Source organism: Schistocerca americana, chromosome 6 (assembly GCF_021461395.2).
Source record: "Schistocerca americana isolate TAMUIC-IGC-003095 chromosome 6, iqSchAmer2.1, whole genome shotgun sequence".
Classification (NCBI taxonomy): domain Eukaryota; kingdom Metazoa; phylum Arthropoda; class Insecta; order Orthoptera; family Acrididae; genus Schistocerca; species Schistocerca americana.
This window is the reverse complement of record NC_060124.1, coordinates 485,598,069-485,670,157: the sequence shown is the minus strand read 5'-3', so window position 1 is coordinate 485,670,157 and position 72,089 is coordinate 485,598,069. Positions and strand designations below refer to the sequence as shown.

General features: G+C 42.1%; 1 protein-coding gene across 1 annotated transcript; it reads right to left on the bottom strand.

The window, feature by feature from the left end:
* Positions 1-25,474: 25,474 nt before the first annotated feature.
* On the bottom strand, positions 25,475-66,306 carry LOC124620233 (facilitated trehalose transporter Tret1-2 homolog). Its single transcript, XM_047146900.1, has 5 exons — positions 66,126-66,306; positions 51,006-51,294; positions 42,904-43,183; positions 31,755-32,048; positions 25,475-25,978 (listed from the first exon to the last, which is right to left on the bottom strand). Exons 1-5 carry the CDS (start codon positions 66,304-66,306, stop codon positions 25,475-25,477), a joined length of 1,548 nt encoding a protein of 515 aa, XP_047002856.1.
* Positions 66,307-72,089: the final 5,783 nt, after the last annotated feature.

The following is a 72,089-nucleotide window of genomic DNA, read 5'->3' as shown; positions in this document are numbered from 1 at the left end:
AAGTGGTTGTTGTCAGATCAGTAATGCGAAGCACTCTCGGGCTTGGATAACACTTGGATGGGTGACCATCCGGGTCTGTCGGCCACTTTTGGTAAGTGGGATGCAATCAGCCCCTGTCAGGCCAACTGAGGAGGTGATTGACTTATACGTAGCGGCTCCGGTCACGAAAACAGACGACGGCTGAGATAGGGGTGTGCTGACTACAGGGCTCTCCATATCTGCACCTAGTGACACCTATCGGTTGAGAACACATGGCGATCGGTCGGACCGTTGGGCCTTCCGAGGCCTGTTCGGAAGGATTTTTATAAATATTCCTCCAGCTCAAAGAAGGGAGGAAAGAAGATCAGGGTTAAACAACCCGTCGACGTCGATGTCATTAGCGACAGAGCACAAGCTCCGAATGTTTCAAGGAACGTCCATACCCTTTCAAAAGAATATACTGGCATACGCCTGTAGCGGTTTAGGGAAATGAAGGAGATTTTAAATCCTGATGGCCGGACTCGGATTTGAACGGCCGTCCTCTCGAATGAGAGTCCAGAGAACTAATCACTGCGTCATGTGCCTCGTCTTCGCGCTTTACTTAAGTAGCTCGGAACAGGCATCAGTTGTTGGTTGTTTACTTCATCCCTAAGAAGCGTAACAAAATCTCGAACGGCAAGCTTATATATACAGTATTTGGCAAGACATGACTGTAAAAACCAACCGTAGGTGGAAAAGCTGACAAACACCGAGAATGCAGACAACAGGTGTGACAGTTCCTTGACAGAGGGTAACTGTGCTGCTCCGACAGTGCCAGAGGCCCGCCCAATTTGACTGCCTGTATTGCGCATCTGATGGTCCACATGTTTACACGGTTTAGTAGGAATATTGTTTGGTCGTTGCTAATACTCTCATGTTACTGACTTAAGGCACTTTCCTTCATGTAGGAGAAATGCGTACTGTTAAACACAGACCAGACCTGTTGTTGCTGTGGTAACGAGCGGTCACCTTCATTAACAACTGGAAAAGCTACCAAAGCAAAACGTATTTAGCTACCAAGTAGTTAGCCCTTATATTAATGCACTTGTGATCTAGGGCATTAATCACCATTTATATAACTTCACGTATCACGATCATATGTCTGTGAGATAGCGAGCGCGTCTCTACGTCGGCTAACGACAGCCGTCAATACCGTATTTCGGAGATGAAGCTGAAGAAAAATGGCGGAACGACTATCGCGCACCATACGGATTGGCAACCGGACTGATGGTCTGGGGTGCCATTTCTTTTCATAACCGGATCCCTTTGGTTGTCGTCCGAGACATCCTTACACGACGGCGGTAAGTCGACGATATTCTACGCTCCGTTTTTTCTTTTTTTTTTTTTACCCTTCATTGCAGGCCATCATGGGATTACATTTCAGGACGATAATGCCCGCCGACCGCGGCGATGGTTTCTACTGTTTGTCTTCGTTCTTACCAAACCCTACCTTGTCCACCAATGTCGCCGGATATTTCCTCAATTGCAAACGTCTGGAGCAGTATGGGCAACGCCCTCCAACCAGATCGGGATTTTGACGACGTTAAGTGCCACTTGGACAAAATTTGGCACCATGTACCTCAGGAGGACATCCAGTTTTTCTATCAATCAAAGCCAAGCCGAATAACTGTTTGCACAATGACCAGAGGTTGTTTCCTGATATTGCAGTCATTGTCTGTACATCTAGTTTACACCTAGCGATTTCTGTCCCATTCGAATAATTTCCTCGTGGTGCGTCGTCTTTATATATATATATATAGGCTGGTCCATTGATAGTAACCGGGCCAAATGTCTCACGAAATAAGCGTCAAACGAAAAAACTACAAAGAACGAAACTTGTCTAGCTTGAAGGGGGAAACCAGATGGCGCTACGGTTGGCCAGCTAGATAGCGCTGCCATAGGTCAAACGGATATCAACTGCGTTTTTTAAAAATAGGAACCCCCATTTTTTATTACATATTCGTGTAGTACGTAAAGAAATACGAATGTTTTAGTTGGACCCCTTTTCTCGCTTTGTGATATATGGCGCTGTAATAGTCACAAACATATGGCTCACAATTTTAGACGAACGGTTCGTAACAGGTAGGTTTTTTAAACTAAAATACAGAACGTAGGTACTTTTGAACATTTTATTTCGGTTGTTCCCATGTGATACATGTACCTTTGTGAACTTAGTATTTCTGAGAACGCATGCTGTTACAGCGTGAATAACTGTAAATTCCACGTTAAAGCAATTGAAACGTCCCCTTAGAACAATTATACATGACTGTCCTTAAACTTACACACAATATTTTTTAGCGCAACGCAATCTGACTTTCAATAATCCCTACAAAGGAATGGCCCTGACTAACATTAACCTATACCTTTCACAAATCACTTACCTCACAAAATCTTCGTTACTCGAACTACTGCAATACAGCGAGCGCCACTACTGCCAGCTAAATAAAAGATTCAAACTACGGAAGGCACTAACTACTGATAGCCATAGTTAGTAAATGAAAGATTTTAATAGAGAACAAACAATGTATTTACCTTAATAGTGTTGAAAAATCATAATATACATAACAGATCATGACATCCAGTCTTACAAATTTCCCAACTCCGCCATTTCTCTCCCCACATCCACCACTGCTGGCGGCTCACCTCCAACTGCGCAACGCTACGCGCTGTTAACAGCCAACTGCCCAACAATGCAAACTAGCCACAGACTGCACACAGCACAGCCAGTCATTTTTCATACAGAGCGCTACGTGGCGTTACCAATAAGAAAACCCAAACAGCCTGCTTACACAATAAATGCTCAAAATGATGTCAGTCAACCTCAATTCATTTGGCAATACGATTAACGACATTCCTCTCAACAGCGAGTAGTCCGCCTTCCTTAACGTTCGCACATGCATTGACAATGCGCTGACGCATGTTGTCAGGCGTTGTCGGTGGATCACGATAGCAAACATCCTTCAACTTTCCCCACAGAAAGAAATCCGGGGACGTCAGATCCGGTGAACGAGCGGGCCACCTGTCATGAAATATGCTATTCAATACCGCTTCAACCGCACGCGAGCTATATACCGGACATCCATTATGTTGGAAGTATATCACCATTCTGTGCAAAATGGTTCAAATGGCTCTGAGCACTATGGGGCTTAACATCTGAGGTCATCAGTCCCGTAGAACTTAGAACTACTTAAACCTAACTAACCTAAGGACATCACACATATCCATGCCCGAGGCAGGATTCGAACCTGCGACCGTAGCAGTCGTGCGGTTCCGGACTGAAGCGCCTAGAACCGTTTGGCCACCGCGGCCGGCGCCATTCTGTCATGCAGTGAAACATCTTGTAGTAACATCGATAGAACATTACGTAGGAAATCAGCATACAGTGCACCATTTAGATGCCATCGATTAAATGGGGGCCAATTATCCTTCCTCCCATAATGCCGCACCATACATTAACCCGCCAAGGTCGCTGATGTTCCACTTGTCGCAGCCATCGTGGATTTTCCGTTGCCCAATAGTGCATATTATGCCGGTTTACGTTACCGCTGTTGGTGAATGACGCTTCGTCGCTAAAGAGAACGCATGCAAAAAATCTGTCATCGTCCCGTAATTTCTCTTGTGCCCAGTGGCAGAACTGTACACGACGTTCAAAGTCGCCGTCATGCAATTCCTGGTGCTTAGAAATATGGTACGTGGGCAATCGATGTTGTTGTAGCATTCTCAACACCGACGTTTTTGAGATTCCCGATTCTCGCGCAGTTTGTCTGCTACTGATGTGCGGATTAGCCGCGACAGCAGCTAAATACACCTGCTTGGGCATCATCATTTGTTGCAGGTCGTGGTTGACGTTTCACGTGTGGCTGAACACTTCGTTTCCTTAAATAACGTAACTATGCGGCGAACGGTCCGGACACTTGGATGATGTTGTCCATGATACCGAGCAGCATACATAGCACACGCCCGTTGGGAATTTTAATCAGAACAGCCATACATCAACACGATATCGACCTTTTCCGCAATTGGTAAACGGTTCGTTTTAACGCAAGAAAAGTATCACGAAGCAAATACCGTTCGCACTGGCGAAATGTTACGTGATACCACGTACTCATACGTTTGTGACTATTACAGCGCCATCTATCACAACGCGAAAAAAGTGGTCCAACTTAAACATTCATATTTCTTTACGTACTACATGAATATGTAATAAAAATGGGGGTTCCTATTTTTTAAAAAAACCGCAGTTTATATCCGTTTGACCTGTGGCAGCGCCATCTAGCGGGCCAACCATAGCGCCATCTGGTTTCCCCCTTCAAGCTAGACGAGCTTCGTTCTTTGTAGTTTTTTCGCTTGATGCTTATTTCGTGAGATATTTGGCCCGGTCACTATCAATGGACCACCGTCACACATTTCTTTCTCCCTCCACCGGCAGCCGCAGCAAACCATACTGGTACAGTATCATCTGTAAAACATATGTCGTGCGAATGCCATACCGACGGCTGAATTTCTATCTCTCTTACATATATTCACTTTAATGATTTTCCAAGGTGAAGAGAATGCCTTACCAACAGCTGAATTTTTTATCACTCTGACGGTTACATGTGTTCACTTTAATAATTTTCCAAGGACAAGCGAATGCTACACTGACAGTCGAATTTCTATTACTCTGACGGTTACATGTGTTCGCTTAATGATTCTACAGGGAGAAACATGTACATCGTCACCACAACCAGTTAAAGCTTCCATAATTATTGGCGGGCCACTCTGGCCAAGCGGTTCTAGGCGCTTCAGTCTGGAACCGCGCGGCCGCTACGGTCGCAGGTTCGAATCCTGCCTCGGGCATGGATGTGTGTGATGTCCTTAGGTTAGTTAGGTTTAAGTAGTTCTAAGTTCTAGGGGACTGATGACCACAGCAGTTAAGTCCCATAGTGCTCAGAGCCATCATAATTATTGACATTAACAGTTTGCTATGACATTCACCTTAATTTATGCTCCCTTCCCTAAGGTTATCGAGCAGTCTCCGACTTGCCTGCCAATACCCTCAGCCCTGTGTATATTACCACCACTGTCGCCTTGACAAGTCGCACCACCTCCCCGACGCTTTACGACCACAAACATCACCGCTGGCCATACCAAAGGCCCTTGCAGAATGACAGCACCTTCGTACACAGTTTTCTTCTTCGCGTTTTATTACAAGAGCATTGCTATCCGGAGACTAATATTGTAATGAATTCCTATCAGAAAGGAGTGATGCTTTTTTAGAGCGGAGAACATGAGAGAACAGTGCTCTATTGCCAGAACACGTAGAATGTGCAGCGATGTGTATCTGGTGTCGCTCAACATTTCCTTGATGTGACGTTCAGTGTTGATAGAAAGCGTGTGTTCGTTTCCCTGTTACAAACAAAATAATTATTAAGGCGAAGTTTTTCCTGTCTCCTCACTAGTGCAATCTCCAATTTAGTCTAGTTTAACATATAGATTACTAGTGACCCATCCCAGCTTTGTACGGGTCGCAATATGTACGGCCAGACGACTGGAGTAGTTTATTTTGTTCCGTGGCAAGGAATAAAATACCTAGAACAACATTAAGTAACTGAATATAAACAATTTCATACCACCTAATTGGTGTAAGCAGCGCATGGTAGGAAGGTTGTCTGGAGTCATATTCCGTACAGAAGTGGCTTTTGGAGTGACATATCAAGACAATGAAGAGGGTACATCGCGGTGTAAGTAATACGTGTATGTGGCCATCCTGTTAGCCGCGCGGTCTAACGCGCTGCTTCCCGAGTTGGAAGGAGTGCCGGTCCCCGTCACGAATCCGCCCGGCGGACTAATGTCGAGATCCGGTGTGCCGGCCAGCCTGTTGATTGGTTTTCAGGCGGTTTTCCATCTACCTTGGCGAATGGGGGCTGGTTCCCCTTATTCCGCCTAAGTTACAGTGTGACATTGTGTCGGCGATTGCTGACCAAACACCATATCCACGTACGCGTACATCATAATTACTCTACCACTCAAACGTTGGGGGTTACACCCGCCTGGTGTGAGACGTCCCGGTGTTGGTGTTGGGGATGAAGGGGGGGGGGGGGGGGCTCCACTGGGGACGGACCGCACAATAACCCTGTATTCGGTGTGGGGCGGCGGTGGGGTGGATGGACTGCTGTGGCCTGTTGTGGGGGTTTGTGAACCGCTGAGGGCTACGGCGGAACGAAACCTCTTCGTCGTTTCTAAGTCCCCGTTTAATACAATACAATATGTGTATGTAGAACCAATGTAAATAATGTACGCGAATCGTGGGTGTAGGTGCATGTGAGTGATTCCATATATATTGGAGACTGACTGAGATGTCACAAATAAAAGAGAAAATAAGAAAAACCACACATGATCTACACGATTATCTCGTGTGAAAAACATTCATGTAGTGAAGCTTAGCACACAACACAATGCGTTGTTTAGGCTCTTTACCGCAGTCCTTTGTGGGGGAGCTCGTTGTGGCAGACTACTTTGCCGTGCCAAGCAAATAATCGTGTCCACATCTAAGTTTAATTCAAGGAAAGCAGAAGGTGAAATTTGAGTCATCTTCTGCGCTGTTGAAAGACCGTCCTGTACGTAAATGAAGCAGAGTTGCTGAACCACTTTGTCGGAAAACGTTTTACTTGAAGCATAAAAGACAAAACACGACGTTTTTTGGATTGAAATGTTTTTGCTGTACAATTGTTCTCAAACGATGGCAGGATAAGTATTGGTCAAAAATATTTGATTATTTCAAAATGTAAGTCTCAAATTACAGCTTTACGATGAGGTGGCTATCTTTTAGTTATTTCTCATAGTACAGTTGTCCGTTGTTCGAAAAATTTGCATTGAATTAAGAGTATAAATTGCAACTGATAACTCAAGGGAAGCAAAAATTGACAGTATGATATCGTCGTCATACTGCAAAATGCATTCCTCAACCATCCGTAGACGAATCTCGAAATCTCGTGTAGTTATTCACATGCAATTTACGAATTCCATTCAATAAGATTGTGGCTGTGTATTTATGATCAGTAAGAGGCTTGTATCTCTTTGTCTACAGTGGAGACTCGTATACCAGTCTTCTGTGTAATTTGAGACTGTCCAAAGAAATGATATATTTCACCCCACCACGCAGAGGATCTATGTTTGACTCGAGAAAAGCAGAAAGCTGTTTGTTAGGTGGCAGTGGTGTCGTTTTCAAATCTTAACTTTAACTCGTCGTAACTCAAACAGTTTGTATGAAATATTTACAAATTAGATACGAAAATCTTCCTCGTAAATCAGTGTATCTACTAGTGAGAACCGTATCAAAGTCTGTAAGACAGTTCACGAGATCTGCACGTAATCGGTAGCATCATATCAACTAACTTAAACGTGAGTCCATGGGGTTTTCTTTCCAACACAATGTTATTAGATGGATATAACCAACATGCTTCTTATGTGGGAGGTAGAGGGTATATTAACTCTGGTTTAGGTAAACCTACATATTAGTTCTAGTTTATCAGCATGATCATTTGTGGGAAGATGTAATATCTTGGCCAGAATATAATGTCTAGGATTTTTTCAGCTGTAAACCTCTCCGCAATACGGAAACCTCTCTTGTAGCGGCTGCCCGGAGTTCGCTATATAGCATTTCCGTTACGATAATGTGCCATTCCACACTGGATCTTATTTGTCTCTTCTGTCAATTCGACCTTGCGCTGACAGACGATAGACTCACCGCAGTTCACGACACTTAAGGAAGATCAGAAAAATGCGCAGGCATTTTGTTCTCGAGTTATTACTGACAAAGGTTAGGGAACATAGACGGCCATGAAAGAACACTCACGTAAAGAGCTCGAAGACATGAGAAAATCAGGACTCTTACAAAGGTATAGATTCGTTTTCTTCTCACTAAGGTGTCATCACTTGATGTCTAAGGCCATCGGTCAGAGTACTTTGTTTGTATCGAAATCCAGGAACATTTGATGTTTACTGTCAGTTCTTCGAAAATGGGAATGGCTGCTTAGTACCGTGTCGGTATAGAGTGCAACGCCGATTTTGTGATACACAGGACGAGAATGCTGCGGCTGGTCTTGATATGTGAGCCGTGCTGCGGCTCGCGTTGGTGCTGTTTGTAGGTTTCCGCCCTCTGTTGGAGGCCAGACCATATCCTTTAGTTGGCATGGTTGAGGTTGTTTGTCTTCTTCTTGTCTTGACTGATGCCACTCGTTTCGCAAGCGTTGTCTGTCCGCTAGTGGCAGCATCGGCGGTTATCGATATGTAGCAACTGTTGCCCTATCTTCGAGGCGACGTAGTTGTTTTTCCGTATAATGCGAGTTTGGCAGTTCGGTTGGGGACTCAGGAGGAGCCAGGTCCGAGCAGTGCGAGAACACGCCGGGAACTTTGGCGGTGCTCATGGACTGCCGGATGGAAGGGCTGTGGTCACGAGGGTGCACGACCTCGTCCTAAACCAGATCCTGCAGGCTTTAAAATGGTTCAAAAGGCTCTGAGCACTATGAGACTTAACAGCTGAGGTCATCAGTCCCCTAGAACGTAGAACTACTTAAACCTAACTAACCTAATGACATCGCACACATCCATGCCCGAGGCAGGATTCGAACCTGCGACCGTAGCGCTCTCGCGGTTCCAGACTGACGCGCCTAGAGCCGCACGGCCACACCGGCCGGCTGCAGGCTTTAAGATGAGTGCATTTCAATTCAAGTAGAGAAACCTCCACCATTGTGGCATCTCGCAATTCTCAAGGGACTTGAGTTCTTGCTGCTGCTCGTAGTGTCGCCGAGGCGAAGAGCAGCGAGTGGATCCTGATTTCATCTCTCTGTTGAGACATAACGATGTGAGATTGCAGCACATCTAGTCACTGACTCGAATCGCTACAGAAATGAAACCAAAATCGGACAACAGAAAGACATCGAAGCAGTTCGGAGCCAAAATAAGAGAATTTGGTGGCGAAATCCTTGCTCTGGTTGCAATGAATCGCAAATGAGAGAAATCTTGTGGAAATGTGCCATGTTTTTTGCGTGCTTATAGATGTCTATCCAGCATACTGATGTAGCTAGGACTGGTGTGAAGGCCGCGCGGGATTAGCCGAGCGGTCAGGGGCGCTGCAGTCATGGACTGTGCGGCTGGTCCCGGCGGAGGTTCGAGTCCTCCCTCGGGCATGGGTGTGTGTGTGTGTGTGTGTGTGTGTGTGTGTGTGTGTGTGTGTGTGTGTTTGTCCTTGGGATAATTTAGGTTAAGTAGTGTGTAAGCTTACGGACTGATGATATCAGTTAAGTCCCATAAGATTTCATACACATTTGAACATTTTTGAACTAGTGTGGAACTTTCAGCTTTCTAGTTGTGACGGATTTGAGTTTGTGGTAGAAATGATGACACACTTATCACAATAATTCAATGCATAATACCGCCACGTGTCATAAATACATATGATCTGTGATCTGTATTGCTCTCTAGGAATACATGCGTCTCCTCAGTCTGCACATGGATGGGTTAATGGAAGAAACAGACAATATCCAGCACAGAGTGGGATGTGTTCGTTACAGACGCTCCAGTGGCATTCATTACAAGAGAGGTCTGATGCATAGTGGAGATATTACTGTAGAAAAATCCTAGAGGTTACATTCTGGGCAATGTATTACATCCCCCCACAAATATCTCACGAAATGATCATAATCAGAAATTAGAGCTAATACATAGGTTTACCTGGACCTAGGTTAATTACCCTCTACCACACACAGTAAGGTGGTAAGCAGATGTTATGCAAAGCAGATGTTACGCACCTAATTGCACTGTCTGGGAAAAAATACTCCACGTAAACGCATTTAAGTTCTTATGGTGCTACTCATTACCTAACTTACAGCTTAAACTGTACTTGTTACCATAAAATCTACCATGCTGGAAGTAAAATTAGTACACCCTTTTAGAGGTTTCCACTTCACTCAAGATTTGTTGTTGCAACAGTGCATATTGAGTACATGGAAATAATTACATTTACAGATCAATAGCACAAGCGGTTCTGAGATTGATGATACAGACGGCGAATGCTGTCTTGAGATATGTTATGCCACGCCTGATCGGCCTGTTCCCATTGTACTGCAAGAGTTGTTGGTTGATGAACCGCACGAGTCACTTTTCGTCCCATCATATCTCGCTTGATTGCAGACAAGTCCGGAGAGAGTGCTGGCCAGAGAAGCTGCTGCACGACTTGCAGTGCACGTTCAAATTCCTGGGCAGTATGTGGGTGATCATTATCCTGTTGGAACATCTCCTTGTTAAAACAGTGGCAAAAGAATTGCTCTGACAACATTTTGCACGTATAGAACGCTAGTTAGCGTACTCTACAGAGACACCAAAAATGAACGACTGTTGCAACTTATCGCACCCCAGACCAGTGTGCCTTGGACGAATGCACTCCACGAGACAGGTCTCACTAAGCCAACATCGTACGTGGAAACAACCATGACGTGTGTGCAGGCGGAATCTGTTTTCGTCGCTGAAAACCATGGAGCGCCAATCTATCACCCAAGTGATCCTCTGACGGCACCAGTCGAGCCATTATCGACGATGCTGTGGCGAGAGTGTAAGACGGGCTGTAGGTCGCGTGCGACTGCAGTGCCACTGCTTTCAAACGGCTCCGAGCACTATGGGACTTAACATCTATGGTCATCATTCCCCTAGAACTTAGAACTACTTAAACCTAACTAACCTAAGGATAGCACACAACACCCAGTCATCACGAGGCAGAGAAAATCCCTGACCCCGCCGGGAATCGAACCCGGGAACCCGGGCGTGGGAAGCGAGAACGCTACCGCACGACCACGAGATGCGGGCGTGACCACGTTGCACAACTGACACAGCACGTCCAACTTGTGTACAATTCTCCAAAAGAACCACTCCCACCATGCCGAACACCACAATTTCACCCCTTTCAGACTCGTTGATTTGGCTGTAGAGAGCACGAGTGTGTTTCCGTTGCTTTGTTGGCTGCTTGCTTCACACGTTTGCACCACACTGAGCCTTCGATCTGTGGGCATTCCCTATGAAAGGGTACACACAGACGGCGTCTGATAGCAGTGCCCCCACGCTATTCTGAGGACGACGTTGAAACATTACCAGCACAGTTACAAACCGCAGGTGGCATATGCCGTCATCGAATCAAAATCGACGTCGTCTTTCCAGGTGTACTATTTTTTGCCGGTAGTGTGTGTAATGGAATCGACTAATTTGGAGACTGAAGTAATGAATAGACATGTAAAATTCGGGTTTAAAAATCATTTTGTTCTTAATGGGGAAGCAAATTAATGTTTTCTGTAAACGCTGGATGTCGCATGAAAGACATGACAAGTAGTATATACAGGGTGGTCCATTGATCGTGACCGAGCCAAATACCTCACGAAATAAGCGTCAAACGAAAAAACTACAAAGAACGAAACTCGTCTAGCTTGAAGGGAGAAACCAGATGGCGCTGCCATAGGTCGAACGGTTATCAACTAGGTTTTTTTTAAATAGGAACCGCCATTTTTATTACATATTTGTGTAGTACGTAAAGAAATATGAATGTTTTAGTTGGACCACTTTTTTCGCTTTATGATAGATTGCACTGTCACTGTCACAAACATATGGCTCACAATTTCAGATGAACAGTTGGTAACAGGTAGGTTTTTTTAAATTAAAATACAGAACGTAGGTAAGTTTGATCATTTTATTTCGGTTGTTCCAATGTGATACATGTAACTTTGTGAACTTATCAATTCTGAGAACGCATGCTGTTACAGCGTGATTACCTGTGAATACCACATTAATGCAATAAATGCTCAAAATGATGTCCGTCAAACTCAATGCATTTGGCAATACGTGAAACGACATTCCTCTCAACAGCGAGTAGTACGCCTTCAGTAATGTTCGCACATGCATCGACAATGCGCTGACTCATGTTGTCAGGCGTTGTCGGTGGATCACAATAGCAAACATCCGTCAACTTTGCCCACAGAAAGAAATCCGGGGACGTCAGATCCGGTGAACGTGCGGGCCATGCCATGGTGCTTTGACGACCAATCCACCTGTCATGAAATATACTATTCAACGCCGCTTGAACAGCACGCGAACTATGTGCTGGACATCCATCATGTTGGAAGTAAATCGCCATTCTGTCAGGCACTGAAACATCTTGTAGTAACATCGGCAGAACGTTACGTAGGAAATCAGCATACATTGCACCATTTAGATTGCCTTCGATAAAATGGAGGCCACTTGTCCTTCCTTTTATAATGCCGCACCATACATTAACCCGACAAGGTCGCTGATGTTCCACTTGTCTCAGCCATCGTGGATTTTCCGTTGCCCAGTAGTGCATATTATGTCGCTTTACGTTACCGCTGTTGGTGAATGACGCTTCGTAGCTAAATAGAACGCGTGCAAAAAATCTGTCATCATCCCATAATTTCTGTTGTGCCCAGTGGCAGAACTGTACACGACGTTCGAAGTCGTCGCCGTGCAATTCCTGGTGAATATAAATATGGTACGGGTGCAATCGATGTTGATGTAGCATTCTCAACACCGACGTTTTTGAGATTCCCGATTCTCGCGCAATTTGTCTGATACTGATGTGCGGATTTGCGGCGACAGCAGCTAAAATACTTACTTGGGCATCACCATTGGTTGCATGTCGTGGTTGCGGTTTCACATGTGGCTGAACACTTCCTGTTTCCTTAAATAACGTAATTATCCGACGAACGGTCCGGACACTTGGATGATGTCGTCCAGGATACGGAGCAGCATACATCGCACACGTGCGTTGGGCATTTTGATCACTATAGCTATACATCAACACGTTATCGACCTTTCCGCGATTGGTAAACGGTCCATTTTAACACGGGTAATGTATCACGAAGGAAATACCGCCCCATACTGGCGGAATGTTACGTGATACCACGTACTCATACGTTTGTGACTATTACAGCGCCATCTATCACAAAGCGAAAAAAGTGGTCCAACTAAAACATTCATATTTCTTTACGTACTACACGAATGTGTAATAAGAAATTGGGGTTCCTATTTTTAAAAAAACGCAGTTTATATCCGTTTGAGCAATGGCAGCAACATCTATCGGGCCAACCATAGCGCCATCTGCTTTCCCCCTTAAAGCTAGACGAGTTTCGTTCTTTGTAGTTTTTTCGTTTGATGTTTATTTCGTGAGCTATTTCGCTCGGTCACGATCAATGGACCACCCTGTATTTGGGTCGACACTAGCTACACAATTCTGCACATTCTAAGTGTTGTGGCAGTAAAATACGGTTCAGTTGTGTCATTATTTCTAAGGTACTATCAGCCCTGTCTGATAGGGATTCAACACAACAGCAGTGAGGCCGGCCGGAGTGGCCGAGCGGTTAAAGGCGCTACGGCCTGGAACCGCACGACCGCTACGGTCGCAGGTTCGAATCCTGCCTCGGGCGCGGATGTGTGTGATGTCCGTATGTTAGTTAGGTTTAAGTAGTTCTAAGTTCTAGGGGACTTATGACCACAGAAGTTGAGTCCCATAGTGCTCAGAGCCATTTTGAACAACAGCAGTGACTGGATGGTACTGCTCTGGTAATAAAACGTAGGACAGAAATGTTTTTTTTGTACCAAGTGATCATGTTTCTACAGGGGCGTTCGTCGTGGCCAGTGTGACGGCTGTGGCTGTACGGCATCCGGCACGTGGTGTGTTTGGCTTTTCGAGTCTGGCAGGAGTGTATACTAGGCTGGTTTGGGTGGTAGGCTGGTCAGAGACTGCTTGATGACCTTAGCAAAGTGATTGTAAATTGAGGAGACAGTCATAGCGGTCTTCTAAAGTGAAAAATTATGAAACCTTCACAAATTATAGAAATAGTGTCACGTTTTTTCTCGGAAAATCATTGATATGCCAGCATTTAACTGTCAGGGTGAAACATGTTAATCTGTTTGTATGGCATTCAGACATATTGCATTTTACGCGAGCGTGGTAGACAAGAAAGCACCTGCCGTAAGATACTGCCAGCACACAGGGTTGCAGCTGAACGTGGAGGGTGAACGGCGTGTGTGATGTTTTATGTTAGAATACGATCTCTTAGGTGCTAATGGTAGCATAACCACAAGGCCCGTGCCTCTGTAAGGGCAGTGAGACGGCAGAAGGAGTGTGTGTGTGTGGGTGTGTGTGGGTGGGAGGGCGGGGGTGGGGGGGAAGGGGAAACGGGGAGACAGTGTGAGCATTCGCCATCGGGTGGGATATTTTCGTTGTGCCTCCAGGTGCTGGCTGGGATACACGCACACAAAACTGACTGTACAGCACCCGCTAGGCATGGTGCTACTCTTTCGAAGCCCTGTCATTCCAGCCGTAAATGTTTGCAATAAAAAGCTGTAATTGTTTGAGATCCCAGCATCCTCCCTTTCTTTCTACGTAACAGCTACATTGCCTCTGTGTGTGTGACTACAAGGGGATCTGGTTGCACAGTTTATCTCCAATTTCGATCTGCTGCATTGCTGTTTTCAACGGATACTGATATGTACATAGTGCGACTGTTCAGTGGAAAGAATGTACTTGATATAATATGTGGAGCTATACGACCTCTTGATTCTGTAATGTCATTCTGTTACAAAGTATGATTGTGCAGTGGTAGGAGTGTGCTTAATGTGCTACACAGGATTCGTGGGTGGGCTTGGAAATGGAATTGATACACTTTTACATTGGACGAATGTCCACTGTCATGCTTATTCATCAGTAAATGGTTTATGTTATTGTAATACAGGATGTTACAAAAAGGTACGGCCAAACTTTCAGGTAACATTCCTCACACACAAATAAAGAAAAGATGCTATGTGGACATGTGTCCGGAAACGCTTAATTTCCATGTTAGAGCTCATTTTAGTTTCGTCGGTATGTACTGTACTTCCTCGATTCACCGCCATGATTTCATACGGGATACTCTACCTGTGCTGCTAGAACATGTGCCTTTACGAGTACGACACAACATGTGGTTCATGCACGATGGAGCTCCTGCACATTTCAGTCGAAGTGTTCGTACGCTTCTCAACAATAGATTCGGTGACCGATGGATTGGTAGAGGCGGACCAATTCCGTGGCCTCCACGTTCTCCTGACCTCAACCTTCTTGACTTTCATTTATGGGGGCATTTGAAAGCTCTTGTCTACGCAACCCCGGTACCAAATGTAGAGACTCTTCGTGCTCGTATTGTGGACGACTGTGATACAATACGCCATTCTCCAGGGCTGCATCAGCGCATCAGGGATTCCATTCGTCGGAGGGTAGATGCGTGTATCCTCGCTAACGGAGGACATTTTGAACATTTCCTGTAACAAAGTGTTTGAAGTCACGCTGGTGCGTTCTGTTGCTGTGTGTTTCCATTCCATGATTAATGTGATTTGAAGAGAAGTAATAGAATGAGCTCTAACATGGAAAGTAAGCGTTTCCGAACACTTGTCCACATAACATATTTTCTTTCTTTGTGTGTGAGGAATGTTTCCTGAAAGTTTGGCCGTACCTTTTCGTAACACCCTGTATAGGTTGACTCCTACTTAGCTGCAGAATATTTCATTTAACTTCTGCTTATTGTATTTCATGTTTGTTTCGGCTGGTACGTCATTGTCAAGTGCACTTTTTGACGCTTAGTTACATGTATATACTGTATCATATAAAGTTGTTTTGACATTTTTACTTGTTTCTAGGAGGAGTGACGTTCATTATACATCTTGGAGCTGATGTCAGTCTGGTGACAAGTTGTATGAATCATGTGCTTTCGTCTGTTTAGGATACTAGGTTTGACAGATCAAATGACCTTGCTCCTACGAGACTTCAGTTTAACAGAGTAAACCGTATCTCTCTCTGTTGCTGGGAGATATTGGTTGTGCCTCACAAATATTAGAATTTAGTTGTTAACTACAGTGAAAGCGGTGAGGTAAAAAAAAATGAGGGAGTTGTCATGTCACGAACTTGACGCCGACACCTGCCACTTTACATCGCCCAAAACGTTGGGTTCTCCGCATTTACACATCTATGCTTCATCACGGTGCTAATGCCCCGTCATGTCACTCTGACGTGCTCGGTCCAAGTTTCGAGAGTTGGAGATATCTATCGATTTTTGTGGTAGTATCCCAAATAATAGATGGTGTTTTCCTTGTGTGGAAATGTTGTCCCATGAAAAATGTCAGCTTGCGTCGCTTAGGAGAGTACTAATCGATCCATCTAAAGTCCAAAAGAATCACATTTAATTCGTAAGTGCAGCCGTTTATTCTTTCCTGTATTTTTCATTGCCCTATAAACCCCACCGCTCTGACATCCAAGCCAAACTGTACCAACGGTCTCGTCCCCGCAGAACACACGGCTACGTGACCGCGTTGCTTCTTGGTGCAACATCTCATGCCCTATATTTCTTTCGCCGGCAATTATTCATTGTTCCCACTTCATCCCTCTTTTAAAATGATTCTGGCTAGAACAGACGGAGACAGCGGTGATGGGTGTGTGAGTTTTGTTTGTGTGATTCTATGAACGTGTGTATTTGTGTGCCTTTGCTTCCTTTTGAAGAAGCTTTGGCCGAAAACTTATGTGAACAGCTGGTCAGCTACTAGGTGTGTGTGTAGCAGGCTATCTGTTTCACAGTATAGTTGTTCCCACATGAAGTTTTTTTGTAAACAATCTATTACACTTCAACGGGAACAATAATGCATAAAATTACAATACCATAAGCAAAAAATGGCATTCATTAGGCCACATTAACGTTGTATGCAGCAGAAGCAGGGTTCAAAAAGCTGCAACCAAAGCTTTTGATCACTTACCCAGTGATAAATGCCTGAAAGTCAGCAAAATAAAATTTGAAACTATGTTGAAGACATTTCTCTTTAAGAACTCCTCCTGTTCCGCAGAAGACCGTCTGTTACTGTAATGTGGACATGGTGATGGGTAGGAATTACTGACTAACGTCTTTCTTTCTTTAATTGAAAAACAAAGAAAAACTAATGAATGTTCAGCATAGAGGCATATTTACAATAAATAATTAAATGAAAGTAAATAATGATGTTAATACATAATGACTCGTTCCACATAATTAAAATTTATCGTGCAAATTATACAAGGAGCATGAAACTAACTATTGCTATGTCACGAAGCACTTATACACCTTGAAAACCTCAAAATGAAATGAAAATGATCAAAGTAGACGTACATTGCAATTGTGATATGACTCGTTTTTGGTGAAAAACTGATAATTAATGGCGAGAAATATTACGAGAGAAGAAGAAAAGATGCTGCTGTTGAAAATGTAGGCGTGCATGTTGCACAGGGAAGGCTATCACCGTTAAAAATGACTAGCATACATGTTAAAGTAAAATATCCATTTTGCAAGGTCTAAGCGTTTGAGATCATTCCTTTGATCACATCTGTAGTGTAGCAAAATGCTGGAACATATTTAAAAATTTTGTTGTTGTTTTACCCTGTGAATTGCTATTGTTAGTCACACACTGAATGACGCATCATATGTAAGATTTCAAAGTGATAAGACGTGTAAATTACGAAACTAATCCACTGCCAATAAAATAAGTATTCTTTTCTGCGTGAAGGTATACCTCTATATAGTTCTCTTTCCTTTACATTTCAGTAATCGTTCACTTCTTTGACATGCACAAAATGTGAGAGCATGCATTGCTTCTTTCCTCATTGCACACATTATGAGCTAGCAACGAACACGTAGGTAAGTTTTTTTGCAAACTTCAACATCATAAATGTTGTGCGTATGACATGAAAGCCGATCATGTTACGAACAAGAAGCAGAATCAGTAAACAAACGTATTGATAGCGAACTTCCAGCTTCGTTTGCTTTCGATACAAATACAATAAAAATGGAATGGAATTGATTACTAAAGCACGCTTTTCACATCATTTCCTTCTCTTCTTTGTTAGTCGAAATATAGAACTTTGACCACAAAATTTTTTCTACGCTTACGTTTTCCTTACTGCGCACTGTCTCTTTCGAAATTCTCTCTTCCACAATTGATACACCGCTCCCAACACCGTTTCCACTTACGGGAGCAGTGTGGATACGCCTCTTGCCTGATCGCACGAAGCGCCTTCTTCGAATTTTCTTTTAGCTCGTCTATCGTCGCAAATCTTCGTCCTTTCAACGGGGTTTTCAACAGAGGAAATAAAAAGTATCGCTAGGGGCCAGGTTTGGAGAGTACAGAGGATGACACAGCACAGTGATTTCGTTTTCTGTGGAATAGTCCGCACGAACGGGAATAAATGAATGAGTGGGTGCGTTATCATGATGCAAAAACCATGAATCGTCTCACCAAATTTCAGGCCGTTTAGTTCTCAAATTTTCTCGCAGGCATTGCAACACATCCCGATAGTACCATCGGTTAACAGTTTGTCCTTGTGGCACGAATTCGTGATGAACTAATCCTTGAGAGACAAAGAAAACTATCAGCATGTGTTTGACATTTGACCTGACCTGACCTGACGAGCTGTTTTTGGTCCTGGAGAAACTTTCCCGACCCACTACGAAGACTGAACTCCGGTATCAACACTATAATCGTAAACCCACGTATCGTCACTCGTTATTATTCTCTTAAGGAACATCTCGTTCTCATTTGCACGATCCAAAATCTCTTCAAAGATTGCGAGACGAAGGTCTTTCTGGTCTGGAGTCATAAGCCGTGGGACGAACTTGGCGCCAGCACGAAGCATTCCAAGACGCTGTGTCAGGAATTGGTTCCCGGGTTCGATTCCCGGCGGGGTCAGGGATTTTCTCTGCCTCGTGATGGCTGGGTGTTGTGCGCTGTCCTTAGGTTAGTTGGGTTTAAGTAGTTCTAAGTTCTAGGGGACTGATGACCATAGATGTTAAATCCCATAGTGCTCAGAGCCATTTGAACCATTTTTTTGTCAGGAATTCATAGCGAGCGAGGTGGCGCAGTGGTTAGCATACCCGGACTCGCTTTCGGGAGGACGACGATTCAGACCCGCGTCCGGTCATCCTGATTTCGGTTTTCTGTGATTAACCGCTTCAGGCAAATGTCTGGATGGTTCCTTTGAAAGGTCACTACCGACTTCCTTCCCCATCCTTCCCTAATCCGATAGGACCGATGAGTTCGCTGTTTGGTCCCCTCACCCCACATCAGCCAACCAACAAGCCTTTTATGACATGGTCGATCTGAAATGTTAGATTGTACTGCAATTTCTCGGACAGTCAATCTCCAATTGGCACGCACAGTTTCGGTAGACGTCGAAGGGTGTCCTGAACGAGGGTCACTTTAAGTTCCGTCCGGCAGTTTCTCAACCGTGTGAACCCTTCATAACACCAAATACGGTTTAAGTCCTCATCACCGTAGGCTACCTGCATCGATTGGTGTACCTCTGAAAATGTTTTCTTCAGTTTCATGCAAAATTTAATGCACACGCATTGCTACTCTAGCTCTGCCATCTCGAAATTCGCAAACTATGTAACACAACGTTCTACTCAATACAGAACTGAAAATTAACTAATAGACATATAACAATAAAACTTCCGGCAGTTAACACATTAAACACAAGCGTGTGGAGGGATTCCAACTGAATTTACTCGTACACAACATTGGCGTGAAATTACGAATGTCCCAGAATTTTTTGATCAGATGAAAAACAAGATACATTGACGAGATCAAATATGTCGTATTACTAGAGCAAATAGGCATTCAAGAACAAAAAAACCTTAGAAACATCGTTGCTACCACTATGTTATTCATGTAAGCATTGTAATTTTTAGAGCTTGAAATTGTTGTTGCGGCAGACGACAGAAATTATGAACAAGAAGCAACAGTAAACAGTAGCCTGCTAATATTTTGGGTTGTTCAAGATATCAGCAGGCTCCGCCCACTCTGGTTTCAAAACATTGTACAGCGTAAATCTATAGCGCCATCTCCCTTCCTTTTTTTTTTTTTTTTTTTTTTTTTTTTTTTTTTTTACATCCATGAGTGAAAGGCTGTCTATTGTAATTGTGTGTCATGTGATTTTTATTCGTTTTCTTTTTCTGACATTTGAATACAACATTCTAATTAATTTCTATGTTTCAAGTCGGTTTGCTCGTTGAGGAACTTACTGGTAAATTTATTCGTATGTGTGTAAGTTTCCATTTCTTCCAAAATGTTCATACTAGGGCCTTTAGGGATTTCAAAAATGGTTCAAATGGCTCTGAGCACTATGGGACTCAACTGCTGAGGTCATTAGTCCCCTAGAACTTAGAACTAGTTAAACCTAACTAACCTAAGGACATCACGAACATCCGTGCCCGAGGCAGGATTCGAACCTGCGACCGTAGCGGTCTTGCGGTTCCAGACTGCAGCGCCTTTAACCGCACGGCCACTTCGGCCGGCTTTTAGGGATTTCTCATAGAATTTTTAAACTATCTTTTATGTGCTTTGCAGTGTAGTTTTGGCTCTTTCGGTATATGTAGAAGCTTGACTGGTTGATTTTATAGCTTTTTTAAATCGAATTGTGAAGCTTCTTCCCAGTTGTCCAAAACAAAAGTAAGTGAAAACGATACATGAAATTTTGTAGTCGTCTGGCTCACACAAAAAGTAAAAACGGTGTGCGCCACATTAACCTTTAAGACAATCTTTTGATTGCTATTATTCTAGAATTTAAGGACAACAAATTTCCTATATTTGTATTCAACATTCTTTTAGTCAAATTCTGAAGAAAGACTGCTCATATTTCAACTTAAAAAATTTATTACTAAAATGAGACACGCCTTTAGAATTTTTCAACAGTCCTAAATGTCCTAAATCTGGTTATTCGAAACGACATGGACTATTAACAAATGTTTCAAATGGCTCTGAGCACTATGGGACTTAATTGCTGAGGTCATCAGTCCCCTAGAACTTAAAACGACTTAAACCTAACTAACCTAAGGACATCACACATATCCATCCCCGAGGCAGGATTCGAACTTGCGACCGTAGCGGTCGCGCGGTTCCAGACTGTAGCGCCTAGAACCGCTCGGCCACACGGGCCGGCTGCCTATTAACAGCTTAATTAACTAGATATAGTATTTTATACAGTACACAGTATTATATACAACAGCTACAGATCATTGAAAAACTTTTTCACTCCCCCCCCCCCCCCCCCCCCCAACCCACGCACCACCCCAATATTCCATCCTCGATCTCTCCCTGCATGTATATATGGCCTAAGCGTATCGCCCCTTCACATAGAAGATGCTGATACAATAGATCAACAGGAGTAGAGCTAATACACGCATAAGGAGACGTTGATAGCAGCAAAGGTAGTCACTCAGTTCATGGTGGTTATAAATTCAATTAAAATGCTGATACATGCCACTAGAGTTCTGGTAACAATTTGTTAATGCTGTATGGTGGCCGCATTCTCAGTGACTTCAGATATTACTTCACATTCTTACTAATGCACAGCTCATGACAATTCTTTATATACCAATGTGTATCTAATTTTTCCCCAAACTTACTGCCCCTTCGATGTAGCTGGTTGATTATAAAAGTCCCGTAAAGAAAAGGGACTGACCAGAAGAGTACCAAGCTTTTCTGACGATCGCATGAAAGCCTCACGTTTTGTTGGTTTGTTGCTACCAACCACTGCAGGATGTTCACGTAATTAACGCGTGTGACGCAGGTCGACGCTCCTGAGGGTGATAACCCTATCTCAGTGTGGATCGGACAGTAGCAGTGAAGGTGTCCACAACGAATGACGCACATTGCTAAAATTCACATCTGCGATAGAATGTCGAGGATGCAAGGAGACGCAAGTACCACAAGTAAAATAATGAAACAGCTGTTTTTGACAATCTGTCTGACAAAATGAATCAATGTGGTGCAACTGGTAGTAGTTTTTTGTATTAACCATGGCGGGCCAACAACGTGAAAAATTACAATTACGGCTCAAAACAAGTGGCCGTGGGACTCTTCTTCCTACAAAATGTCATCCCACAAGGAGTGACGCCCTCAACCTGAGCTCGCCTCCAACCTGGAGGTGAAGGAAGACAATATTATTGACATGAGCCAAAAAGTATCATTTCCTGCGTAGAAAATGGTTTACGACACGCTTTTAACATAAGAATTATGGGAATCAGTTATGAAGTGTAAATACTCTTTCACCAACATTTTGTTTTGCAGCGAACATATCATAAATAGTGTAATTAATTAACGGTTCTGTGAGTGCCAGTTGCCTGTGCACGAGATTAATGCAGTAACAGTATACATATCTCACTATGCTAACTATACCACAGTTCAATTACAGTGGACGGAGCATTTATCTATCTATATACTGTAAGCTTCCCATAGAAAATATCTAGAAACGAAATACTGATTATTCTTTTTTCAAAAGTTTTCTCATCCTGTAACGTGTGCTCTACGTAGATACCGTATTCAACTGCTGAACAATACTGGCTGTTTGTTGGCCCTCTGTTGTGCTTATGAACAGTGCCATGAAACAAAACTTCAATGGTTCAAATGGCTCTGAGCACTATGGGACTCAACTGCTGTGGTCATCAGTCCCCTAGAACTTAGAACTACTTAAACCTAACTAACCTAAGGACATCACGCACATCCATGCCCGAGGCAGGATTCGAACCTGCGACCGTAACAGTCGCACGGTTCCGGACTGCGCGCCTAGAACCGCGAGACCACCGCGGCCGGCAAACAAAACTTCATACTTTGTCATATACTTAATTTAAAATAACTAAAATTCATATATTTTAATGCCAAAAGTAAGTAATTGTGTACTCAGTGAAAACTATTGAACTGAAACTCAGTAGAAAAGTATATTATGAAACTCACATGACATGACGTGCAGTTTCTGACTTGAAATGCCCACAAAAATAAAATATCGCTCTACTCAGAAGAAAAATAACTTCTGAGATTAACCACAGTGTTTACTTTAAGTTAATCTGCTTGCTCAGCACAACACTCGATAATTCTTACTACTAACTGTTTCCTCATAATAACGCAAAGTGAGATCTGCCCTTACGTAAGAGTAACTTACCTTATGCTCACAAGGAAACCTCCCCGTCGCATCCTCCTCAGATTTAGAGGTAAGAGGGCCCAGTGGACAGCCTATCAAAAACTAAATACAAATCGATCACGAAAACAGGAGGAAGGCGTACTGAACTGTGCCAAAAAAAAGCAAGATAGGAACTGTGAATGGTCCAAGCTTAAGAAGTGCAGAAGAGAAGCGACGGCGTCAAGGTAAAGTGGTCCCCGTGCTGGACTGCAACGCTGGCGAGCCGTTTTCGAAGCTACCCTCTGCCTTTTCTTTTTCTTTATTTAATTTCTTTTTCGCTGTTCGCTGTATTCAAATTTGTGTCAGTGTAGCGTTGTAACGTCCATTTGCGACAGCGAGGTGTAAGGAAGAGACCGATAATGAAAGTTGACTCTGCACAACTACTCTATTAGCAGCCACAAGGAAGTGGCTTTCGAATGGAAACCGCAAACCTTTGATGACAAGGCGGCAAGTCAGTCGAATCCTCCACCGGAAAACACGTCTGCTGTGTCACACACGTATGTCGTATGACAGGGCCTAATTTGTACGCCTGGTGAGTGAGTGAGATATATCTCCTTGCCCGTTTTAGGTGTGCGTGTGAATGTGAATGTGATTTCTTCCAAGGAAACGATGAAAACATAATAGTTCGTCACATAAGCTGCAACTAATGAACGCAACAGTTTCGAAATCACACAGTTTCTCTGTGTTCTGTCAAAACATATGTTTTTAATATTTTTGAAGTTGCATTCCGTTTTGGAAGTTTTGACTCTTGAATTCCTTTGTTGTGACATAGTTCACGTCCGCTTATGTGTTGTTTTCATTTCTGTGAGACGTCTAAGTGGTCTCTCGCTTGCTCCCACTGTTCATCAGATTTACTTGTGACGGTAATGCATTTGATTTACATTCTGTAACTAATATATGGTATGAAAACTATCAAGACTAGAGAAAGAGAACAAACATTTCAGTGACTGAACCGACTGAAAAAATAAAATAAAATAAAAATAAATGGCACTGGGAATTTACAACCCGCCTCGCCCGCTTTGCCTATGAACACCGTGACCGTGACCACTTAACTATGACATCATGTCTCTTACACACTTCTCAATTTTTTACTTCTTAAGCTTGGATCACTCACTGTTTGTGTTTTGCTTTTTTTCTTAATTCAGGACAACCTCTTCTTGTTTTCATGCTTCATCTATGTTCAGTTTCTGACGGGCTATCCATTGAGCCATCTTACCGCTAAATCTGGGTTGAGTGGGGGGGGGGGGGGGAGGTTCCCTTTTCAGCATATTGTTTTGTGTCTGGGGTACTGACGTTCTTGAAAGCAGATAGAAATCACCAGATGCAGCAGGTAAAGAAAAAAAATCTGGTCACTGCAAAATTTGTTTATACCTGTCAGAAACAATCTGTGGATGCGTTCGGCGTAAGGTGCAATGCACACAAAACAAAATATTCAAAACTTTAGTAAGAAAGATGGAGGAGGGTTTTACTTTTAAAAAAGTCGTTGTTGAAAAATTAACCTCTAATTATTGTCAAATATATTCTACAACATTAGGAAACGCTAAAAATTATAAAATTCTCTTATTACTAAAAAATTACAGTCATTGAAATTAATTGCACTAATTGTGATGTAACGGTAACAAAGGGCTCAAACAATACTATTAGTTAGCTAAGGGACAAAGATTTCCTTGAATTAATAGTTCTGACAAACATTTCATTCTTGCAGACGCATTGCTTACTTGAAAAATTCCTTCAAGGAATCTTCTCTGTCAGCAGAATCAACAACAAATGCTTACAAACAAGTTTTAATATCCATAGTTAAGTATTCTAGATAACCTTTCTCAGATTCAAAGTTATCAATTCTCCTTCTCTAAAAGCACAACTGTTCTTTACAATGTCCCGGTTAAGAATGTCCCAACGCTGCACATCTGACAGGCGAGCAAGCGAACCACAGATAAACTTAAACACAGAGCCAAGGACCTTATTCACTACTTGTCCACCATGGTCATTTATGTTTGTCCCAGTACAGTAAAGGTGAATTATTTACAGTGGCAGGAATCATATGAAAATTTTGCGATACTAAAGCTTTTTCAGGTAGAAAACATTCTGAGTATGCATACTGCAGTTCTCTACTCACCCTAAGTCTTAAGCATATTTTCAGATTTTCAGTGGTAGACAGTTAGATGCAGACTTTGAAGAAGTATCTGGGTAGCAGAACTTGGGACGATATCGTATGCTGCGACAATTTCGTGTTTATATCAATATGTCAAATCATTAGTCAAGAAGCATATTTCAGCTCATAAGGCAATGTAATAGTATTTTGAAAGCAATGCTCCCCTACATTTTAAAACTGCGCAGAGGCGATTAAACATTATGTAAATGGGGAAGGGGGGGGGGCACATTCATAAACATACGTGATGCATTTAGAGGACTTCATTGGGAGCTGCTAACAATGACGTCCTTTGAACCGTTGAGTTCCTTTAAGATGTCCTCTAGAGGTCGTCCCTTGGTTTCTGGCAGCAACCACCATCCAATGACAGCGCAGGTCAGACAGACAGCTGCGAAGAACCAGAAGCTCCCATAAGTTCCCATTGCCTCTGACATGGCTGGATAAAGTTTGGTCATGATGGCCGCAGCGCCAATGATCACTGTGTATGTAGCTATGGCAGCTAGACCTCTGATCCTCGGAGCCACAATCTCCGAGAGCACCACATATGGCAGTGAGTTCAGCCCAAACGCCAGCATCAGCACGTATACCGAGAGACATGTGGCGGGCAGCCAGCTGACGGAAGAAAGGTCCGTCTGCGTCTCTTGCTTGAGGTACATGTAGACACCCATGACTGTGACGGAAGTCCCGACAACCCCATTAGAGAGGAACAGGAGGGGTCGTCGACCTAGGCGGTCCATCGCCACCACGGAAGCTGCAGTGCCAACTACCTGTTCCAACAAAAACAACAAGTAAAAAGTAAAGATTTACAAACATTTGTACAATATTTGTTTCCGAAATATTAGGGTACTAAGGGCGTGACTGTCTAGGTTATTTTAGAAATTGTTAATAAAATAAGTGCACCAAACAACATATTTGTTGAAAATATTTTGTATATGCAGTGTTGGATGTTTATCAATGTTAAAAACTGCGTTACCAATACAAATCTGTACCAGTTATTTTGTTTTTGACTACCGATTTTCGTCTGTCTCATACTATACATGAGACCTGTGCGCAAAAGGGAACAAACTCTACATGAAGTGTATACAATGACTAAAGCTCATAAAAAAATTATTCCTACCTAATATATATATATATATATATATATATATATATATATATATATATATATATATATATATATATATATATATGGTGTTACAAAAAGGTACGGCCAAACTTTCAGGAAACATTCCTCACACACAAAGAAAGAAAATATGTTATGTGGACATGTGTCCGGAAACGCTTACTTTCCATGTTAAGGCTCATTTTATTACTTCTCTTCAAATCACATTAATCATGGAATGGAAACACACAGCAACAGAACGTACCAGCGTGACTTCAAACACTTTGTTACAGGAAATATTCAAAATGTCCTCCCTTAGCGAGGATACATGCACCCTGGAGAATGGCTTATTGTATCACAGCCGTCCACAATACGAACACGAAGAGTCTCTACAGTTGGTACCGGGGTTGCGTAGACAAGAGCTTTCAAATGCCCCCGTAAATGAAAGTCAAGAGGGTTGAGGTCAGGAGAGCGTGGAGGCCATGGAGGCCATAGGCCTCTACCAATCCATCGGTCACCGAATCTGTTGTTGAGAAGCGTACGAACACTTCGACTGAAATGTGCAGGAGCTCCATTGTGCATGAACCACATGTTGTGTCGTACCTGTAAAGGCACATGTTCTGCCCAATCAAGACATCACCAACAATGCCTGCCCAAACGTTCACAGAAAAATTGGGGTGATGACGTGATTGCACAATTGCATGTGGATTCTCGTCAGCCCACACATGTTGACTGTGAAAATTTACAATTTGATTACGTTGGAATGAAGCCTCATCCGTAAAGAGAACATTTGCACTGAAATGAGGATTGACACATTGTTAGATGAACCATTCGCAGAAGTGTACCCGTGGAGGCCAATCAGCTGCTGATAGTGCTTGCACACGCTGTACATGGTACGGAAACAACTGGTTCTCCCGTAGCACTCTCCATACAGTGACGTGGTCAACGTTACCTTGTACAGCAGCAACTTCTCTGACGCTGACATTAGGGTTATCGTCAACTGCACGAAGTATTGCCTCGTCCATTGCAGGTGTCCTCGTCGTTCTAGGTCTTCCCCAGTCACGAGTCATGGGCTGGAATGTTCCATGCTCCCTAAGACGCCGATCAATTGTTTCGAACGTCTTCCTGTCGGGACACCTTCGTTCTGGAAATCTGTCTCGATATAAACGTACCGCGCCACGGCTATTGCCCCCGTCCTAATCCATACCTCAAATGGGCATCTGCCAACTCCGCATTAGTAAACATTGCACTGACTGCAAAACCACGTTCGTGATGAACACTAACCTGTTGATGCTACGTACTCATATGCCTGTTGCTAGTACTGTAGAGCAATGAGTCGCATGTCAACACAAGCACCGAAGTCAACATTACCTTCCTTCAGTTGGGCCAACTGGCGGTGAATCGAGGAAGTACAGTACATACTGACGAAACTAAAGTGAGCTATAACATGGAAATTAAGCGTTTCCGGACACATGTCCACCCAACATCTTTTCTTTATTTGTGTGTGAGGAATGTTTCCTGAAATCTTGCTCATTCTGAGATGTACTGTTACAGTGCACATATACCCAATATGTCCTGTCTCAGAATATGAACATTAAAGTGTGTGACACAGCTGATAGTACTTAGTTTATTGCTGCTGTTGTCGAAATGTCTTATCTTACAGGCACAAAAATTATGAAACAGTTAATATTCAAAATCCATTCACTTTATGATTACAGCATTGAACTATATACAATTACAAAAATAAATTAAAATGTGCAGTCGATGCTATATGTAACTCGTACAATTTTAACTCACTATTAACTGATGACAGTGGCTGTATAACCAGGTCAATCAATATGTCTTAACAAATTATGATTATGAGACAGGTATGTGCTTTCTCACGTGCAAGGCCATAACATCTGTTACTCTATTGAGGCACAATGATCAATTTAACTATTGACATATTCTGTTGTATATACAGAATACAACTTCATAGTCTGTTGGATACATTCGTGCACTAATTGCTGTTTATAATTACAGAATTCATAAATATAAAAACAAAATTAGTCATTACCATGTTTCAAATGAGTATCAAGCTCTATCTACGTATACAAGTACATGGTCCATTGATTGTAATTCTATAGTTTTATTTTTAATTACATGGGGGAACATATATGGCTACATGTTCTAACATTATGTCTGGGTGGAGAGTAGTGTACACTTGTATGGCACTTTCACTTCATTTTAAGCTCCTTATACAGGGTAATTTTTTCCACCATGTACTATCTCTAGGGATCGATCTAAGAGAGGATACGGAAGAAAAAGTTCTAATGAATTTATACCCGGAAAATCAAAGTACTCTAGTGGTTATGACAAAATATCAATGAAGTTAATTAAAGAGTGTTCATATGAGTTACGGTATATATTATGCTGTTTGTGTAATCAATCTCTTATCAATGGAACATTTTCAGACTGGCTAAAACGTACTGAAGTTATGCCTCTTTACAAGAACGGGGAAGAACCGGTACCGTCGAACAATCCACCAATTTCACTTTTGTCGCCTTTTTCAAAACTATTTGAAAAGGTCTTAAGCATCTGACTGCAAATACTATATTGTCCAAGTAACAGTTTTGGTTTTTCCTTAAGGATTCCGATGCTATGAACCCTACTTGCATGCACAGTGAGAATGTACTTAATTCATTAGATAATAAATTAGAGGCTACTGACATTTCCTGTTAAGTAACAAAAGCCTTTGACTGTGTGAATCACAGCACTCTCTTAAGTAAATTAAAGTATTACCGTGTAACTGGCAGTGATGCAGAATGTTTCAAGTCTCATCTAACTAAAAGGAAACAAAAGGTGTCGTTCCAAAATACTTATGGAGTGAGCAATCAGTCTTCATCTATTTGTAAGTTAATTAAATATGGTGTTTTGAAGGTTCCATCTTGATCCGCTGCTTTTTCTTGTGTACATTAATGACCTCTTGTCTGTTACATTGCGAGATGATAAGTTTGTTTCGTTTGCAGATGATACAAACATTACAATAAATACCAAGTCATGTACAGATTTAGAAATGAATGGTAATCAAACTTTCACTGACATTAATAAATGGATTAAAGCTAATTCACTGTAATTAAACTTTGAAAAAAAAAGCACTACACACAGTTCATAACCTGTAAGAGATACGCTTCCATCATGTGTACAACATACGAAGATATGCAGATAGAAGTGGTTGACACTGTTAAATTTCTGGAACTGCAACTCAACAACAAAATTAGCTGGAAAGGCGTACCACAGAACTATTGAAGAGCCTTAACAAGTCTGTATTTGCAATGTGAATGATGTCAATTGTAGGAAATGTAGATATAAAAAAAATCTTCCACACTTGGCTTACTTTCAATTTATTACGTCGTATGGGATCGTATTCTGGGGTAAATCGTCAAACCGAGCAAAACTGTTTAGAGTGTAAAAGCGAGTAACAAGAATCATTTGAGGCGTAAATTCGGGAATATCGTGTAGAAACCTGATCAAGGAATTTGGTATTCTGATCATTGCTTCTTAGTATATTTATTACTTAATGAAATTGTTGCACCTATCACGTCTCTATTTCCAGCCAATAATTCAATTCTTAGTATCAATACCAGGAACAAGAACAGTCTACATAAAGACCTAAAATCACTTACCTTCGTCCAAAAGAGGGATCCAGTATTCTGGAACACACATTTTCAGTAAATTGCCAGAAACCATTAAAAACTTGGGTTCAGATAAAGCGCAGTTTAAACAGAGTTTGAAAGACTTCTTGGTAATAAAATCTTTCTACTCTACAATAGAATTACTTAATAGGGACCATTCAGTAGAAATATCTTTTAGATTCCAGTTTTGACAGCACTTAGTCACAGCTGTCAGGATTAGGTATTTTGTGTATGATAAATTTATCAAAAGTGCATATCTGTTTCATTCTGAGAGTGTATTAATTCTACAAATATTACCAGTTCCATTTTACTGTACTGTATTCACAATTCTGACAATCTCCTAACAAACGATCAGGGAAGTGAGTATTATATTAAAATGTTCTATGGTTTTTACGTTATACTTTCTGACATTTTCCACACTCACGAGAAGCACCTCATTTTTAGGTCTATGGAATAAAAACTGAGCCTAATCTAATCTAATGTGAAAGTAGAGTGGAGTGATTGAGTATGAAATGGATATGGGCATCTGGTATCCCATCCAGGAAAATACTTGTACGCTGTAGAAGGGAGAATAGTAGCGGCACTCCAGTAGCGCGACTGGGATAGTTGACAAAATTTCGTCCCCAGGGTCTACTTCACTACCTTCTCTGGTATTGGCAATTGCAGAGAATAGGGTGCCATTCCCGTACAGATATTCAGATTCTTCAGTGGAAGTTTCAAGCCGGCCGGAGAGGCGGAGCGGTTCTAGGCGCTTCAGTCTGGAACCGCGTGACCGCTACGGTCGCAGGTTCGAATGCTGCCACGGGCATGGGTGTGTGTGATGTCCTTAGGTTAGTTAGGTTTAAGTAGTTCTAAGTCCTAGGTTCAGGAGTGGAATTAAAATACAAGGTGAAAGGATATCAATGATACGATTCGCTGATGACATTGCTATGCTGAGTGAAAGTGAAGAAGAATTAAATGATCTGCTGAACGGAATGAACAGTCTAATGAGTACACAGTATGGTTTGAGAGTAAATCGGAGAAAGACGAAGCTAATGAGAAGTAGTAGAAATGAGAACAGCGAGAAACTTAACATCAGGATTGATGGTCACGAAGTCAATGAAGTTGAGGAATTCTGCTACCTAAGCAGTAAAATAACCAATGACGGACGGAGCAAGGAGGACATCAAAAGCAGACTCGCTATGGCAAAAAAGGCATTTCTGGCCAAGAGAAGTCTACTAATATCAAATACCGGCCTTAATTTGGGGAAGAAATTTCTGAGGATGTACGTCTGGAGTACAGCATTGTATGGTAGTGAAACATGGACTGTGGGAAAACCGGAACAGAAGAGCATTTGAGATGTGGTGCTATAGACGAATGTTGAAAATTAGGTGGACTGATAAGGTAAGGGATGAGGAGGTTCTACGCAGAATCGGAGAGGAAAGGAATATGTGGAAAACACTGATAAGGAGAAGGGACAGGATGATAGGATATCTGCTGAGACATAAGGGAATGACTTCCATGGTGCTAGAGGGAGCTGTAGAGCGTAAAAACTGTAGAGGAAGACAGAGATTGGAATACGTCAAGCAAATAATTGAGGACGTAGGTTGCAAGTGCTACTCTGAGATGAAGAGGCTAGCACAGGAAAGGAATTCGTGGCGGGCCGCATCAAACCAGTCGGTAGACTGATGACCAAAAAAGAGGACGGTGGACAAACCCCATACTAGCATTCATTAATAGGTGGCCAGATACATGTGATCAGTTATCGTATTGAGGAACGTAACGCACCTGCAGAGCGCCTAGAACGATTGTTGCCACCTCGGAAGGTACTGATCCTCCAGCCTCGTCGAACATCATGACGGCGTAGTTGAGTACAGCATAGGAGCCGCAGAACTGCAAGTTGGCTGCAAGGACGATGACGTTAGCGAAGCCCTTTAGGGAGGCCCTGGAGCAGATCTCCCTGAGTGAGACGCGTCCAGCGATGCCCTCCTTCGTGCCGTCTGCAGCCAGAGATGACCGTATGCGCTCCATCTCGCGCTCCAGCTGCTCGTCTGAGATCCCACGGCGCAGCCACCTCAGTGCCTGTGACAAAGGGCATACACCCATCTCACAGAAAGTCCTAACAAACTGTCCCACTGACAGTAGTGTATGAGATGTTTTACACTGTCCTTTTCACATACGATATAGTGAAATCCATTGATCAACGCCGTCAGGCATATGCAGTATTTCTTGACGTACGAAGAGTAGCTTGATCTGTACCACGTCAACGTTTATTAGCAGAAGTGCGATCATACGGCTTATCAAACAAAATTTGGATTGAGGACTTGAGATTGTTGGGACATTCTTGTATAAATGATTTACAGATATCTTGCCGTATGGTATTCAGATTCATCACCGCTGTTCCACCAGATGGATAACGTTATCGTTTGTGGATACGCGCGGGACTTTGTACGGGAATTTGTTGCTTTGTTTCACTTGACTCATGTCATTGTAAATAAACATTTCCTACTGACAAGAATTGGTATGTTTAATTGTTTAGCATGAGTCATGTCATTGCAAATAAACATTGACTTGCTTTTTATGGTTATATTGACAGTTAAGGTGTTTTCTACGTGTTAACATAAGAGTGATATCTGTGACTTTGGCTTAGCGTGTGCTGTACACACATACCCAATTTTTGACTCTACCCACTGCACGCAAATGTCGCGCAATGGTGCTACCACAGTTCATCACATTTGCCAATTCTGGAGTACACTGACGTGGATCGCTGTAGATTAATGCGTTCAAACTACCTTCATCAAACCCTGAAGGTATTCCTGAACGTGGAAAGTTACTAATGTCAAACCGATCCTCCTTAAAACTAGAGAACTGTTTTCTTGCCGTTCACTGTCCAATGGTATTATCCTCGTACACGACGCAAATGTTCCTGGCAGCCTCCGCTGCTGTCACCCCTCTACAGAACTCAAACAGAAGAATTTATCGGAAAGGTTTCTATTTCTCCACTTAGTATTCCATTTTCTAGCGTCCAGAGCTCTATTCACTATCCCCAAATGACAAAATGACAATACGTAAACTCACATAACAATAGTGAACTACACATTAAACGTAACATTCGACAAATAAACCCATAGCAATCGGAATGGCAACAGGCAAAACAAAAACGCTACGAACTTGTGCACCAACCCCATACAGGGTGATTTTTTTCATCGTTTACAAACTCTAGAAATTGATCGATGAGAGGATACGGAACAAAATGGTCCAGCGAACTTACGTCCGGAAATGGATGGTTTTTATGCGAGAGACCATTTATTCAATCATACATTTTTACAGGGAATGCAGTCTAATATGCGCTGTACCATGCAGCCATAGTTGCAGTTGTGTTGAAAAATTTCTTCCATGTGCTTCGACGCATGCATGTACGCGCTGTGGCATGTTGTTCTGCCTCACACGTTCACATCGGACAGGCAACATGAATATTCTGCTCCAGTGTCTCCACATCTGGAATCGGCTCTGCATACACGATACTTTTGAGATGATCCCATAACCAGAGATCACACGGGTTGAGATGCGGTAAACGAGTGAGCCATTCAACTGGACCCCCTCGTCCGTTCCATCAACCACGGAAGACGTTAACGACGAATACGACTGGAACACCATCATGTAGCAGCCACATAACCCTTCGAATCATCAATGGCACTTCTTCCATCAGGAGATGCAAATTCATCCGCAAGAAACGCCGATATTTCCGGCCTGATAGGCGACGTCGAAGGAAGACAGGTTCCAAAATACGGTCGCCAATTATCCTGGCCCACACATTCCAGCTGCAGCTATGCTGATGATTCGCCATCATCATACCATGGGGGTTCTGCATACTATCCCACTCTTGACTGTTATGAAACCTGAATATCCCACTCTGCATAAAGGTGATCTCATTTGTGAATAGGATGGAAGACACAAATCATGGTTGTCTGATGAAGAAACCAGTGACAAAACTGCTCCCGATGTGGTAAGTCAATTGCTAGTTAGCCCTGCACACGCTCTGAGTGATAAGGGTAGTAACAATTGTCATGGAGAATGTTCCACACGGTCGTCTGGCTTAACCTTGTACTGACGGGCCAACTGCTTGGTACTGACACGGCAGTCGCCTTCCACACTGTTAATCACAGTTTCCTCCAAGTATGATGTCCGAACATTTCTGCTTTCTGAAACGACCCTGTCTCAGCCAAGCTATAAAACACTGTTGCAGACATTGAATGCTGTGGTTGTCGTCGGCAGGGATGGGTCTCCTGATACAACCTAGCTGCCTGCCGCCCATTGCCGATTGCCTTTCCGTAAGTAAACACCAGGTCGGCAAGCTCTCGATTTGAATACGGAACCATTGGGTACAACGCTGCATCAGATCCACTACGAAGGTGAGTTAGCAAAAGAAATTGATCGGACACAACATTACCAGTGCATTCAAGTTCTAAGGCCTCTGATTTTTTTTCTAATTAACTACTCACCCGAAATCGATGAAACTGGCGTTACTTCTCGACGTAATCGCCCTTCAGACGTACACATTTTTCACAACGCTGACGCCATGATTCCATGGCAGCGGTGAAGGCTTCTTTAGGAGTCTGTTTTGACCACTGGAAAATCGCTGAGGCAATAGCAGCACGGGTGGTGAATGTGCGGCCACGGAGAGTGTCTTTCATTGTTGGAAAAAGCCAAAAGTCACTAGGAGCCAGGTCAGGTGAGTAGGGAGCATGAGGAATCACTTCAAAGTTGTTATCACGAAGAAACTGTTGCGTAACGTTAGCTCGATGTGCGGGTGCGTTGTCTTGGTGAAACAGCACACGTGCAGCCCTTCCCGGACGTTTTTGTTGCAGTGCAGGAGGGAATTTGTTCTTCAAAACATTTTCGTAGGATGCAAATGTTACCGTAGTGCCCTTTGGAACGCAATGGGTAAGGATTACGCCCTCGCTGTCCCAGAACATGGACACCATCATTTTTGCAGCACTGGCGGTTACCCGAAATTTTTTTGGTGGTGGTGAATCTGTGTGCTTCCATTGAGCTGACTGGCGCTTTGTTCCTGGATTGAAAAATGGCACCCACGTCTCATCCATTGTCACAACCGACGAAAAGAAAGTCCCATTCATGCTGTCGTTGCGCGTCAACATTGCTTGACAACATGCCACACGGGCAGCCATGTGGTCGTCCGTCAGCATTCGTGGCACCCACCTGGATGACACTTTTCGCATTTTCAGGTCGTCATGCGGGATTGTGTGCACAGAACCCACAGAAATGCCAACTCTGGAGGTGATCTGTTCAACAGTCATTCGGCGATCCCCCAAAACAATTCTCTCCACTTTCTCGATCATGTCGTCAGACCCGCTTGTGCGAGCCCGAGGTTGTTTCGGTTTGTTGTCACACGATGTTCTGCCTTCATTAAACTGTCGCACCCACGAACGCACTTTCGACACATGCATAATTCCATCACCACATGTCTCCTTCAACTGTCGATGAATTTCGATTGGTTCCACACCACGCAAATTCAGAAAACGAATGATTGCACCCTGTTCAAGTAAGGAAAACGTCGCCATTTTAAGTATTTAAAACAGTTCTCATTCTCGCCGCTGACGGTACAATTCCATCTGCCGTAAGGTGCTGCCATCTCTGGGACGTATTGACAATGAACGCGGCCTCATTTTAAAACAATGCGCTTGTTTCTGTCTCTTTCCAGTCCGGAGAAAAAATATCGGAGGCCTTAGAACTTGAATGCACCTCGTACTGTGGCAGGAAAGGCATTACGACACGACGTCCACCAGTTGGGGTACTCAAGGATGTATGCCCACTGGTTTCCTCATTACCTGACAGAAGACCATGAAGAGCAACCAAAGACGATCTGTACAGAATTGCTTGCGGGTTACGAGGCTGATCGTGTCAGTGTTATGCTGCACATCGTCACAGCGGATGAAACTTGGCTCCATCACTTCGAACCGGAAATGAAACGTCAATACGTGGTGTGGCGCCACACCACCTCTCCTCTGAAGAAAAAGTTCAAAGCCGCACACTCGGCAGGTGTAGTCATGGGGACGGTGTTCTGCGACTCTGAAGGGGTTATTCTGTTTGATGTCCTCCCTCATGGTGCAACGATCAGCTCAAGGTTATTGTGCTACCCTCAGGAAATTAAAGAAGCACCACAAAAGGACAAAAGAACTTCGCCTTCTTGGACTGTTCTTCCTTATTCACCCTACAGCCCACATCTTGCACCTCCAGACTTTTATCTGTTTGGCCCAGTGAAGATGCACTTTGCGGGAAGCAGTACGTCGACGATGTCGAAGTTATTGATGCAGCAAGATTTTCATTTACCATGTGGGCATATAAGTACTCCTAGTCATGTGGCATAAGGCCGTCTCATTGAAAGGAGATTATGTTAAAAAATAGGATTTTGTAGTCAGATGAATGAGAAATACTACTGTGTACCGGAATTGTTTCAGAAAAAAGTGCTGAACTACTTACTGAACGCCCCTCGTGTGGAGGATCTGTGATTGGATGTCAGGCGAAATAAATTCTTAAATAAATTTTAGTATGTGCACAGTTGTGAAAGGGCTATTAAACAACACCGTCGGCGGAAAGTACTGTACAGGTTGACGGTGGTTCGACAACAAGCTGGGGAGCAGAACTCCGCAGGAGGAAATGAAGCAGGTAGTCCGAAACCGCGTAGAGACCTGTACGGGGATGAACTCAATTCACGGCAGGCGCAACCGGATAACGACGCAGTACAAGCAAACGGCACACGGTGCCTGAACTGAGCATTAGAACTGGACCGGCCGCGGTGACCGAGGGGTTCTAGGGGCTTCAGTCCGGAACCGCGCGACTGCTACGTCGCAGGTTCGAATACTGCCTCGGGCATGGATGTGTGTGATGACCTTAGGTTAGTTAGGTTTAAGTAGTTTCTACGTTCTAGGGGACTGATGACCTCAGAAGTTGTCCCACAGTGCTCAGAGCCATGTGAACTGGACCCGCCGACTCACCTGCCTTCCGCAGGTAAACACTACTTACTTCAGCGAGTCTGCCCACACCACGCTTCGCGTGCGCCCCACATTGCATTTGGCCTCACTGGTCCGCTGCGCTACTTACTCCAGCTCATCTGCATTCATCGTTATGTGTTCTGGTGGGGATCTAAATCTACAACTACATCTACACGATTACTCTGCAGTTCACAATTAAGTTCCTGACGGAGGGTTCATCGAACCGCCCTTACGCCACTTCTCTACAATGTGCAGGAAAATTGAACATTTAAGTCTTTCCGTGCGAGCTCTGATTCATCTTATTTGATTACGTCGATCATTTCTCCCTGCGTAGGTGGGCGCAAAAAGAATATGTTTTCACAATCTGAGGAAGAAGTTGGTGATTTAAATCTCATGAGAATTTCTTTTCGCAGCGAAAAAGCCTTTCTTTTATTGACTGCCACCACAATTCGTGTATCACATCTGTGGCACCGTCTCCTCTATTTCGTGATAATACAAACCGAGCTGCCTTCTTTTTTGAACTTTTCCAATATCCTTCGTCAATCTTCTTTAATGCCGATCGCACTCCAGAAGCGGGCAGACAATTGTAGTGTTGGCAGTCTCTTTAGTAAACCTGTGTTCTGCCAGTAAATGGCGGTCTTCGGTTTGCATTCCTCACAACATTATATGACCGTTCCAGTTTAAGTTATTCGTAATTGTAATTCCTAGGTATTTGGTTGACTTTATACAGCCTTCAGATTTGCGTAATTTATTGTGTAACTGAATCTTAGTGGATTTTGTTCATGACATGACGGCAAATGATAGTAGCATCATCTGCAAACAATCTAAGAGGACTGCTCAGATTGTGTGCTAAATTTATTTTGTATCACTTGTTCCTTTTCCTGTGGTTAGGCAGGGTCGGCATGGTTAATCGGATTAGGCGATGCTAGTTTAAGGCGTGGCCGGATGCCCTTCCTGCCGCCATCCCATACCCCCTGGGATATAATTAGTGTAGCTCAACTGTCTGCGACTAGTGTAATCCATGGAGTAGTGCGAAAGTGTTCAGATGTCTGCGAGCCGTGTAACTGAGGCGGGAGTGGGGACCAGCCCGGTATTCACCTAGGGGTATGTGGGAAACCGCCTAAAAACCACATCGAGGCTGGACAGCACACCGGCTGTCGTCGTTAATCCACCGGGCTGATTCGATCCGGGGCCGGCGCACCTACCAGAGTCCAGGAAGCAGCGCATTAGTGCTCTCGGCGCACCTGGCGGGCAGATTGTCTGCTAAATCGTTTATGTAAATCGGAAACAACACAGGGCCATCAACACTCCCTTGGCGAACGCCATATATTACATCTGTTTCATTCAATGACTTTCCGTCGGTTATTACGAACTGTGATCTTTCAGACTGTAAATCGCAAGTCCAGTCACACAACCGAGACTATACTCCACAGGCACGCAATTTGATTAGAAGTCGCTTGTGAGGAACGGTGTCAAAAGCCTCTTCTAAGTTCAAAAATATGAAATGAATCTGACGCCCCCTGTCGATAGCACTCATTACTTTGTGGGAATAACGAACTAGCTGAGTTTACCAATAACGATATTTTCTGAATCTGATTGTCAATAAATCGTCTTCTTCGAGGTGATTCACAATGTTCGAACGCAAAATACGTTGCAAAATCCTACCGCAGATCGACGTTAGTGATAAGGGTCTGTAATTCAGTGGATTTCTCCTACTTCTCTTCCTGATTAGTGGTGTGACTTTGCAACTTTCCAGTCTCTGGGTACGGATCTTTCTAAAAGCGAGCGGTTGTATATGATTGCTAAGAATGGATCTATTTCATCAGCATACTCTGAAAGGAATCTGACTAGTATACAATCTGGATCGGATACTAGATAAATAAACAGCTCCATTCATATCACTTAAGTTTAGTCGGTGTATAGACTCAAAACCGTCAGGACACGCACCGTGCATTCAAACTTCAAAGTAGAGTATGCCGAGAATCTAACGCCATAGTGCGGAAGAGGCGTGTTGGGGAGGCTTTGCGAACGTGCGGAGCAAATATCTGGCGTTTCACGTACTTTCAACGTTCGTTGAAACGAAGGCCAATGACATGGAAGAGCCCCACCTATGTCATAAGACGCCATCTCTCTCTAGTACCGAGCCGACAGACGCCATACTGCGTTTCACTTGAAGTTTATAGTTGCTGGTTTTTTATATTTGCCGTTTAAAACCACCAGCAAATTCAGAATCTTTCGGAAACTGGTCATTAATTGTACGATTTATCCTAATATAATGAGAGCAAACGTCACATTGGTGGTTAAAGAATTTTCGAATTTTAACTTCGACTTTATGAAATTATGCGGTTGTAAGGCACATTGAGGATCCATCAAAAACGATTTGTTCTTGATACAGTTCGTTGTAATTGAGTTTCTATTAATAACGTACTTACGATTCAAGCTTTCAGGAGACAGTAAGATGCAAACTACGGTCGTTGCAGTGCAGTGTGTAGATATCTAGTATTCTAAGGAGTCACATGATGTGCTTGTTGGCTCGTGTCTCACAATAGTTTTTTTAATAGGTTCTAATAGATTGTTATTAATTTACTAGAAGTATGTTCTATAACATTTGATGTTACGTAAATATAAGTGCGCGCTGTCTGCGCAGTGAATTTGTTCTATTGGCTTTATCTACAAGACAACTTGCACTAACTGCAGTAAGATATTTTTCATTTTTTTGTTTCAAGTCTTGTATTACACGTTTTAAGTACTCTGCTACTGAACAGGAACAATGATCAAGTGAGAATGATATTAGGGTTTTAGTAAAAAGAGGCAACGAGGAAATAACTTTTATCTTAAGTGGAGAGATGTTGTAAATCTGCATCGAACTATTTGTGCTGGAACTTTTTGACGGAACATCATGCTTTCATTTTTGCCTTGTAACAAGTACGTGAATATTGAAGTTTTTATTAATGTGTACTACAGACAAACAAACATGACTTGAATATGAACGAGACTGGAAATGTGCGTTTTACAAGAGCAAATACAGAAGTTTTCTGCCCGTCTATACATAACCAACTGCGTGATTTGCGATCCAGATAGAGCTGACAAATACCGCTGGAACGCACTGCAGTGGCATATATCACGTTAAGACACACGAAACATCATATCCACAAGTCGCATCGTTTCTGAACACTCATCAGCACGGTGGACTCGGAACGCTTAACGTTCACGTTTGAATGACTGTGTACCGACGGCTTAAGAGAGAGTTAGCCACGGTCCGCCACCAAATCTGTTCCCTAGTGCTGCTGTTTCTTTACATCCTGTAGGAAAGGCTCTGGCTGTAATATTCAGAAACCACAGGTTGAAGCATCAGTGACAATTGAAGTTCGAGTCAGGTCTCACATGCCATCTGGTTAAACCATCTGATTAAGAGAGGAAATTCTATTTTAAGTCCCTGTTTCCCACAAATTTTCATGTGTGGAAAAAATTTCAAGATTTTTTTTGGGAAGCATGCAAAAGTGTATTTAAAAAGCAATATTTAGTGAAACAGTATCATAACTTGTACCAATAAATGTTTTTCTGGCATTGTTTTTGTAAGAACACTACCAGACCTGCCAATGTTTCACAATTTCTAAACGTGTAATGGAATTGAGGATACGTCCTATTCTCCTTCTCCCTCCTCTCTCTGTGCATCTGCTCCTCTCCTCTCCCATTGTTTATCTTCTCCTCTTCACTCTTTCTCCGTCCAATACCTCCCCCTCGCTCTATCCACCTTCTTCGTTCCCTCTCTATGTCCATCTCCTCTCTCTGTTCATTTTCTCTTCCACCTGTCGCTGACATCGAGCTTTGTTTTTTGTTATAGCCAAAGAAAACTTTATTGGAAATGGAATTCGCTTAAAATATATTGGTGAAATGGTTGGAAAGATTGGTATACGAGTTATGAGATACTTGTCCTGCTGCTGGATCTGTGAGGACAGTAGCTTCTATGACAGTATTTCGCATAGTTTTAATCCGCAAAATTTCAGACGTTTCAGATTCCATAGTAGTATTCTTATGATAAGCTGATAAGCCACAAATGCAACTTTCCTGTTTCCTGTCAAACCAGACACAGAGAAGAACGAAACAAACCAGCACACAGTCGAGCATACAAATTTTTTTAAACCCTAGATTACTAAACCCGCGATTACAGTTAGTAAAATTGCAGTTATACCACATCACAGTTCCTTTCAATTTGGTAGTCAGGACATTTTGCACTTATTTTGTATGTGACATTCTAGTGCATAAATTTTTTATGTGATCTCTGATGGTTTAGTAACAAAGTGACATACACTCCCATTGAAATTGACTGCAAGAAAGAAAACAAAATCTGTACACTTTTATAGCACAGTGTAGCACATAATTTTTCTTCCTCGCAGTCAATTTTAGCAGAAAACATGCACATAGTTGTTTAAAAAATTCATAGCCTTTGTCCATCTGAATATTTGCTGGAGAATCGTGTAAAAATTTGAAGTAAGGCGATCAAGAACTTACCGAGATTTTTGCTTATGACTTTTCCCTTTATATAGGTTGTAATACGTATAAGAGCAGATACGAGTGTTTCTACTGGTAGTTGAGGATGGTGAACTGAACAAGATTATATCAGTATTTATGTCATTTGCAGACTAATGATTATGCTATAACAAGTTGAATGTCTTTAGCTTGGGTAGTAGCTCCACGTACATGTGGCAAGAGCAAACAAAATGCTAATACCCCCTGGGCAGCTGTTCAGGCCTTGTAGTGTGGACGCATGGATGCAAACCAGATCGTATATACTCCCAGTTGTAGTTCAAATGGCTCTGAGCACCATGGGACTTAACATCTGAGGTCATCAGTCCGCTAGAACTTAGAAATACTTAAACCTAACTAACCTAAGGACACCACACACAACCATGCCCGAGGCAGGATTCGAACCTGCGACCGTAGCAGTGGCGTGGTTCCGCACTGAAGCACCTAGAACCGCTCGGCCACAACGGCCGGCATGTGTAGTTCACTTGAAGTCCAGGTACGTCACGCAAAAAACATCAGGTCGTCAAGTTTGTGATGTGTTTGTGGGAAGAAAGAGAAAAAACAACAACATCCCATGTATGCACATATTAAGATACAACATGTAAAAATGTCTGTAATTGTACTTGTTTCACCCATTTCCCATGTACATCCAAATGTTTATTTGAGTACCGTGTAAAATACGAGAGTTGACCAGAAACTAAGATCCGATCGGTCGTGATATGAACACCACAGTGAAAACCCGATGAAGCTTTGCACATATGTGTTGGGTAGTGTCTCTAGTATGACCGGCGATCGCAAAAGACGGTCTCTTCAGTTGTGAGCGCACTGTGAGCGAGTAGAGGTGCCTAGAACAACGATGTCTCCTGCGAAGTATGAGGGTCCGCTGAGAGGCTTCGCCTTAACGAATGCAGCCCACCTAACGCAACTGCCACGCACTACCTTCTGCAGGGGCAGTGAAGACATTCCTGCAGCCTTTTCGATGGGAAGTGTTCGATCACCCACAACACAGCTCTAATTGGCTCGTCCTGAGTGTCATCTCTGTTCACATGAAACGTTGGATACGAAGACAACACTTGGAGAGAATTATTGGAAAGCACAGGCGGCTGCCTTCTATGACAATGGTGTTGGAAATATGGTATAACGCTCCGACAAATGTCTACGTCGGAGCGGCGACTATGTAGAGAAGTATCTGGAAAGAGTAGCTAACTTTTTCAAATAAAATGTTTCTGATTTTCACTGTGGTTCCCATTTAGCGACTGATCGGAACACACTTTCTAGACAACCCTCGTATGAAGTACATTGGTCAAGCAATTTTCGAGATTTTTGGTGAGAACGGTAAACAAGGACTTGTCTTTATATTGTGAAATAGATAAAGGCAATCCTCAAGCAGTTATTACCTTTCTTGCCTGCTCATACCGATGAACAGTTGCCAGCCTGTATGGCGTCTCAGGCATGAAGGCGAAACTGATGATGAAGATGACTGCAGGAACGACGTTCACGTACAGGACGACGTAGTAAGGCAGGAAGGCGCCGATCACGTACGCGAACAGGATGCCGCTGTTGCACAGCAGGGGCAGCATGCAGCCCAGGCTGCCCCGCACCTCGTCGCTGGCCGTCTCGCTGACGTACAGCGTCGTCAGCATCAGAGTGCCAATACACTGCACACCTGCCAGCACCCTGCAAGCCGAGGTGGTCAGGAAGATGCGAAGTACTTTCGATACGGACTTAAAGCCAAAACTTCACAAGGATACCTGAGAAGCTGTGCCATAGACTTCGTGAGGCTATACCTGGCTGTGACTTAGGATCTTCTATCCCTGCTACACTACTGGCCATTAAAATTGCTACACCAAGAAGAAATGCAGATGATAAACGGGTATTCATTGGACAAATATATTATACTAGAACTGACAAGTGATTACATTTTCATGCAATTTGGGTGCATAGATCCTGAGAAATCAGTACCCAGAACAACCACCTCCGGCCGTAATAACGGCCTTGATACGCCTGGGCATTCAGTCAAACAGAGCTTGGATGGCATGTACTGGTACAGCTGCCCATACAGTTTCAACACGATACCACAGTTCATCAAGAGCAGTGATGGCGTATAGTGACGAGCCAGTTGCTCGGCCACCATTGGCCAGACGTTTCCAATTGGTGAGAGATCTGGAAAATGTGCTGGACAGGGCAGCAGTCGAACATTTTCTGTATCCAGAAAGGCCCGTATTGGACCTGAAACATGCGGTCGTGCATTATCCTGCTGAAATGTAGGGTTTCGCAGGCATCGAATGAAGGGTAGAGCCACGGGTTGTAACACATCTGAAATGTAGCGTCCACTGTTCAAAGTGCCGTCAATGCGAAGAGGAGGTGACCGAGACGTGCAACCAATGGCACCCGATACCATCACGCCTGGTGATACGCCAGTATGTCGATGACGAATACGCGCTTCCAATGTTCGTTCACCGCGATGTCGCCAAACACGGATGCGACCATCATGATGCTGTAAACATAATCTGGATTCATCTGAAAAAATGACGTTTTGCCATTCGTGCACACAGCTCCGTCGTTGAGTACACCATCGCAGGCGCTCCTGTCTATGATGCAGAGTCAAGGGTAACCGCAGCCATGGTCTCCGATCTGATAGTTCATGCTGCTGCAAACGACGTCGAACTGTTCGTGCAGATGGCTGTTGTCTTGCAGACGTCCACATGTGTTAACTCAGGGATTGAGACGTGGCAGCACGATCCGTTACAGCCATGCGGATGAGATGCCTGTCATCTCGACTGCTAGTGATACGAGGCCGTTGAGATCCATCACGGCGTTCCGTATTACCCTGCTGAACCCACAGATTCCATATTCTGCTAACAGTCATTGGATCTCGACCAACGCGAGCAGCAATGTCGCGATACGATAAACCGCAATCTCGATAGGTTACAATCCGACTTTTATCAAAGCGATGGTACGCAGTTGTTGGAAGTCTCCTGCAGAAATAATGAACCACGCTGCCTGTAAAGCCAACCGTAATTGCGAAAGGATTTATGTGGTGCAATCTGGTTGGCCAAATAATTTGCTGGAATTGTCCAGAATATTCTTCAAACCATTTGCGAACAGTTGTGACCCAGTGACATGGCACCATAAAAATCCCATCGCTCTAAATGGTCTCCAAGTAGTCGAACATAGCTATTTCCAGTCGTTTCAGTTGGACCAGAGGACCCAATCCATTCCATGTAAACGCAGTTCACTCCATTATGGAGCTACCACCAACTTGTACGGTGCCTTGTTGACAACTTTTGTCCACGGCAGCTAGGATAGTACGCTACACAACCCTACGATCAGCTTTTACCAGCTGAAATCGGAACTCATCTGACCAAGCTGCGGTTTTCCAGTCGTCTGGGGTGCAACTGATATGGTCACAAGACCAGAAGAGATGCTGCAGCTAGCAAAGAAACTCGCATGAGTCATCTGCTGCCATAACCCATTAACGCCAAATTTTGCCTCACTGTCCTAACAGACACATTCATCTTACGTCCTACATTGATTTCTACTTTTCTATTTGCACTCATAACTCTACGCCGTCGTTGGTCACTGCGTTCTCCGCACTGAGAGGCAATTCCTAAAGTTTGGTATTCTCGGTACAGTCTTGCACTGCGGATCTCGGAATATTGAATATCCTAACGATTTACGAAACGGAATGTAAACGGTACGACCGCCATCTGTAAACGTGCATATCGTGATGCCACTACTTTTGTCATCTCAGTGTATGATGAACGAAGCAGGACTGGCTCACTTCGCTAAAAGCATCAAACATAGGTTTCAGTTTCAGAATGAAGTCTCTGAGAATGTGAAGAAGTGAATCATGGAATGTGAGAATTACTTACTTGTTCTATAGTTCATATTCACTTTAAAAGTTGTTATGTTAAACCTGCCAATAGAACAAACATAAAACCTATGAGAAAAAAATGTTATGGAACATATTTATAAGGCTACTTGTGAGCTGTTAAGGATTTTCGTCTGAAAAGACTGATATTTCTCTTCAAAAATTCGGCTGTAATATACAAGGAGATGCTCAAGGTTACTAAATAATAAGTTTGGGCAGTAAGCGCTCTGCTCTGCCATTGGCTGGCTTAGTGACGTCAGCGTGGAAGCAAGCGCTCACAAGCAGACGACACGGCATGCGCGTTTACGTCAAGTTTTTGGCGGAAGATTTTGTTTATACCAGAATTGAGATGTCTAAACTGCTTTTCTGCTGCTAAACTATCACAGTTAAAACTGATGAGTTATATTCTTTCTCAGCTTATGCCTCACACATCGGTAAAATATCAGATCACAACCACACTGACACACACTTGAAATTCGAAACCTCGGCTCAAATAAATCAGAAACTATTCATTTAATCGCATTGAAATGAATTTACTTAAGAGCTCGAAGTTGCACACACTTGTTTGTAAGAAAAGCATTCCTTCTTTCTAAAGCCGCTATAGTATTCATGAAAGTAACTTTATCCATGTCTGGAAAAAAAACTGTCATCTGTACATGTACTCTTATTATGATTTTTCTTATTTGGTGACAGCTTTTCCAGAGTTACCAGAGATCTCTTATGTAGTTCTCGTTTCTTATACCGTTTGGTTCTGTCTTCTGTTGCGGGTGACACATTGACAGTCGCACTACTGCACGGCAAATTGCACGAAGGAACTGCATCAGGCTTGAGCATTCTTTTTCGGGGCAAATTAAGCAATTCAGACTGTAAATCCCATAAGTAATCTGTTTCTGCGAAATGGCGAGAACATATTCGTGCATGCGCAACATTTACACTGTATTTCCTACAACATTTCGACAACCATAGTTTTTGTAATGTTTCATTACGCTGGAAACTGTATCACATTACGTCAGTTCCCTTTGTGCTCCGGTTGTAGGAAAAACAGGCCGTAAAAGCAGAGCCTGGCATTGTAAAAATTAGTTTTCTCACTCACTTGTAGATTCTCCAATAAGAATTTCACAGGACGAACCATAAACTATAGAGCTGGCGAACACAATGTTGATCCCGCTGTCCACTATCGCTAACTATTTCAGTTCCGAATCAAATATCAATTACAGCAAAAACCGTTAACACTCCCGAATTCCGAATGTTTCCGCTGTTGACTGAGTACCTCAGAAGAAAGAACTCAATCAAAATACTCCTTCAAACACAAAACAACGCAAGAAAAACAATCACACACAATTCGAACTGTGTACTGTTTGGCACAGCTGCTTCCACCGTGACGTCATGCGCACAACTGAGAAAACACGTTGCTTTCTACGCATAGCTTTCTGCGCCCCCCCTGGGAGATGCTAAAGATGAGTATCCTTAATCTTCTTTTGAAGAAACTTCATTTTTCTGCCAGCCATTTTATTTCTCAGGGTAAATTATAAAGAAGTTACACAACTGCATATTTGACCATTTTCTGTAACAAAGTTTTCTGTAACGCAGATAATTCTTCCTTCTAATACTTTACTTGTGTATCCATGTTACTGTCGGAGTAATGGAGTGCTGATAAGACAATTTCATAAGTGACCAAATGCACTATGGTGGTGTGATTAATATTCCCAGCTGCTTACTTTCTCTTGTGATGAACATTTTTTTATGTAAGTGAGTAATTATCCCAGAATATTATCGCAAATGGCATCAATGATTGAAAATCTACAAAACGTTAACTTCCTGATTGCTGAATCTCCTGTTGACAATAACTCTTATGGCAAAAATATACGAATCTAAACGTCATAGGAAATCCACTACATGGCTTTTTAAGTTTCAGTTTTCCTCAATATGCATACTAATAAATTTAGAACCATTATTTATACTTATGGTAAGTTCGTAAGTGGTGGGAGATTATTGACTGTGCAAAGCTCCTATTCCATTAAATTTCGGGCGTGCAGCCAAATAAGTTCCACTCTATCTAATATTTCGGCCCTATACCGCTCGCCCATCTTCAGAAGGAGCCGAAAGACTTTCAGCTCACTCTGGGGATGGCCGAACGGTACTCAAACGAAATAACAGAAGTGGAATTTAAATGGCTGCACACCCGATATTTAATGGAACAGTCATTGCAACGCAAAAGCTAGTAGACGAATATGGTGTTTTTTTCCATAGTTTAAACTTGGGAAAGGATAGCATTGTATTGGAGGCTTATTCTTACGCAAAGATGCTGAAAATTACGTGGACTGATAAGAAATGAGGTCCTCCACGGAAACGGCAAGGAAAGTATGAAGAAAACGATGACTAGAAGAACAGACACAGTATGTTAAACAGAGCCATAGAAGGTAGAACCTGTTCGGGAATAAAGAGATTGGATTTCTTTTTTCTTCATTCTTGATGCGCCCCCCACGAATTCCTCTCCAGTGCCAGCATTTTCTTCTCAGAGTACCAATTATAGCCTACGTCCTCAATTACATAGGTGTCCAAAATTAAAGCAACAAACCGCTATTTCCCCTATTGTGTCTAATTCACGGTATAATCATGCAAACTGTCAACAGATGTCCGTATAAGTGTGTCTGGCTCGGACAATCATGTCAGCGATGACGTCAGGGAACCTATCAAACGGGTAGTGTGTGCCTGGTAGTCCGACATTCACAATCGTTGTGTACACAGTCACAGATGGTAGTGTATGGCGCAAAGACGACGCCAGAGAAGACGCCTATTGCTGCCAGAGGTGGTAACAACCCATGTTGAACACATTAAAAAGTTACCGCAATGTGTCTGAAAATACGTTAATTTGGGAAGAACGAAGAATATTTTTGTCTATCGTTATGCATGTTGCAGTTGTTTATGATCTGTGTTATTTACTATCGCTTACACTGTTTTGTGGAAAAATAAATGCAGTCTCGCAAAATTTCCTTTTGTTTCTTTAATTTTAGACACCAGTGTATTTGCCAGATGTATTCCAGTATGTGTCTTCCTCTACAGTTTTTACTCCATAGCTCTCTCTAGTACCATGGAAGTTATTCCCTGATGTGTTAACGGATGTCTTATCGTTCTGTCCCTTCCTCTTGTCGGTGTTTCCCATATATTCTTCTCCTTGGCTATTCTGCAGAGAACCACCTCATTCCTTACCTTATCAGTCCACTTAATTTTCAAACATTTTTCTGTAATATCACATCTCAAATGCTTCTATTTTCTTCTGTTCCGGTTTACCAATAATCCATGTTTCACAAACGTACAATGTTGTGCTGCAAACGTACACACTCAGAAATTTCTTTCTCAAATGAAGGCCTATCTTTCATACTAGTAGACTTCTATTAGTCAGTAATGTCCTCTCTGCCAATCCTAGTCTGCGTTTTATGTCCTCATTGCTCTGTCCATCATGGGTTATTTTGTTGCCTAGATAGTAGAATTCCTTAACTTGATCTAGTTGGTAATCACTAAACCTGATGTTAAATTTCTCCCTGTTCTCATTTCTGCTACTTTTCTTTACTTTGGTTTTCTTCAATTTACTCTCATCTATACTCTGTTTATTCCATTCAGCAGATCTTTTAATTCTTCTTCGCTTTCACTGAGGATAGCAATCTCATCCGCGAATCTTATCATTGATGTCCTTTCACCTTCAAGTTTAATTCCACCCTTGTGCGTTTTCTTTATTTCCCTCACTGCTTCTTTGATGTGTATATTGGCCAGTAGGGGCGAAAGATTACATTTTCTTGCATTATTTTTAATCGAACACTTCGTTCTTGGTCTCTCACTCGTATTGTTCCGTCTTGGTTCTTGTAAATATTGTGTATTACCCGTCATTTCCTATAGCTTGCCACTATTTTTCTCAGAATTTTGACTTTTATTGATGCTGAGTCTGTTCCTCTGACAATCATTCCTCTGACGTTTCTTTACATTTCTCATGCAAACATTTCACCGTAGCTTTCCTGCACTTCCTAGCTATTTAATTCCTAGCAGACTTGTATTGCTGAATTTCCCTTTATATTTTTGTACTTCCTTCTTTCGTCGATCAACTGAAGTATTTCTTCTGTTACCCGTGGTTTCTTCGCAGTTACCTTCCTTGTATCTACATGTTCTTTCTAACTTCTGTGACTGCCATTTCAGAGATGTTCATTACTCTCCAAGTGAACTGCCTATTGCGCTGTTTGTTATCACAGTATCTATAGCCTGAGAGAAATTCAAGCGCATCTCATCCTACCTTAATATTTCCGTACCCCACTTCTCTGCACATTGGTTCTTTACCTACTCTTTACCTACTCTTCATTACCATTGCGATCTGAGCTATATCTGCTCCTGGCTAAGCCTTACAATCCAATATCCGACTTGGGATTCTCTGGCTGATCATTATGAAATCTGACTGGAATCTTCCCGTAACCCCCGACCTTCCCAAATTTCTTGGGATTATTGGACAGAGTATACACTCTTATTAGCTAAAATTTATTGCAGAACTCAGTCTTTCTCCTCTCTTATTTACGCGACCAAGCCTATATTATCCCATAACCCTTTCTTATTCCCCTACAGCCACATTCCAATCTCTATGACTATTCATTCCTATTTCCTCTTTGGACGTCGGCATGTACACATGAACTATTATTGTTGGTATTGGTTTACTGTCGATACTGATGTGGACAACTTTATCACTGAACTGTTCACAGTAAGTCAGTCTCAGGCCGTCCTTCCTATTCATATCGAATCCTACTTCCGTTATACCATAATCTGCAGTTCTTTATATTATGCTACTCCTGTCTGACCAGAATTCCTTGACTCATTTCCATTTCACTTCACTGATCGCCACTATACCTAGTTTGAGCAATTGCGTTTCCCTATTGAAATTTCCTAGCTTCCCTGTCACGTTCAACCTTTTGACATTCCATGCCCCAGTTTGTACAACCTTAACCTTTCGTTGCTTATTCACTGTTTTTCTCGTGATCACCTCCTTCTTGGCTATCCTCTGCAGGAAATCCGAATGAGGGACTTCTCCGAAATATTTTGCTAATGGAAAAATCATCATAACGATTTTGCTTTTTCAAGTACAGGGCACGTGTTCTGTGGATACACATTACATTTTTTTTCTTTTTTAATGCAATGGTTTCCTTTGCCGTCTGCATTCTCATGGCGTTGATCGTTGGCTTTATAGGCAGTTTCATCCTAAGGGCAAGAGAGTGTCCTGAACCTTTGCCCGCTCCCCCATCATCTTTGACAAGGCGTTTGGCAGTGCGAGGTTGTCTTCTTATGCCGGAAGTCTTCGGCTGTCATTACTGATGGTTTTTATTCGATATCTGAGCATTAGAGAGGTTCGAACCGAGGACCCAGAACGTTTAGGTGATTAGTCAAAGACGCTACCCCTAGACCACAGGTGGAATATATACACAAGATTATTGAGTGTGTATGTGCTGTTCTGAGACGAAGAGAGTGGCACAGAGAGAAAGTCGTGGCTGGCTGCAGCTGCATCTAAAGAAAACTTTGATGATCTTCCTATTCCCAAAAGAAGTAAGTTGTCGTAATATAGTGACTGCAGTCTCGAAAGACTATCACTCTTACCTTGCAATGTAGAGAGCTTCGATCGAAACCGAGAACATCTGGATGATCAGGCTAGCCAGCAGCGGAGTTATTATGACGTATCCGAGCGTTTTACGACCCATATGTGCGCTGGCAACCGCAAACAGGGGAATGACGACGAGCGAGCTGAGTAACAGTAGAGACGCCACCCAGGATGCCTCGTCCGCCGTCAAAGGCCGGTCTCTGAGGCCGCTCTCTGCAGACACCAGCTGCGGCAGCGCCATCGCCGGCCACACCATGGATGAGCCCGTGGCGAACGTGTTCAGGTTCACTGAGCAGGCACATCATAAAGTCAACAGACACTTTGTTGAAATTGAAAGTAAAATCATCGACATTACAAGTGCAAGAGGAATTCTAATGTTAGAAGCAGAGGAGAGAGCGGATAATTGAGAAATGTGCACTTAAGGCTCTACAAAGACGAAGAACTGTCTGTTGACGTGACAGAAGAAGAAATGAGAACCGATGTGCTGGGCATGAGGGATCCGGTATTAGGATGGCTTGGAGAAAATTAAAGGTTAGGTTAGGTTAGTGGTGTTTAACGTCCCGTCGACAACGAGGTCATTAGAGACGGAGCGCAAGCTCGGGTTAGGGAAGGATGGGGAAGGATATCGGCCGTGCCCATTCAAAGGAACCATCCCGGCATTTGCCTGAAACGATTTAGGGAAATCACGGAAAACCTAAACCAGGATGGCTGGAGACGGGATTGAACCGTCGTCCTCCCGAATGCGGAGAAAATTAAAGCAGCATCTTAGGCTGTAGAGTGGAAGTGGCTGGATGTAACACCATTTATTTGCATCGCTGTTATTGAACAAACGCACTTACTAACTATTATTAAAATTAAATGGGAGAGTTAAGACAGGAAATAGAAGGCACTATTGACAGCAGCTGCGTCGGGACCAGTAAGACGGAAGCTCTAGTCCTGGCTCACTTGGCTCAGTCCTGGCGTCCTTTCCTCCTAATATAGTCAAAATTTCGAGGCTAACTTATTTATTTTCCTTTAAAAAACGCCTGTTTTATTATAAATTACTTACAAAAATTAAGAAAAATGAATATCTTTTTATCACGTTCATTTATTTTAATTTTTTTCTCACAAAAGGTGAACTTAAGACAAAAATAAAATATTTCTTCCTTTTATAAAAGGTGCACGTAAGAAAAAATCTTTCGTTAGTTGGTTAAATTCCGAAAAGTTATTTACAGAATATTTCTTTTTGTTTCTAGCACACATTTTATTTTCAGCATCCATATATAGCGGAAAAAAACATTAGATTTGATTAAAAGTAGCTGGAATTTAAAAGGGGATAAAAAATAGTAAAATCAAAAAGTAGTCAAAGATGGGTAGCTGAAAGTAGAGTGAAGTGATCGTGTTACCTACATGAATGGGATAAACCAAATAATTTTGATTGTACAAAAATGAGTGAAAATGAGTGTAATTTTGTATACTGCAAAAAAACTGGATATATTTTCGAAGTAGAGCTAGAATAACCAAAAGAATTACGTAATTTATATGAAGATTTACCATTCGCTCCTGAAAATGTAATATTACCTGGAACTAAAGAAAATAAGTTATGGACTACTTTGAATGACAAATGTAATTATGTAGTTCACTGTACAAATCTCAAACAGTATCTGTCTCTAGGAATGAAAATAACAAAAATACATAAACTCTTAAAATATATAGATTTGAATACTCAAATGAGGATGCAATCGAAGTATTATTTTGAATAAGATTTCTGCAAATTGAGTAATTCTGTTTTTGGGAAGACAATAGAAAATATAAGAAACAGAGTGGATATAAAATTAGTGTCAGATAGACAAAAGTGCGATAAATTAATAGCTAAGCCAAACTGTACAGAAAGAACGATGTTTAATGAAGATCTTATTGCCAGTCATACCAATAAGAAAAAAACCACATTTAATAAACCGATCTACGTTGGTATGAGTGTAATAGAATAATGAAACAGGAATATGGAGAAAATATTGAGTTATATTATCAAAATATGGAGAGTTATATCTACAATATAAAAACTTAAGATTTCTATGAAGACATGAAATCGACGATTGACTACTTGGATACAAGTGGTTATCCAACAGATAATATTTATGGTATTCCATTATTAAACAAGAAAGTTTAAAGAAAAATGAAAGACGAATGCAATGGAAAAGTAATGGAAGAATTCTGTGGCTTCAGAGTAAAACTTATGCTTATAAAGTTTATGATAAAACAATGAAACAATGTAAAGGTGTTAAGGAATCTGTTGTTAAAAATAAAATAAGCTTCGAAGATTACGAAGATTGCTTGTTTAACACTAGAGAACAATATGCAACTACGAATTTGATTATTTGATTTCAAGTAAAAAAAGATGGAATTTAGTCAAATCAAATAAAAGGACTTAAGTAGACATGATGACAAGATATATGTTTTGGAACATAAAATAGATACATTACCATACAGACATTACACATTTGAAAAAATCTAATAATTGTTTTTTACATAAATGGAGACTCTAATCAAGAAGCTCAACAGATTAAAAAAATAAGTGAGTTAGAGATAAATGATTAGTGTAACATTAGCGGTTGTGAATATTTGCCAGTCTCTGTTGCCTTCATTCTAGAGCCACGCTACTGCTACAGTCACAAGTTCGAATCCTCCCTCGGGCATGAATGTGTGAGATGTCGTTAGATTAGTTAGGTTTAAGTAGTTCTACGTCTAGGGGACTGATGACCTCACATGTTAAGTCCCATAGTGCTTAGAGCTATTTGAACCATTTGTTAATATTTTAATGCTAGATATGGAGAAAAAAGTTGTGTGGAGATTAATAATGAGTTTAAGATTATCTTACCAGTAGGTATTCTTAGTTACTGAATGGGATTTTCAAATAGCTGAAGAAGGGCAGATGGAATAGAGATATAAAGGAATGAAGAAACTTAAAAATAAAAATAATGAATTTCATGATCTATAATTCACTCTCTGAATCTGATAAAAGTTTTATATTTTCCTATTAAAATTTATAATCTTTAAATGGACAATACCAAACAGCTAAAGGGGTGTGGTAATTTTATGGATAATTTTTGTAACAAAATACAGTGAACTGATAGGCCAGTAAATTAAAAAAAAATCATTCATTCTGCATTAACCATAATTCACTTACTTTTTTTCTTACATGCACCTTTTATAAAAAAAGTTTACTTTTTTCCTTACATTTACTTTTTGTGAGAAAAGAAAACTTTTTTATAATAAGTGAGTATCACAAGAAAAATATTTATTTTTGCTAATTTTTCCAAGTAATTTATAATAAAATAGGCATTTTTAAAATGAAAATAAGTGAGTTAACGCTGAAATTTGTAGTATACGAGGAGGAAAGTACCGTTTTTGGATAACTGACCCAAATGAGACAACTAGCCCTTTCCTCCTACTGGGATTTTCATGCAGAACCAGCGGCGACAGCTGAAAAGTGTGGCAGACTGTGATCCGAACTCGGTATCTTCTGCTTACTAGGCAGTTTCGTTAACCACTGAACGTCTTAGACACAGTGTTTATCACAACTGCACGGATTATCTCCATACATCTCTCGTTCGTCCCACATTCCCACCTAACCCCACCTGTCCCCTGTCACTGTGCTTGTCCTTCATGCCCGCTACTTTGACATGCAGGAGGTCGAACGTAACTGTGCATGTACACTGAAGGTGGTGGATTCATTGCCCAATCAACTGTACGAATAATGTGTCCGAATGAACAGACACCACAGGGAATCTGTAGCTGTGATACATATTGTGTAAATTGAAGTTTGGGGAGGGGTAGAAAGGAAATGAAATGAAAGGGACTGTTGATGACTGAAAGAACGGACATCACAAATTCATATAATTGATCACTTCACTGGGCAATGATTCCATCACGTTCAATGTGTATGTACAACCACATTGGACCCCTCGAAGTAGCGAGCATGGAATACATGGACGCTTATAGTGGATAAATGGGGCTAGGTGGGAGTGTAGGTTGACCGAGAGGTGTGCTGAGATGCTCTGCCCGACTGCGATGACCATTATATCTGCTTGGTGTAGTGGTTGACAGTGGTTAATACAGCTGGCTAGTAAGCAGGAGATCCCAGGTTCAGATCCCAGTCAGGCACAAATTTTCACTCCATGCTGCTGATTCCGTCTAAAGATCCCAATGCATGTGACATCAATGGTCCCTTCCCTTTACTTTCTCCCCCATCCACGTTCAGTTTACGTACTTTACACAATATGTATCACAGCTGCAGATTCCATGTGGTGTCTATTCTTTCTGACATGAAAGAAATATTAAAAAATCTTATAACCCAAAAGTAAGTTCTGGCTGAACATACTACAAACCATAAATTACAGAATAAATTAACACATGAACACTAAAAGCCAGATGTGAGGCACAATATAGACTATTGAAACTAAAATTTAAAATACACAGAATACATCAATAACCATGAACATATGGTAAACACACAATCCTGGGTTAAGACAATATTCTTGCAAGACAGAAAATATTCTCCTCTGCACTCTAGGTGTCATTTGACCAAACAGAATAGTATCAAATAGTAAGCTCATAGAACAAACAAACACAGCTGAACACTAAACAGGTATTGTAGTGTGTTACTTGATCGAAGTTTGACACCTTCAGAAAGAATATTTTACCAAGCACTTGGTCAAAAAGGATTGCATAAATGGCATCAAGGAACTGTTAGTTACACACTGCAAGACATAAGAGCTTCATATGGGAGTGTCCTTCAGCAGTCTTGTGTACAAGGCACACAGCACTAGATACTGTCTCATCCGTGCACTCTAGACATAGCCTTCTTGAGCATCAGAACAAAACTGGCCAGCCTGTTCTCCAAGGGCTTAACGTCAGGGGTATGCATAATTGGCATCAAGGAACAGACAAACTTTCAGCATGCTGGATTAGTTTGGCTCAGCAACTTCTGTTAGTCAGTAGAACGAAAAACCAGTCCGAGTTGCAAATTTGTACTTTTTATTCATTTGGTGACTAGTTTTTGGCCCAGAACTGGTCATCAAATGAATAAAAGTAAAAATTTGCAACTTGTACTGGTTTTCCATTCTAATAATTACAGATTGTAAGACATGAGAGCTTCACATAAGAGCTTCCTTTAGCAGCCTTATGTAGGAGGCAGCCAGTACTAGGTACTTCCACAACTGCCCATTCCAGGAGTAGCCTCACCAGGCACCACAACAGAACAATCTAGCTATTCAATAAAAATGTCCATTCACAGCACCCATGAGCTGCCCAACCTGCACCCTACCACTATAAAATCGTAAACACAAAGGCGAACCTGTTGGTGCAGACCTGCTCTGCAGAGCGGGTTGGCCAACTGGTAGACCTGTGAATGGGTGGCTTCAGTGCTTGGTGCCACACTCTCTCACATCATCAGCCATTAATCCTTAACCGACTCCACAGGCACGTGCTTCAAACTGAGGATATTCCATCGATCCCCAACAAAATGACTTCCGCACACAGTGGACACTAGCTAATTGATTCAGATTGGTGCTTGCGCATCTCTGCTCTAGAAACCACCCCTTTCTGGCAGGATGAGGAAACTGCTGCAACCATTGTGCCACCCACTTAGCAGGCCAAAGATTTATGTGTACCATGAAATCTCGACAATATCTACTTTGCCCTACTTCATGCTTTGAAGAAGGAATGTCTGAATCCAAACCAAAGATGCATCGGGGTTCTGTTTCGCCTCTTAGCGATACATGCATTTTATAAAAGTCCCAGAGGAAAGCACAATAAATATAAAAACCAAAATTACGCATCAGCCATGCCATAACGAAGTTTAAGTGAGAAATATAACACTCCCTTGCTGTTGTGATCTCCTTAAAAAGAACATTTCCAGTAGCAACAAATTTAAGATTTTGGTAAGACCCAAAAACTGTGGTAAGAGCTTTCCAATCATCTTCGCTCTCGTACTAACAATTCTGTCAAAATTTCTCAGGTCAATTTGTGCCCCTATGCTAAGCTATTCGATCATGTTCTTTATTACAGTGTTTAGCTTTCTGCCTATTGGCTACTTGAATGTTTTTCCTGGCATGACCCTACTTCTCATGAATGTGTTCAGTAGTTGTCCTGTTGGATAGTAATTCATCAGTGGACTGTAGGCTAGACATGGGCGATTTTGGCTGAAAGACAAACATAAATTTTGCTGGAGTATCCTTACATGTCTCTTGTGTGCCATGTTTGAACTATTGAAGACATACATCAACCACTCCAAGATCTCATCCCACCAGTTATGGTCGTCATGATGGTACACGATTAACGCAGCCCAAAGTTTCCGATTAATGCTCTTAGCAGAAAAAGGTTTCAGATAATACGGAATGCAGACAGCTCTCCATGCTTCCATCCTACATTCTGTTTCGAGTCACGCATTCATATCGCTTCAACAACTTGTTGACAATGCGTTTTTTTGAGCAGAATGTGTCATATGTATATTTACGTTTATAGTGAGACTAAACATTTTAGTATTCTGTAGCAGATTGTTAGCGTATCGCCTATTGGAAACATAAAACAATATTTTGCCTACTCTGTTGAAAAATCCAATGTCAGCAAGTCCGTAAAAAAATTGCGAGCAGCAGGAATGCATTACTGGAAACAGACTGTTGGATAGAAGCATGAAGAGCTCTGCTTTTTGCAGCGTTTCCAGTAGGTTCTATAATCACAATTTTGTGTCACACAAGGTGCGGTGTCCTGAAAAGCATATCTCAAAAAATACTATAGCTTGCTGGTGTATGGTTCAGATAGCTGGACAAGTGCTAGATGTTTAGAGACCATCCCAAAAACTCTCTCTGCTGCTAAAGTAGCTGAAACTGGCTACATCACAAAGATGTTTGACAATTCTGTGACTGTCGATTTACCCCCTCCAGTGACACAGAATTGTTGTTCTAAATTGAATTTATATTTTCTTGCCATTGTGATGAAATATTGTGAACGATTCTCACCTAACGTATGACAGTGAGGTTAAAATTAAAAATTTTGGACTGCTGGAAGGCAATTCAGCATATAAATGACCTTTACAATTCAACATATAAATGACCGTTGCTCTTGTCTTTCGCTGCACGAACCGTTTGCCTCTCTCTTTGACAGATGCAGCAACAGAAATGAGACAGTACATGAAATGTATTCACAACTGCGATTATGGACTTCTGTAGTTGGTATAATGGAATGACGACGATGAAAGTTTGTGCCCGGCTTGAGCTCGGACACGAATTTCTCTCTTCTTGCGAGCGGTCATCTTACCTTATGACTAGCCGATCACGACTCATGGCCACATTCAAACTTCCATATGTCGTCAACCATGTGTTTACAACCTCTACGCCCGCATCTCGTGGTCGTGCGGTAGCGTTCTCGCTTCCCACGCCCGGGTTCCCGGGTTCGATTCCCGGCGGGGTCAGGGATTTTCTCTGCCTCGTGATGGCTGGGTGTTGTGTGCTGTCCTTAGGTTAGTTAGGTTTAAGTAGTTCTAAGTTCTAGGGGACTGATGACCGTAGCAGTTAAGTCCCATAGTGCTCAGAGCCATTTGAACCACAACCTCTACGCGTACATCAGTTATGTATATTCCCATACAAGGGAGACATTATACTTGAAAGACGCTTGCCCGGTGTCGGCTGATAAATATGATATTGCAGTCCGAAGGAACTTTGCACCGTAATTCGGTCCGAAGGAACTTTGCACCGTAATTCGGAATATGACAGGCACTGCAGTATCGTATCACAACGAGAGAGTATTCGCATCAGCGTCGTTTTACTAGATGTGTGCCATGTCACCAATTTCTTGAAGTTAATACAGCTATCGGCATAGATTCGAAACTCGCTGGAGTGCTGGTTTACTTCATGCCAGTTTTTTTTTCCTTACATAACGCAGCTGATAACTATCACAACGAAAGTCAGTAACAAAATCATAAGCACGTCTTTAAAGTCCATGCTGCATTTGTTTCAGAACAAAGAAACAACATTTCATAATCAGCAGCCTTCTGCTAGTGTCACAACTTCCAAAAATTATTACTATATTTCTATTATTAATTCGTTAATATCAACTCTTTGTCGGTCACAGTGCAGCTGGAATAATAGAAGCATTGTATCTTCACCACACAGAATACAGGATTATAAAGAGATGCCCTAGCATCCAGAGTCATGCATGAGGTGGTAATTAATTTTGATAGCGTAGTAGTTTCCAAAGACATAAATTCGGGATCTGTAGGGATTGGTCAAGCAATGTTTCCGATGCGAAAATACTGCAATAACTCTATATTTTGCACAAGGGTGTGAGATTATATAAGTAGTTTTCGATTTCTCAAGGTAAATTTTGGCACCAGGCGTAGATATGCGAGACTTCTAGGTGGCAGCTACCGGTATTGATAGCTGATCGGAAATTGTGATTTCAGGATTTGTAAGTAGGCTGTTTAGGTTTTTTTATTGGTAACGCCACCTCTGTATGAAAATCACTGGCTGTGCTGTGTGCAGTCTGTGGCTGCTTTGCATTGTTGTAATACTCGCCATTGTAGTGTTAGGCAGCTGGCTGTGAACAGCGCGTAGCGTTGCGCAGTTGGAGGTGAGCCGCCAGCAGTGGTGGATGTGGAGAGAGAGATGGCGGAGTTTTGAAATTTGTCATGAACTGCTATATTTATATATGATGATATCAAGGTAAATACATTGTTTGTTCTCTATTAATATCTTTCATTTGCTAACTATCCCTATCAGTAGTTAGTGCCTTCCATAGTTTGAATCTTTTATTTAGCTGGCAGTAGTGGCGCTCGCTGTATTGCAGTAGCTTGAGCAGCGAAGATTTTTGTGAGGTAAGTGATTTGTGAAAGGTATAGTTTAATGTTAGTCAGGGCCATTCTTTTGTAGGGAATTTTGAAAGTCAGATTGCGTTGCGCTAACAAAATATTGTGTGTCAGTTTAAGCACAGTCTTGTATAAATGTTCAAAGGGGACGTTTCAGATTGAACTTTGTGGAGATTTAGAAGCTTGTGTTATGTATAGAATCCAACCTTTGACTAGCATCTTGGAACTGTGTCTTTGTTGAGCTTTTTGATGAAATTGCGGGGCTTAGTTGCGGATTATGTGGAGACTAGCAGTGATTCATGTTTCCAGTTCAGTAAGAAGAATTTTGAACACATCTGAAGGCAATCAGACCGTTACGAAGATGAAGGTGGTATAAAACTTATGACTTGGTGATCCTCACCTCGCGGGTCAAGGCAGGGTTACTGAGCTTTAGCTTAACAATTTCGTTAATACCAAAGTGAAGGGAGTTTGTTTTTGGGCCCACCCATAAATTTTTCTCACAATGGCGTAGTTGCGTCGAGTAGTGACATAGCATGCCGCGACATACCGGGACTGTGATGTTGATAGTAGTGGGTGATGGAAACTCTCCTTCAAGACTTCGAGTTACCAAAGTAAGTGACTGAAATGACTCGAAGAGACTCTCAGTGGCATATACTTATCATTTGTTCACCACGTAGGAGCGATTGTAACACAGAAATTCTTTTGAATGCAATGAATTTTGTTTGATACCGAATTTTTCAAATTATTTAATCAGATTCATTTAATGTAAAACAGTAACCTTACCACATTTCAATTTCTTAACAGTTTTACGTTATTCCACGTTGATCTCAAGAAAGAGATGTGTAGTCTCCATGTCTATTTGTCGTTCAGGTTCTCCTCTATTTAAGTGGCACAAATTTTTTTTAGCTAAGCCAAAAGGGGTATCAGCAGACAAGTTCATGGGCACGAGGCCTATCTTGGAAGTGTTATTAATTACACATCATTGTTTGATAGGAATAGGCTTCGTTTGTGTGAAACAACTGGGAACCAAACTATGAGCAAAATCCGTCAAATATGAGGCTCTGCATTGGAACTCTGTCCCATGCTCACCTTCCTCTTACTTTGGTTTCTCTGTGTCTTTAGCTGCCTGAAAATTTAAAATCTCATCCAACAAGCACTTTTCACGTTTATGGATAAAGCATCTCTAGCAGTTATATTGTAGTCATTGCAGTACATCATGCTTTTTGTTACTTTGGTTTTTGTAGACTGAATGACGGTTTTGCTTAAGGATGACATCTGTGAGGAATTGTTTGATCATCAGAAAATCTTCATAAGTGAGCACAAATTATATTCTGGGACAAAAGGAAGCCAGTGAGCACAGTGAATGTATAGTGCAACTATTCCTACAGATAGAAAAATGATAAATGACTTTTTCAATGACGTGGAATGCGTCACTATTCAAATGACTTTAGACACGTTGTTGCTAGAAGAGGGCCAAGTTCTTCTACCCCACATCCAAAACTGGATTTAAAGGGTGCCCTCAAAATGCTTGGGGGATTCTCCATTATGAAACTTCTGCTAGTGTTTCACAATTCCATCCTCATTTACTTTTATGTTTGCCATTGTTAAGTTTTGGGAATGAAAACATGGCACAAGTGGGCTGTAATCTGTATTATCTGTTCAATTAGCCAGTTTTAATGGTGAAGCGGAAAGCTTAAAAGATGTGTGTGAAAATTAGCCGTTGCTAAAATTGGCTAATCACACAGATAATAAACGTATTACAGCCTACTTGTATCATATTCCTATTCTGGAAACACACTGAGGCTCTTGACTTCTACAAAAATAAATAAATAAATAAATAAATAAATAAAAAATAAAAAAATGAACAAAAGTTGTTACGTACATATGTACTACGATCAAAATTAAGTATAGCATTATCTCTTTTATAACAACTTGTCAGTTTTCCTGTACAAGAAAATCCTGTAAACGTCAGCTACAAAGGGAGAAAGCTGTAATTCGCATGAAAATGCTGTGAGATGAAGCGCCTCTTTGGATGCACTTGAATAACTTTCCTTGTGCCCTGACCACACGTTTTTATTTTCAAAAACATCTTGCGCGTTTCGACTGCCGTTATTTTCAAAGGCAGTGTTATGTCAATCAAGATAATTGCTCATTACATACATTGTATCACGTCAACATTCTCAACTACTTCGCGCTTGTCTCGTGATTGGGAATGTTGACATGATACAGTGCATTTAATGAGCAATTTTATGCGACTGACATAACACTACCTTTGAAAGATGGAAAGTCGAAACGCGTAAGGTGCCTTTGGAAATAAAAGAAGTGTGGTGAAGACATAAGAACAGTTATTAAAGGAAGAAAGCGCGCATGACCTGAGATAAAACGACACTCAAGAGATCATCGGAATGGTGAACAACTGGAAATATGAAGAGGCGAGTATTTTGGTTAAGGTGCTCAAGAAAGGTCGTAATATTTCAAGAAGTTTTGAATGAGATGCATCTTACACGGCAGTATAGCTGGAACCTTCAGCAACTGATTTATATGGCAAGGGTAATTTATACCTCCTGAGGCAATAAATTCTTCATCATTCTTTCGTTATGATGACATGTGGACACCGCAACTGTCGATCTTCTGTTTGCTTTCTACAGCATTAATGACACCTTCCTAATGAAGCTCATGTATATGAGATGCAGGAAAGTGTATAACTTCCGTTTGTCAGCAGTTAGTAAACTGAGAAATAACCAGAAGCCCTGTTTTTTATTATTTCTGCAGAATCCACGTACCTGCCTTTTCGCTTTTTTTTCCCCGTGAACGTTCGCTGATGTACAGGGAGTACATAAAGAACACTTTCAATTATTTACTGCACAAGAACTAAACTTTGTACTGATGTCATACATATTGCATTTTGAAGAGAAACTCTGAAAGTATTTTTTACAAACATTCGATATACGAACCATGAGTAACTTGGCAGACGTCAATACGGTAATGTGAATTCTTGCCATACCCGTCCCAGCATGGCATCGTCGACTGTGGCAGTCGCTTCCCGTATTCTCTCCCGGAGCTCTACTACATCACGTGGTAGAGGCGGTACATACGCCAGATTTTTAATGTGTCCCCACAGAAAAAAGTCACACTGAGTGAGATCTGATGATCGGGGAGCCCATTTCATGAAACAGCTGTCCCCCTTCTCTAGGACGGCCGATCCATCGATGTGGCAGCTTCGTGTTCAGATTCCCACGAACTTCACGATGAAAATGTGGTGGAGTCCCAGTCTGCTGAAAGATGAACGGAGAGTCCGATTGCATTTGAGGCATCAGCCATTGCTGCAACATGTCCAAGAAGGAATATCCAATGACAGTGCTCTCAGCGAAGAACAATGGTGTCTGCTTTGTACCCCAGATTCGACAATTGTGCCTGTTCACTTTCCCATTAGTGTGAAAAGTGGCTTTGTTGCTAAAAATTAAGCGATCAACAATGCCATCCCCATCCTCATTCAATTGATACAGGTGCGAAGAGAATTAAAAACGCTTGTCTTTGTCGTCGTCGCTGAGCTTCTGCACTAGCTCCAACTTGGATGGTTTCATAGACAGCTTCCGTCACAGTACTTTCCACAGTGTCATTGGAGCCATTTCGAGTTCACGGGATGCACGACGAACCGATTACTTTGGACTCCTTATGAATGTCTGTCATACACGCTCCACATTCACTTCACTCTCACTAGGATGAACGCTTCTCTTTGCGGGGCACAAGCAACCCGTAGTAGCGAATTTGTTGCGCCAGTGGTAAATGGCCGTCCTCGTTGGTGGCTTCTTATCGTACTTGGTTCTAAACATCTGTTGCAAAGCTGTAGAACACTTGTTTTTGTCGAACTCCAAAACAAAGAAAGCTCGCTGCGCACATGAACTCGCCATGTTTGCGACTAGCGCTTACTATCGGCAAATTACCAAACTACAGCGTGCCGGTATACATTAAAAAAAAGTTTCAGTGTTCGTCTTCAAAATGACGTATGTATGATATCTGTACAATGTTTGGTTCTTGCGCAATAAATACTTAAAAGTGTTCCTGGAGTTTATGTACACTCTGTACATAATGTTCAGCACTGTCATCCCGGGATTGGGGATTTTCCCGGCCCAGGAACTGGGTGTTTGTGTTGTCCTCATCATTTCATCACCTTCATCATCTTTCGTGACGGCGACTAGATTGGACTGTGAAAAAATTTGGACTTTGTAAAACATGGGACTTTGAACGGGCGCTGATTACCGCGCAGTTGAGCGCCCCACAAACCAATCATCATCATCAACCGTCATCCCGTATTCTGACGTAGTTTCTCATACTTCTTCCCGAAAGAACGTTTGTTGAGCTGAACGTCCCATCCCAACGAACAGTGTTTTATATCATTAGCCTGTAGGATGCAATGGAGATGACTGAAATACACCCAGTAAACTAGGACAGCAATCCGAAAAGAGTATTTGTTGAAGATGCCCAATACTGGGAGCTTCACCTTTCTGCTGTCTATTGAAACGGCGATATTCAAATTGAGCTAGGTAATATCGGACCATTTTAAATAGGCTATGACTACTAACCGTTTGAGTCTTTTAGTTAAGGGAGGAAATTTACAACTCGTTGATTAAAACAAATGATTAATTTGTCCCAAAAGCGCTCTAGTAATGACACTGAATTTGTGTTTAATCTGAATCAGTAGTGCCTGCAATAACCAGAGGGCAATAAAATAAAAATAATGAAATTTTTTATCAAGTGTCTCAGATGTGGATAAGCAGTTATTAAAGTTAGACAAAGACATGTAACTGTGTTTCATTCTCCATACGTAGAAAAAGAAAGATAATGCACCACAGGTCAATTATATAAATAATGGGTAATATAAAGTCCTCCTCTAAACCGCCGTTGCAGAAGAAACGCAGTTCTTACAGAAAACTGAGAACTGTTTGGCGAAGAACAAGGGGTTTGATATTCATGGTCAATGCGGGAGAAAACAGGGAGCGAGGAAGAAGGAGAGGACGAAAAACGATAAACGAAGAAAAAAGTGTTACGAAATAGAGCATCGTGTATATTACGAAGTATGAGAGATTTGTCGGTAGTGTTGTCGCCTGTTCGAACAAGTAGTACTTCATTTATTTGAGAAGGAAACTTACGATAGAAACGTGAAAAATTGTTATAACGTTAAGAATATGTCGATTTTCATGCCAAGTGAGATACATGCTAAGTCTCGTACGACAGTGAAAGGGTGTGGAAAGGGTTCTATATTCTTAACCAGATGTTAACCTACGGAATACGTTACAAGGCAATACTGCTGACCATAGCCAGCTTCGCAAGTAATTTCGTGGATCTGAAATCCAAAAGATATTCATTTTCATACTTTTGCCCCACAGAATACGTCCCATATATACAAAGAGAGGTGACGGAAATAATTTTAGGTCCGTTTGACATGTAACAGAAATGCTGGAAATAATTAATTTGCTGATGCCCAGAAAAACATTTTGTCTATCGCGCAAAGACTACTTTTTTAAATTTTGAGGACGGGTTTGGGTTGGGTTGTTTCGGGGAAGGAGACCAGACAGCGAAGTCATCGGTCTCATCGGATTAGGGAAGGACGAGGAAGGAAGTCGGCCGTGCCCTTTGAAAGGAACCATACCGGCATTTGCCTGGAGCGATTTAGGGAAATCACGGAAAACCTCAATGGCCGGACGCAGGATTGAACCGTCGTCCTCCCGAATGCGACGGGTTTGGCATCAGATCCTCCATATACTACAGGTATATACATCGATTTCTTACAGGTTGTGAAGATCACGTGACTAGTAACAAATGGCAATGAGGCATGCATGTAAACACTGTTACCGCACTCCCTCTGTGACATAAGAAAAACACCCTCTGTGAAAGAGTGTCTAGAGATTAACTGGGTATGAATGTAGCTGCAGATGTAGTTACAGAAATTTGTGTTTTCAGTACTGCAGTATCCGTTGAAAAATTTTGCTCAGTGACTGCCAATAATTCCTGTACGACAGACCGATGGGGAACTTCCATAGATTGTTCTCATAACGCAGTTCACAAGCTCCACAGGAACTTACGAAAAACGTAAACAACCAGCATTTTTAGATTTAGTTCTATTATGCTTATTTTGTGTGAGTCTGAACAGCACCCCCCCCCCCCCTCCCACCCACACCCACCCACACACAAACACACACACACACACACACACACACACACACACACACACACACGCACATAGCACAAGTTGAAATAACGATATTTTTCGCCTTACCGACAACAGCAGCAAGTAGCTGGGGCCACGTAGCTGGCTTCTTTTCAGCCAACTGCACCTCTTCAACCATTCTCCCATTGGTGGTAGGTTTGGTATACGGCCATATCCCCGCAGTGTTCTTGAAGACACCTGCCACACTATAACCGTCAGCCACGCTGCACCGTTTGCTTGTGTCGGCCATCATTCCTGTACTTAACTGCTAGGAGACGTCGTTGCTTAAGTACCTGCGAATAATCCGCGAGATTATCCACACGTGTCTGCGCAGGCGCCCAGATTTGCAAGGAACACGAGCACAGACTGGGAACATAATAACGTCTGCACCACAGCTAAAACAAGCTAGCGGCGCAGCCTATGTGAGTAACACGAATGCCGTTCCTTATTGATTTACTCTTTTTTCCCCCCTCATTCATAGTGCGCCATTTGACTCATAAATACAGCAAGTCAATCATTGGAGATGTAATCCCTGGAGAGCACGGCTCAATTTCTCAACTACAATTATTACGTGAGCGAAGGACATAGAGTGTGATCATTAAGTACAGCGCTGGACAACGTAGTTTCTGTGAAAGGAGCATGTGCACACTATAGATGAGAAAAAGTGACCAGTTAAAACCATTACCGGTATTTTAGTTCTGAATGAAGGATATTTTTCCATATTTGTTTGGTTTCGGTTATAACAGCTAATTTTTATTTTTTAAAAATGGCTCTGAGCACTATGCGACTTAACTTCTGAGGTCATCAGTCGCCTAGAACTTAGAACTAATTAAACCTAACTAACCTAAGGACATCACACACATCCATGCCCGAGGCAGGATTCAAACCTGTGACCGTAGCGGTCGCTCGGTTCCAGACTGTAGCGCCTAGAACCGCTCGGCCACCCCGGCCAGCTTTTACTTTTTATTTTTTAAACTAATAACCGATTAATGTCACCGAAATATCATTTAACCGAAGCAGATATGCTAAAATTTTTCGTTTTCAAATAAACCTTTTTTTATAAAAGGAGTAATTTTTATTCGTAAAATTTGAATTGGTTCGAAATATTGCGTTATTACAGGAAGTGGGAAAAGCAGTCAGTGCAGTTTTAATAAAAATGGCGACAGAAACGAGCAACAAATACATAGTATACGAAGTCGTACAGCATTGCTGACAGAATAATGTCCCTGTTGCCGTGCCGTGTGACGTGGCTTAAGGCACACGTGTATTTGACGTGTGCAAAATTTGCCTCCATCTGGTCTGTAAGGTTTTTTCTCACTGTCGTCGTCCGATATTCGTTGTATTGCTGAAAGACACCAGCTCGAGCCTGGAAATATTTTAAAAAATTGTCGTAGCACAGAAGTAAGAGCTTGATTTGCTTTAAAAGCTTAAATATTTGTCTGCCATTTCTACGAAAAAAGAGCAATAAAATTATTGTAAGAGTAATAAATTGAAAACTCAACAACTCTTCACTTATAGTATACAATAAAAATAGAACGTAGCCGATCTGCTGGCCGTGTCTATAAGAAAGAAAAAAAAAGTGTGTGACATCTTATGGGACTTAACTGCTAATGTCATCAGTCCCTAAGCTTACACACTACTTAACCTAAATTATCCTAAGGACAAACACACACACCCATACCCGAGTGAGGACTTGAACCTCCGCCGAGACCAGCTGCACAGTCCATGACTGCAACGCCTGAGACCGCGCGGCTAATCCCGCGCGGCGGCTGTGCCTATATAATACGCCTTTATCTGCTTGCAGCCCTCGAAAACGGACAGATTACCACGAAAATCAGAGTTCTTCAAACTCAGTTTTCACTCTTCAGCATTAACTATTCGCAGTGCCCAAATAGTGGTACGATCCCACATTACAACGTGACTTTTGAGCATAGTTTCAAAAAATTTGAATCAACAGGTTAATGCTGGTGTTTTTTGTAGTATTCAACCACTTAACACTTTTAGAGAAAAGCAGCGGACGTTAGAAGGAGTAAATATTCTTTTATTTGTCTATTTAATTTAATATTTTCATTTTGCATATCTTGATACTGATGGAGTCAAAGTTCTATAATTTTTGTTCGCTTTCTACGTTCTTTACAGGAAATAATAGGAATAAACAACCGAAAATCGGTTATTTCAAACCAGTTATTTCGAGCGGTTTTAACAGTCAGGTTAAATGGCGTGAAAAAAAAACGATATTGCCTAAAACAGGTTGTTTCAGCGAGAACCGCCATCCCTAGTACACGTAGAGGACATTCACAGGTGATTGACTGCAGTGTGTGTGGAGAGTGTGCACCATCAAGAAAAGTGATGTTGCAACACGACAACGCTCGTTCCCATACTAGTGGGAAAACCACGGCTGTCGTTGCTGAAACTAGGTTTCCAGGTATATCCATTTCCACATTTTTTTTCCTGATTTGGTCCCTGTAACTTCTGTGGCTCCCCCTCAAACCCCTTTCCTGCTGTCTGACACACCCACAGCAGGACAGCTGTTCGCAGTTACTGGAAGTCTCCGAAATAATGTCCGCACGTCATAGCCCCGAACAGGTGGTAATGTGAAGGAGTTAAGTCAGGAAAATAAGGTAGGTGAGGCAGTGTCTGGAGTCCTATCTCAGCGATGGCAGCCGTGATTTCCCCATTTGTATCTGGTCGAATACTTTTCGTGACTGGGCACACCCTCTACGCACTGCCACGAATCGCTTGTGAATATCCGCATTGTGTACACCCTGCTTCCACAGAAACCACGTGTGCCAGTACTGTCCTTGATGATCACACCCCATCTTGTCCTCTCACGGAATGACAGCTGTTGTAAGACTGCGCTGTACGGTGCAGGGATTACACTTCTAGTGAGCCAAAGTACTACATACCATTGTAATGATGAATCAAATGGCGCTCCATGAACGATGGAAAGTAATACCCTCTCATGCGTCGCTTTCTCAAATATGGACACTTATATTTCGTTTCACTGATGTTACTAATAAATGTTTCGTGAAGAGGTAGTAATTTTCGTTCTCACTGTCCTCATATAGAGACACCTTCATATTGCTTGGCCTGTTGTTGTTGTGGTCTTCAGTCCTGAGACTGGTTTGATGCAACTCTCCATGCTACTCTATCCTGCGCAAGCTTCTTCATCTCCCAGTACCTACTGCAACCTACATCCTTCTGAATCTGCTTAGTGTATTCATCTCTTGGTCTCCCTCTACGATTTTTACCCTCCACGCTGCCCTCCAATGGTAAATTTGTGATCCCTTGATGCCTCAAAATATGTCCTACCAACCGATCCCTTCTTCTAGTCAAGTTGCGCCACAAACTTCTCTTCTTCCCAATCCTATTAAATACCTCCTCATTAGTTACGTGATCTACCCACCTTATCTTCAGCATTCTTCTGTAGCACCACATTTCGAAAGCTTCTATTCTCTTCTGGTCCAAACTGGTTATCGTCCATTCTTCACTTCCATACATGGCTACACTCCATACAATTACTTTCAGAAACGACTTCCTGACACTTAAATCTATACTCGATGTTAACAAATTTCTCTTCTTCAGAAACGATTTCCTTGCCATTGCCAGTCTACATTTTATATCCTCTCTACTTCGACCATCATTAGTTATTTTACTCCCTAAATAGAAAAACTCCTTTACTACTTTAAGTGTCTCATTTCCTAATCTAATCCCCTCAGCATTACCCGATTTAATTTGACTACATTCCATTATCCTCGTTTTGCTTTTGTTGATGTTCATCTTATATCCTCCTTTCAAGACACTGTCCATTCCGTTCAACTGCTCTTCCAACTGCTTGGCCTATGAAAATGAATTTTTCGGTAAATTGAATTCTTTATAACATACGTCTTAGGAGACCAAAAAATGAATCAGCAATGTATTTTTTTAAATTTGAGATTGATAATTCGTGCATGACAGGAATAAAGGGTAAATCAATATGGAACGCCCCTCGTAGATTTGTTGCTCTCCGCTGTTTCTTATCGTGTAGTGTGTCGTATGGCAATTACGTGGTATAAATAAAGCGAAGGCAGCAAAGACAGGCCACTCAGGATATCATCAGAATGAGTAAAAGAGGCTAACAAAGCCACTTCATTGGTCGTATATTTTTGTTTATTATCGCAAAGTCGATTTTCGGTCACTTAGTGACCATCTTCAGTGCTGTAATATATAACTTAAATTAGTAAGCACTGGTGTCAATAAGCTTACGGCGATCACATAGTCTATGTGATCGCCGTAAGCTTATTGACACCAGTGCTTACTAATTTAAGTTATATATTACAACACTGAAGATGGTCACTAAGTGACCGAAAATCGATTTTGCGATAATAAACAAAAATATACGACCAATGCTGTCTCTCCTTCCAAGTATACCCATTATCTGGTCGTAGTGCACAGGACACTATGGAGTCGCCAATCAATAAAGCCACTTCAGTTCATGGAGCCTCAAATTAAGGTAAATACTCTTCCTTAATAAGTGTCCTTCACATTAGTATGGAACAAAACATAGACACTATCCTAACACGGGGTGTTAAAAAAGTCTCTCCGCAGTGCCGTGTGATTGTTAGCCAGCGTTCCGTATGATTGTTCGCTTGCCTGGGCTACTGCCCTTCAAGTGGATTCTCTCAACATTCCACTGTTTCGTTTATCTCAGCCAGCGTCGGTAGTGTTGTGACTTGGCAAGACAGCCAAGCCACTAGGAGAGGAAGCCGAAAGGCACGCGTTTAAGCTCACGCAGGCTGGCGTGAGGTCTGGAACAGGTAAGGGAATTTATAGTAGCAAAGAACGTAAGTAACTACTGGAATACTTAACTTTAATTCATAATTGGTGAACATCGGTCTGACGGTACATGTATCACAAGATAAATAGCAAATGATAATGGCGCCTTGCTAGGTCGTAGCTAATGACGCAGCTGAAGGCTATGCTAACTATCGTCTCGGCAAATGAGAGCGTAATTTGCCAGTGAACCATCGCTAGCAAAGTCGGCTGTACCACTGGGGCGAGTGCTAGGACGTCTCTCTAGACCTGCCGTGTGGTGGCGCTCGGTCTGCAATCACTCACAGTGGCGACATGCGGGTCCGACGTATACTAACGGACCGCGGCCGATTTAAAGGCTACTTGCTAGGGCAAGTGTGGTGTCTGGCGGTGACACCACAGGTAGTATCGTTGATGTGTGTCGTTACGTTTTAACGTGAACGCTTAAGTTTAGTTCCTTTGTTCGTTAGTTTCGTTTTGTCACTGTTAAAATGCTAACCATTGAAGAACGTGTGTTTTTACTCGAACAAGGGTTCAAAGCTGTCTGTTAATAGACAGTTTCAGTTAGTCAAACATTTAATTCAGTTTTCCTGGAGACGACACTCCCACATAGCGATACTGTGCGAGATTTGATTAACAAATTTCGAAGTACGGGCTCGTTGACAGATGCACCGAGAAGAGGTCGTCCTATCGTTTTGTCTGAGGATAAACTACTCAATATTTCCGATAAAATGTCCATGAGTCCGAACAAGTTAGTAATGAAACACGCCCAGGAAATTGATGTTAGTGTCGCAACGGCCCACACTGCTGTAAGGAAAAAAATTAGAACTTTTCCCATACGATGTGACAGTCGTGCAAGAACTGAGAAATACTGATCATGGCAAGAGACCGCATTACTGTCAATGGTTCGAAAATTTCGTTCAACAAAATGAGATATTCTCAATGAAACGTTTTTCACTGATGAGGCGTGGTTTCATCTATCCGGGTACATGAACTCGCGAAATTCTCATATGTGGAGTACTGTAAATCCATTGTGTATTCATGAGGAACCACTTCATTCTGTGAAAATAGGAGTTTGGATTGCAATTTTTAGACGTCGGATTGGATGTCCCATATTTTTCAACGCACAATGATACTGCAGTGATATTCTGTACCCATTGATAGGAGAAGTTGTATTAAGTGAAATACTGAACGGTTATTTTCAACAAGATGGTGCAACCGCGCATACAGCTCGCGTTTCAA

Bases quoted from the DNA above. Each gene is read 5' to 3' on its own strand.
- LOC124620233 (XM_047146900.1), bottom strand. From the start codon at position 66,306: ATGGCCGACACAAGCAAACGGTGCAGCGTGGCTGACGGTTATAGTGTG. The intron at 43,184-51,005 runs GTAAGAGTGATA...CTCGGCTTGCAG, and splicing joins GAAGCTCTCTACATTGCAAG to GGTGCTGGCAGGTGTGCAGT. The intron at 25,979-31,754 runs GTGCGTTACGTT...TTGTTGGAACAG, and splicing joins TCGTTCTAGGCGCTCTGCAG to GTAGTTGGCACTGCAGCTTC.